Genomic DNA, 60,948 nt, shown 5'->3' with positions numbered 1-60,948 from the left:
GCGTTACTGTGCTAACTCACCTTCGCGCCGCAACTCGGCGGTGTTTTTTGTACTTGGCGCCAAGTAGCAGACAATACGTTTATTTTTTTGTCATACTTTTTTTTTATTCTTCTGCTGTTACGCACTTTCGCACCGCCTCGATTCACACGTCACGGGTATGCCCCGCTCATGGAGGAAGGAAAACTTTCCTTCCTCCATGGCCCCGCTCATGGCGGATTGACGAATATCGAGAATCGGGCCCCGGGGGCCCGATTCGCCATTAACGCCGGCCCTGAAGGTGCCGGTGGCGCCGGTCATGGCAAAAATCGATAATCGAAACTGAAACGCGAGCAGAAAGTTCAACCAAATATATTGAGGAAAGAAGCAAATAAATATCAATCGTTAGTTGCTTTTAAAACTTAGTTTATAAATTTAATAGTAAAGAAGAACTTATGAATTATTGGTGAAATTAAAATATTTTTACACGCACGTACCATCGGCCTTGTCAATTTGTCGCCTTGTGTAGCTGCTAGCCAATACAAGCTAGAAAATTTGTCAAGGAACGCGGCTGTGGTACTGTGGCGCTTGTCATGTAATAATAGGCGTGAGCGTCTCTATATCTTTCAACCACGCTTTCGGCTGTCGTTGGCAATGGTCCATGTTCTTATCAAATCGACAGAGACAGAAAAATGGGATGTGTATCCTGGCGCAATGCACAATGCGGTCGTCGGGTTCCGTCTGCTAACGGAGCCCGGCGCCATCAATGATGTGCGGGGCGCTGTAGAAATTTTCAAATGGAAAGACGGCGAACCAGCTGCTACCACAGAGGTCCTCGATATCGGTAAGTGGTGATGAATTTCCTCATGCCAACGGCTTTTGAATCAGTTTGCTTGTCGTCGGTATTTACAGTTCTATTTGTTACAGGCAAATCGCGCGTACTCGAGAGCAATAAGCAAGCGCGCCTGGCCTCAGCTGGCTTGAATGACGAAGACGACGTTGTGAGCGAGTCGCCAGAGTGCAGCGCTAATGAAGAGGTTAGTGGCGTGGCGCTCTGCCTAGTATTTAGTTAATGAATTGTGTCGATGGCTGTCATCCTATCAAGCAGAGCGTTGAAAAAGTCTCGGTTATTGGAGATTTATGGCGCACTTGATCGCGCTGCATGGTTTTTATGGCGCTGTTTTGCGAAGGCTGTAAAAACTGGCACTTACGATGCCAGTGTTATTTCTGTCTCGGATGTGCACGCGATGCATACCGACAGTGCACGTGATTTTATTGACAAGTGCCCATGCGTGCGCATTTGCAGGCAGTGCATGGGACGGTCGTGGTATGAATGGTACTGTATGGTATGTGGAGTTTAATCTTTCCAGACCAGCATGGGCATTGAGGAACACCGTAGTGGAGGGCTCCGGCTTAATTTTGACTTTGTGGGGCTCTTTAACGTGCAGTGATATCGCACAGTACACGGGCGCCTTGCGTTTTACCTCCAAATGCGGCCGCTGTGGACAGGGTTGATCCCAGGGGTGGGATTACGAGTCGCTTTCAATTTTCGTCTCAATTTTTGAGACTGTGGCGTCAAAATGACGACGCTGTGAGGCGCTGACCGCGGAATCAACCAATTAGCAGCGAGGTTGCGGTGGCTAGTAGCAGGGCTCCGCCCCAGAAGCATTTATTTGCACAATAAGGGACCGTGTGCTAGTGTTTTGCTGTAAACACGCCGTTAATGAAATGAACAATCTTTTATTTTGTTAACAAACCATGTTTCAAACTCAACAACATGAAGCAAAACAAGAAGCGTCCTCAGTTTTGCAATTAAGTTTGCTCTTCACTCACTTTTGCTGCCGCGAGGGTACACTGACGCTGGAAAAGCATCGGGTAGGTGGCGTGAGCTGCCGCCCGATTCAAAGGATTCAGCCTTATCTGTAGCCTTATCCATCCACCCACATGTTCAGCCATCGTAAACATGGTAGCCAGAAAATCATCCAATTCGACGGCTGCCTTTTTTTTTTTTACACATTATGTGGAATCAAGGTACTGCGCAGACGCCTTAAGTGCGTGGAAAAATCTGTTTGAAGGCAGTGATTGCTACAGGTCTGCCGAGATCAATTTACAAGGAGTGCTTGGCTCGAAAACCGACGAAGGCAAGTTCGCACTGGCAAGTCTCAAACCTCGCACGACGGATTTCGGTCAATTAGTTACGATTTCCAAAGCGATTTTAAAGCACAGAGGGAGCGTAACAAATCGATTTAAACCTGTGAACCCGCTTTCAAAAGCTATATTCCTGTGTCTGATTCATGCCATTTTCCAGCAGGGCACCATAATAGGTGGACATAATTGTTACAGTATAGAAAACAGCTGGCAAAATGTGTATTTATACTGTCACTGCAGTTCTTTAGGTTTTCGTTAACTGCTCTTTCAGAGTCTCACTAGGTTCTAAAGAAACAAAAACAATTGTTGAAGACTGAAAGGAATTAACATAAGTTGCACAGTGCGGCCGTGCCGCCGGGTAAGGCCTTTCCCATACAGGTTTTGACATCTGGATGGGAACAGGGTTTTACCATACACACATGTGTAAGGGCTGCTTTCCTGAACAGCCGATAATTAAAAACAAACTCAGGAAAGAGCAGTTACTTTCCACTTGTGTATAGTTTGCCTTGCACGGCATGTTCCATGGGGCGATACCGGACCCATGCCAAGAGTATATTTCATTTAGGCTCCACCCAGAATTGCTATTGGGTGGTGGCTTTGCAACCATGCAGCAATATCTCTGTGCTTTTGAACTTGTCTTGCCTACTAATATGCGTTTGCCCCAAGAAAGATAGAAATGCGAGCATAACTTCTACATCCCATACCAAGTGAAGCCTATTCTAGCAGAAGTATTTCCTGTAGCGGCATGCTTGCTATCAGTGCGTTAGGCAACGGTGGTCTGTTAGCTCGCCCGGTGTCGCTTTTCCTGTCATGCTTCCCATCAGTGCCACTGTGGAAGGTGCTTTGAAGCTAGTTGCTCCTTTGGCAGCGAAGCTAGTGGATATCTGTTCCAGGCGAGAGCCACCTTGCACTGGTGGCTGTGGGTTACATGCGCTAAGTGTAGCTTCAAACCATCACCCAAACCACTGCAGTCAAACTTTGGTAAAGCTAACATGGATGTTACCAATTGTTGGCTATATTGAACTGTTCCTAGATATTTTGAAAAAACACAAGCAATTCTTGCTTGACATATTGAATTCAGTTTGCCATAAAACTGATGTATTGAACTGTCAAGCACCAAGCTGTGCCCGCTTTGTTGACTGGTGGCAGGTTTTGCCTTGTTAAACGAGTGACTAGTGGTGCCGGTGCGGCAAGCGGCACAGTTCACACTTTATCTTGCACTTTTTAACAGCACCACAGAAGCTTAGTGGCGAGAACTGTTGGTAGCCTGGCGGTCAGCATGCTTTTGCAGCTCTCGTACCCATCAGTATTGTCCCGGAACTAGCGGCATGGCAGTTTGTAGCCTTCCAGTAGCTATTCCATCTTCGCGTCAGCTGTCATGGCAGTGGCGAAAACTGCAATAGCTTTCATTCTGTCGCTTCATTTTTCACACGACACTGCTGTAATGTAGGGACGCCACCCTAACTGGCGTTTCACCTGCCACTGCTGTGTGCTGGTAGTGCTCTGTGCGGGTGCCTAACTGGTATTTGGCACGGTTTGAGATAGTGCTAGAGCTTCGGGAAAGGTCTCTCCCAGTTGCCATTCTTCCACTGACGCATTGCACTTCTCCTGCACGAGTTTTTAGTGAAATTTTCTATTTCAGTTGTATTGAACTATTCAACGATTTTTAACTGTTTGTATAATGAGGTTTCATTGTATTATGGTTCAGAGAAATCACTTTGCTTTTCGCACGGGACTCTGCCTTAATTCTTACTTCGAGTAACTTCGCTCTCCTACCAGTCTGTTTTCGTGCAGGCAGTTCTCGCCAGCCGTCCAGACTTGTGTGTGTTTGCTCAATGAAGAGTCTTCACGCTCTTTGCACAAATGGGGCACATAATCAAGGTTTGACAGTGATAACAGAATACGAGCAGAAAACTGCCGCTCTCTTGTAATGGCCACACCCTGTCTAAATGTTGCAAAACAAAAGTGTGGCTTACAGGGGAGTAAAGATCACAGGTTCTTTTGCTTTCCTCCTTATTGCACCAGGGGTGCACCGCCAGAGACGGTTTATCTAACTCGAAGACTGAAGCTCTTCGCACCAGCGGTGCCCCGTCAGAGACGGTCTCTCGATGATTCGAGACGCAGGGATAAAGAAAGGCAATAACTGAGGTTTATGTACAGATATTTACAGCGTAGAGAAGTTTAGACACTCGAGACAAATTAAACGGCAAAAGGACAAACAACAAAAAGGTGGAACTGGCTAATACTAGGGGAGGCCCCTACTCGGCGTTGCCGAAGATGCGTTGCATCTCACCTTAGCGCAGAACCCCGCTTACGGCTCCGGGGCCCAGTTTTAAAGCCCTAAAGGCCCGGCCCACATTCCGTAGCTTCCAATCATGTGCTGTTAACATGATTGGTTCTTCAAGGGCATGGCCAGCCCTCCGGCTTCAACAAGGTAAACCACCCTATCTACCACTACATAAACATAAAAACAAACACAAATACACATTCGTGCCAGCACGTGCGCGAATCGGTACCGCGGGGCGGGTGGACACCCGTACTTCCTGGCGCGTTCGCGAGCGGCCGCGTTCCGAGAAGGGGACGCTTCGCTTTGAGCGCTCCCAGCCGCGTTCCTATGACCCCCGCGAACGCTACCGATACCTTACACGCCCTTCCCAAGATTCTACAAAGGGCTCAAATGCCACTTTTAGAATTACAAACAAAAGGGATCGGTGTCTGACACGAAACTACCCTTCGGGTGACATAACATAAACGAAACGTACACATTCAAATGCGCGTTTCACACCTGTAAAACCAGCGCATTCACCGAAGTCCAAGCTGTCGCGCTGCGACCTGTTGCACGAACAAAACCAAAAACAACAAAATGCACACGGGCACCAACACAACATCACGCAAAATGCACACTTAAATACACACAGTGGCATGCCTGCCGTGCGCCGTAACACAACGTCCAAGTTGGTGCGTTGCACCCAGTTCGCCTGCATGCACGTCGTCGTCCTGCTCGCGAATGAGCACACAGACACAGACACTCGCGACTGAAGCGTTCACAGCACTCGCCCAATGCCCACGTGAGCCTCCTTAGTCGCACCGAGCGTCCCTGTGTACATTCGAGCCACCACGTGTTGTCAGTAACACAATTAACGCCTAAACGGTAACTCACTCATTAGGCTGGCGCCACAACGGGGCGCGAACTGAAAAGATGGTGCCCTCCAGGATCAAAAACGTCCCGGGTTTTGATGGGTCCAAACCCCTCACTACACGACGAACCTGAGGGCCCGCTCTCTCTGGCGCGCCGGTACGAACCGCGTGCTGCGTAAGGAACATCTCTCTTGCCGAGTTGAGCTGTAACAGTGCGGCCGGCTTTGCTGAACATAATTTGGCGTACCGCAGCACGGAACGTACTGTTCCACGCGCCGACATTCACTGCGAAGGCTATGCGCCTGTCCCCTGGTACTTTGGAGCGTTTGGAGCTATTTGCACCGTTCCTGCACGGGCAAACATTTAAATCGCCGCTCCCTGCTTGATAGACGCTGGCCGGCTTCGTGGCATCGTCTGCTGCACGAGCTGACTCGCCGTCGCATGACCCGAGCTTGCCTTGCGGCAAGTCGCCACTCATTCCCGGGTACTCAAATGACCTGGCCAGACACACATCGGGTGCGTTCCACAACTGTGTGGTGCTCTGCCCGGTCGGCCCAGCAAGCCCGCCTCCGTTCCCTGGCTCGCATGGAATGCTCTTTCCATCAATGACGCTACGGGGCCCTTCATGCCCTATGACCGACACAGTGTGCGGTTCCAGCAACGCTAGATTTTCTCCTGTCACTAGGTCCGCGATCTGACATCTGTCGTCGCTGGCCGTTCCCTGCTGAGCTAAATGCTCTTTTCCGCAGCTTGCTTGAGACTGCGTTTTTGGAATTGTGAGACTCACTTCCAACAATCCTGAGCACGCGTCCGCGTCCCTGGTGTCATTTGGGATTGAGCTAACCTGGGCGGCCGTGTCGTCGGCGTGCGCGTTCACCGCCTCTGATACCGCGACGCTGCGTTCCGTCAGGCTGCTTTCTTGAACTGCGACTCCAGCTTCGCAGAAATCTGGCTCACCCTTTACCTCTGCCCGGCTGTCCTCTTGACCTGCGCCCGGCAGGCATATGCCGTTGCCTTCCCGCACTGGCGACCTCTCTGCTCGTGACTCGGAGCAGTTCTCCCTGGCTAGTTGGCTAGCTCTCCTAGACTCCTTGATCTTAGAAATCTCGAGCTCTACCTGCTGGCGTCTCGCTTCTAATACCCCCAAGACATACTTAACATCCTGAGGTTCTTCCTCGCGAAGCAACGCCTTTCCGCCATTTACTTTCGCAAGTTGAGCCTGAAGGTCCGCTAAGCGCGCCTTCGCTAACTCAACTTGGTACTTCACATCAAGTGAGGGCAGGCTTGGATAGCTCTCCATACCGCCTTCCGTACCCCTCAGATGTCCTATCGGCTCGAACACAGGGACGTGAACAATGCGACCAAGGAAACTCACGGTTTCGATGCGTCGATCCGCATTGCCAGCTCCTTGGCGTCAGGGTCCACCGCCTCTTTCCCCGGATGCTGCGATGAGCTGTCGCACGCCGCTGGTCCGCCGCCGGTGATCGTCGAGTTCCCGACGCGCTGCTTCCTTGACCGGACGCAGTCCCGCGTCGCTGGACTACTGCCGTGGTCCTTGCGTCCTTGCCGCCGTCTCTCCGCAGGTCCTTTCTCGAACGCTGCTGATGCCTGGCCGTCGCCTTTATCCCTGCCGTCAGCCTTCTTCCTGCGCCGTCTTCCGATGGCCGCAGGATCCTGTCGGCTGCGCCAGTAAAGATCACAGGTTCTTTTGCTTTCCTCCTTATTGCACCAGGGGTGCACCGCCAGAGACGGTTTATCTAACTCGAAGACTGAAGCTCTTCGCACCAGCGGTGCCCCGTCAGAGACGGTCTCTCGATGATTCGAGACGCAGGGATAAAGAAAGGCAATAACTGAGGTTTATGTACAGATATTTACAGCGGTGAGAAGTTTAGACACTCGAGACAAATTAAACGGCAAAAGGACAAACAACAAAAAGGTGGAACTGGCTAATACTAGGGGAGGCCCCTACTCGGCGTTGCCGAAGATGCGTTGCATCTCACCTTAGCCCAGAACCCCGCTTACGGCTCCGGGGCCCAGTTTTAAAGCCCTAAAGGCCCGGCCCACATTCCGTAGCTTCCAATCATGTGCTGTTAACATGATTGGTTCTTCAAGGGCATGGCCAGCCCTCCGGCTTCAACAAGGTAAACCACCCTATCTACCACTACATAAACATAAAAACAAACACAAATACACATTCGTGCCAGCACGTGCGCGAATCGGTACCGCGGGGCGGGTGGACACCCGTACTTCCTGGCGCGTTCGCGAGCGGCCGCGTTCCGAGAAGGGGACGCTTCGCTTTGAGCGCTCCCAGCCGCGTTCCTATGACCCCCGCAAACGCTACCGATACCTTACAAGGGGTGTATACGGTAAGTCTTATTGCGAAATAATGCTTGGAAATGAGTGTGCTATTCAAATAAACATTTAGCTTTGGTTTGTTAGCAACCCATACAATTGCACTATTCTGTTACAGAAGTTTCAAAAGCTTTGTGTAATTTCTCTACCATTGTGAACAGCTGTTAGTTGTCTGAAATTCTTAGTTCTGTGGTAACAATGTCACGCATGTTGGAGGTGCTGGCTGTGTAATAAAGATTATGAGAAATACGAGATTAAATGTAAAGTAGTTACTATGTTTACATCTTAAAGCCTAAGCTTTCAGTTTGTGATGTCCACATAGAGCTTCAAGGAAAGCCATTGTAGAGTTGTGTTGTGTATTGCAGATTTGTGCATGCATTGAGCTGTGCTAATAAAAATTTTGGGTATGGAAGCTGTAAGGAGAAATTAGTTTTGAGTAGATTTTTGCATACCCAGTCCAAAACTGGGCTATAGGTCATGTCATACTGTATTGTGCACAGCATTGTCTTGCAATTAACATTGGTGGGTTGTTATGTATACTATTGGTAAGAAATAATTAGTGCACTAAGGGTGCAATATGCAGTTAATCCCATTTCACGGAGGCACTTGCATTTCACCTGTCGCGTCAACCAATATGAGGCCGGGATGAAGCAAACATTGGGTGATTTATTGGCAGTAGTGCCAGGGCTTGATGCGCTGCCTTTAGCCAGCCGGTGTAGAATCGCAAGAGGCTCCTGCGCGAGGAGGGGGGCCAACCAGGATGCTCCTGGGTGTTGTCTGTCGGCGGCCGCTGCCACTTCTGTGCTGTGTGAGGCCGGTGGTGCTGCTACAGCAGTGTGATAAAGATGAAGTGTGGCAGGTGCGCTGCACGCACTCGCGCGCACGGGAGTGGAGAAGACGACGAAGTAGGATAATACAGATCGGCTCGACCGTATGCTACGTGTACTGTTTCATTCTAATTATCATTACTTACGATACAACATATTTTGGCGACGAGGATGCTGTTTTGATTCGGGACCTTCACGTGGCCTGCTCACCTTCCGTCATGAGCTTTTCTGGGCTTCAGCCACCACCGCCTTTCCTGCCGACTCCTGGTCGTCCTGCCCTTCCATGGGAGCAATGGGAGCTGGCGTTCCGGAATTATATGCTGGCCTCTGGTGCCTCTACTCTCGGCGCGGACAGGCGGAAGGCCATCCTGCTGAACTGCATCGGACTGGAAGGTCAGCGCATTTTTTATACCTTGGCGCCGCCGTCGTCCACTCCAGCGCCTACAGCTGCTGCATCGCACTCCGGTGACGAGGCGCCCCGCCTTGACGAATTTGATGCGGCGATATCCATCCTGTCGGTGCATTACAAATCGTCCGTGAATGTAATCGCCGCACGTCATCGCTTTCGCCGTCGAGTTCAGGCTCCAGGCGAGACAACCGATGAGTACGTCGCTGTCCTTCGCAGCTTTGTCGGCGACTGTGGCTTTGGGACTATGGCGGACGATATGATCAGGGACCAGCTGGTGGAGAAGACCTCGAGTTGCCATCTGCGTGAGCGCCTACTCATGGAAGGCTCCTCCTTGACTCTGTCGCGCGCCGTGCTCCTTGCTCGACAGTGCGAGCAAGCTTCCCGTGAAGGCAGGGAATTGGCTGAGGAGGACGCTCCAGTACATCGTGTGGGATGCGAGCGCGGATCGAGACAAACACCACCTCCGGCCCATTGCTGCAAGTGCCAAAGTAAACCATTGCAACCTGCTGCTGCAATACCAGAGCGCATGTGCTACCGTTGCGGTTCTACGGCCCACCTGGCGAACAACCCTGCATGCCGAGCCCGCAACCGCAAGTGTCGTCGGTGCGGCAAGATGGGCCATTTCGACTCTCTCTGCAAGTCGTCCGACCGTCCTGTTCAAGTTCAGCAAGTTGCAGATACTGCTGACACATCGTCGATGCCGGATGGCTTCAGCAGTGCATCTATTCTCAATGTTGAAAGTAAAAAAAAACGGAATTTTCGCCTCGGTCCTGATTGAAGGCAAGTCCATCCGCTTCCTGATTGACACCGGCTCATCTGTGTCAATTATTTCTGAAGACCTATACCACCGATTCTTCGCTACAATTTTCCCGCTTAAACCAACTGCAGTTCAACTATTGGACTATTCTAAGTCTCGGATTATAGTCCAAGGCTGTTTTGTTGCCAAAGCCAAGTTTCACGACCGTACCGCCTGCATCCTGTTGTACGTTGTCTCGGGAGGCACAACGCTGCTGGGTCTGGATTCCATTGCAGCCCTACAAATGAAGATCAAAGGTGCATCGTTGGAATGTCTTTCCATGACACCTGATACGCCTCTGTTACCTCCTGAGCTACGTCCACACTTCGAACATCTCTTCTCCAAGGAACTCGGAGTTGCTCCTCTGCAACCTGTCGCCTTCCCAGAAAAACCTTGGGATAAGGTTGCCATTGATATCGTGGGGCCTTTCGATCAAGCTCCCAGTGGCTGCCGCTTCGCGATTACTCTAATGGATTATTATAGTAAGTGGCCAGAGGTTTTCTTCGCTGATGCCATCACAACTCAAACCGTTCAAGAATTCCTGCTTGGCCTTTTTGCTCGTGAGGGTTACCCTCAAGAGATTGTCTCTGACCACGGACCTCAATTTTCATCGATGGCCATGCAAACTTTCCTCCGCGAACGGGGGATATGCCATTGCTACTCTTCAGTGTACCATCCCCAAGCTAATGGACTCGTGGAACGATTCAATCGAGTGCTTAAGTCCTATATTCAGTTGGCTATGTGCGAGCGACGCGACCTACGTAGAGCTATTGTGGACTACCTCGGTGTCTACCGCTGTATGCCCCATGCCACGACAGGAATTGCACCAGCTGTCCTACTTCATGGCCGGTTGCCCCGCACAAGGCTCAACGTCATAGGACTGCCGGATCAGTGCTTCTCAATGGATCCGACAAAAGCGCTTAAGCTTTTGCGGCAGAGGCTTGAGGAGAAGCAAGCGCAGTACAAGCTTTATGCGGACCAGCGGAGTGGCGCCAAGTGTCGTGACTTTCAAATTGGCCAGTACGTGCGGGTCCGCAAACCAAATGTGTGAGGCACACTGTCAGCTCGGTTTTCGGAGCCTCGGAAGATTGTGGAGCAGCGTGGACCTGCATCTTATCTGCTGGATGATGGGCGAGTGTGGCACTCGTCCAAGTTTTCTGCGGTTCGCCCAGAAGTGTAGTAGTTCAGCAGCAACTGTCCTCCCCAGCTCCAGCGGCCCTTTTCGCTGATATTTCGCCGCCTATCGACGGCAACAGAATGCTGCCGCCCAGTTCACAGTCCGGAACCGTGGTCCAGGGTTCTTCTTCGGACGCGCCTTCAATCCATCTGTTGCCAGCCGCTCAAGTTAGCTGCCCGGGCCCTTCATCGCACCTGATTTCGCCCGCTCCGGAATCGGCAGCCGCTCCTCAACCCTCGTGTAGTACATCCACAGCGGCAACTGCGGCTTCACTTCCTGCGCCGCCTCGCCGAAGTACTCGCAAAAAGAAGCGGCCTGTATGGTTCAAAGACTATGACATCCGCTAGACATTTTGTTTTTTTTAAGTGCGACGGAAATGTGATAAAGATGAAGTGTAGCAGGTGCGCTGCACGCACTCGCGCGCACGGGAGTAGAGAAGACGAAGTAGGATAATACAGATCGGCTCGACCGTATGCTACATGTACTGTTTCATTCTAATTATCATTACTTACGATACAACAAGCAGGAACCGCCCAGCAGAGTTGGGAGCCAGAACGAGACATGTCGCTCCTGTGGAGTAGCATGGGGAAGATGGCGCAGATGGGCAGCCAGCCGCTTGCGGCAGAGAAACCGCACAGGAAGGTGTACTGGGGAGCGCCCTCTATAAATGCTGGCTTCAGGCAGTCAATAGAAGTGGAATCAGGGCGTCCATGACTGTCCATGAAAAAAAAACTTAGGCTGTCGTTCGACGACTAGGAACGGGCCATCGTATGGTTGCTGAAGCAGTTTGCGGACGCAGTTTCACCAAATGAAAACGTGAGTGCAAGTTGAAAGCTCAGGAGGAATGCGCGAAGATGGACGAGTCTGGTTGGTGTCGAGGTGCAGGAGCTCGAAGATGACTTCAAAATCTGCAAAGCTGCGTCATTATCTGTGGAATTGGGGCCTGTAGAGGAAACACTGATGTCGAAAAATACACCAGGAAGATGGAGGGGTTTCTTGAAGAAGTTTTTTCAGCACTACAAAAACGAGGACACAGAAAGAAGTACACAGGACGGGCGCTGTCCTCCATGCTTCGGCACGGAGGGGTGTGCCAAAGACAAGCTCTGCCGGAATGCAGTGCAGATCTTGATTCAAAGTAGTCCGGAGGCTGAGCAGAACGAGTAGTAGGAATGTAGTCCAGTGAGTAGTATCCAGTTGTGCTTTGAGGGCTGTCTTTAGCGAACAGTGGAACCTTTCAGTCATGCCGTTGGCAATAGGATGGTAAGCGGTAGTGCAAATTCTGGATGTTCCAAGCAGATCCATAAGATTCTTGAAGAGGGAAGATTCAAACTGGGGACCACAGTCGGTGGTGACAGTGTAGGTAACCCCGTATCGAGACACCGAGCCGGCGATGAACGTTCTGGCGATGGTGTCACAGACCAGCGAGTGAAGCGGTCGATGCACGTAAATTTATAGGAATATTCAGCAGAAGGTGGGCAAGGGCCCAAGATATCGATGTGGACATTATTACATGTTGATGGCAGAGGGACCAACCCGAAAGGAAATGTTGTGTGTCGCTGTGTTTTAGACTTGACATGCCAGGCAAATACGGGCCTAGGAGCACTAGTCTTTATTGATGCCAGGCCATATGTAACGCTGCATAATGGGATGCTGCGGGGCGCGAATTCCAGGACGGGAGAGACCGGGGAGGGCATTGAAAACAAGGCAACGAAACATAGAGGGAACCAAAGGGTGGGGAGTACCTATCGCTGTGTCGCAAATGATGGGGACAGGGAACGAAGGGAGGAGAACTTCCCTGAGAACCAATGAGCTGGGGACCTTGAGAAGGTACTTGATTTCCGCGTTCTTGTGCTGTGCTATGGTGAGGGCGGCGAAGTCGTGGTTGGCTGACGAGGCGGCAGAAGTGAGCGAAGCAGTGACACGTGACAGTGCATAAGCCCGGGCGTTGTCAAGGCCTTGAACAGGTCTGATGTCTGTTGTGAATTCCGCCACGTACAAGAGATGATGGATTTCACGTGGCGAAAAATTACTGCTCCTCGACTTGATGGCTTTGATCGGTGACAATGTGGAACTGCCGACCTTCAAGGAGGGGCTTGAAATGTCGAACGGACATGTAGATGGCTAAAAGCTCATGGCCGAATGTACTGTAGTGGCTTTCAACAGGGGAAAACTTCCGAGAGAAAAAGGAAAGAGGGCTCCAGTCGCCATCCTCGAGCTGGTGAAGTACGGCTCCAACGCCGGTGTCTAGAAGCATCGGTCAAGGGGCGTAGAGGTGCATTAGGACACGGATAGGCCAGGAGGGCGACATCGGATAGCTTCTTTGGCAGCTTCGAAAGACTCTAGAGCGACGGAAGACCATGTAAGTTGTGTGCAGTTGGCTTTCTTTCCTTGAAGTAGGTCCGTCAATGGTTTGAGGAGGGCTGCACTGTGCGGGATAAACCGACAATAAAAATTGATGAGGCCAAGAAATTCGTGGTGTTTGCGAATTGAAGAAGGCTGCCGAAATTCTTGAATGGCCTTGACTTTGGATGGAAGAGGATGGCTACCCGAACTGTCAATGCAGTGGCCGAGGAAGTCGAGCTCCGACTTACGGAAGTCACACTTGGCTCTGTTGATGATGCCATATTCAGAGAGATGCTGGAAAAGTTGTAAAAGGTGTTGCAAGTGCTGTTCAGCATCGCCGCTGAAGGCAAGGAGGTCATCCATGGACGCCATACAGAACAGACAGGTAGACCCGGAATCACGGTGTCCACAAACTGTTAAAATGTTTGTCCGTAGTTACGGAGCCCGAAGTGCATGCGGATGTATTCGAAGAGGCTGAAGGGTGTAATGATGGCAGTTTTGGGTACGTCAAATGGCTCCATGGGGATTGGGTGTTAGGCTTTGACGGAGTCAGTTTTAGAGAAAACGGTGGCGCCATACAGCGATGATGTGAAATTTACGATGTGAGGTAGGGGATTACGGTTCAGAACTGTTGCATTGTTGAGAGCGTGGTAATCTCCACATGGGCGCCAGTCCCCTGGTGATTTTTTCGGTACCATGTGGAAAGGTGACGCCCAGGGGCTAGAGGAGGGTCAGATATTGCCAAGCTCAAGCATGTGCTTGAACTCATTGCGAGCAATCTCGAACTGGTCTGGAGCAAGACGCCGAGGTTTAGCGTATGTGGGCAGGCCAGTGGTCACAGTATGGTGTGTCACCTGATGCTTGATGCACAGTAAGAAGTGGGATGGGTGGAGCATGGACGGGCATTCGTTCAGGAGGGTCTCAAAGGCAGACTGGGGTATGCGGGGTATAGAGACAAGCGGTACTCGAAGAGAGAGGCCCTGAACAGTGAGGTTCGTCGTGGTGTCCACGAGACGCAGCGCATATCGACCAGCAAGTTGTAGTGGCGCAGGAAATCAGCTCCTAGGATCATATAGCGCACGTCCACGACGAGGGAAACCCACAGAAATAGACGTCAGTGGCCCAAATTTAGTGTGAGGGCATGCTCGCTGTACGTAGCGATGGGGGTGAGATTGGCAGCTTGGAGTTGTGCGCCAGAGCGGTGAAGGGGTGTCGATGTAAGTGTGCGGGGTAAGACGCTCACTTCTGCCCCGGTGTCCACAAGAAATCGTAGGCCGAAAGTGCGGTCGCGAATGAATAAGCGGCTGGCCTCCGTTCCAACAATCGCCGCTTCTAGTGGCGCCCGTGGGAGTTTCCCTGGAAACGACGGTGGAGCACAGCGATGCGCCTCGTCCCCGAAGGTGCAGTGGTACCAGCACTGGACGGCTGGAGTAGGTGCTGGTGGGCTACGCCGGTGAGGTTACAGCCGGCGGCAAGAAGGAGAGCGAGTGTGGGAAGTGGACAGTGTGGTGAGCTGATCGGACAGACGGTTAATCTGGCCGTGGAACTTGTCATAAAGGCGTTGAAGGTTCTATCGGGGGAGGGGAAAAGATGACGGCGTGGTGAGGGGTTGTGACATAGCGCCGAGAGAAACCGGGGTACAGGATATGTCCATGACGGAATCCGTACGCTTGGCGAGCTGCTCCAAAGAGCGACGAGGCAGCGACGAGTACCATGCGAACTGACGAGGGCAAGCGGTGCAGGAGCAGCTCATGCAGGAAGGCTTGGTCGAAAGTGGCAGCCTTGTCGCCTAAGAGCTGCTGGAGCCGCCATAACAGCTGTGTAGATTTGCGATCACCCAGTTCTTTGGAGGAGATGAGGATGAGATGAGGCGGCAGTGGTCTGGCACTGTTGTTTGCTTGATGAGCGCAGCAGTCAACGTTTCAAAGGACGCCGAGGCGGGGGGGTCTTATGAGCAGATCATGTACCTCGGCAGCAAGCTCGGGTGGGAGTGATGCAGCATCGCAGTGAAACTTCTGCGTCTGGGAGGTGATGTGCGCCACAGAGAACTGGCTGCGTTCTTGAGTGAGCCACGGCAACCTAGAATATGGGAAGGCGAAGAGACAGCGTAGAAATATGTCCAGAGGCGCCATCACCGGACAGGGCAGTGTTGGCTGTCGGCGTTGGCCATCCTGCGTGCAGGTGTTCAAGCTGACGTCCGGAGCCACCAGTCTGTTGTGTTAACCAAAATATGAGGCTGGGATGAGGCAAACATCGGCTGATTTATTAATGCGTAAACATTGTATGGCTATGTTGGCCTGAGCTTGTCTGCATGATTACGTCCAAACAAATGGGTTCATGCGAAAAAGAATAATACTATCGGATAGAGCATCAAAAACCTCTTACGGGAAATCGGGTGGTTGAGGTGGGTGAATTAGTTAATTAATTAGGGCCAAAAATGTCAAAAAGTGGGCGGTGCCGGTGCAAAAGTGGTGCCAAATTCGAAAACTCCGTAAGTGTGGCACCACGTGAGCGGAAGTGTTCGTGGAGTCAACGCATGGGCCAAATTTGAAAACAGCGTGGCTTGTAGTTTGAAAACTGAGATGGGCAATTGATGGAGCTTGATTAAGTAAGACAAATAATTGTGATATCGATAAGGTATTGATAACTTCATCGATAAGTGATCGACTTCCGGTTTGAGGATCTCGACTTCCGGTCACGAGTCTCAGTTGACATGAAAAGTGTAGAAGTGTTGCATTGATGTCTTGGTGTGACATCATAAAGTGAGACGTCATGCTTGGATATTCCTCCAATGCGAGTGCCACAGTGATCTATAAGGTTTTAGTGATGAAGGGCAGTAGAAGATTTGTATATGGGTATACACGCAGTGCATAAGAAAGGGTATTTTCTGCCGCATAGAATATCCTCGCGGATGAATCTGCTTGTCCCTCTATTCCTTAACTCCAGGTTTACGAATCTTCATTGCCATGGAAGCAGCGCAACATTTCCGAGACCTACACGATTTGCTGTACCCGAGCTCGAGCCACCATTGCCACGGGACTCGCCGCCTTCCCATTGGATGCTGGTTGGGCAATGAAGGTGGCCGCCTGTTGTTCACCAGCCAGAAATCTCTGGTTGCTGCAAGCAGCACTCTATGCCAGGCGAGGATCTCGGGTGCCATGGTCTCCAGATTTGGAGCCTTCAATACCTCGGACTAGGAGATATGCATCATCCACAACAGGGACACAGTCTGGAAGCTCATTCACATGTTCCCCAACACCAGGGTACTCACCCTACCTCACGACGTCGTCAAGCACGCTGAGGAGATTGACGAGCGTTGCAGGGGCGAGTGGGCACCGCTGGTGGAATCCTCTCAGCTAAGACAACTGCTGGGAGGCGTCGGGGGTCAGCGTGACGGATGTCTCCTCTTCTCCAAGAGAATGGTTCAAGCAATCCTGCTGACTTGTCCACAGGTATGTCACGCAGTGGCCTCGCTGTTGTGCACGTACAATCTTGGTTCGCATTGGAGAGATGTTGAATGTGCAACTGAAGTGTAAACGCTGTGAAAGGGACATGTTGCGTTCCGAGAAAGCGGCTTGAACATGCTTGCACTGGGCATTGTAGGAGGAAGAGGGGAAGAAAATGACTTCTATTACCATTGCAGGACTTGCTATAGACTGCAGTACATAGGTGTGGCACGCTGGTGAACTCGAGGGTATTTGGCGAGGTTAGTGATTGCTTAGAGTACGTCTGCACAGTACTCAAAGATCACAGTACAATTTCAATGAGCTAGCTGCCTTATCGCGACCTTTGGTATGGTCCATAGTGGCCAGAGCGTGCGTACAGTACCATGAGGGTGCGCAAGCAGTAAATCATCAATGCGAAAGCAGTATGTGGCTATTTACGCGTCAACAAAATATGTCCGTAAAACGTGTCCCTAATTTTGTCTGCACGTTCCTGTTGTTCTATAAAGAGATATGGAAAAAAGTTTGATTGTATCAGATAGAGGAAAAAAATTTGCTATGGGGAAAATTCGGTTCATTTGAAGTAATTAATTAATGAAAGCCAAAAAACCCACCGGGACATCGAAATAGTGAGATGTAAAAACAGCCACAGACGTCAAAATGGCACCGGAAACGAACAAGCACAAGGGACAAAGAGTGTTGAGGAGGTGTCAGTGCTTTCGCATTCCTCTAATGCGGTCTGCCGGAGTGATCTCAAATTTTCCTGCCAGTAGTCCCAGGGTTCGATGTGCTGCCTTGAGTCAGCTGGAACAGCATCGCGAGAGGGTCCAGTGCGAGGGGGGGGGGGGGGCCAATCAGGATGTCCCTTGGTGTCGTCTTCGTCAGCAGCCACTGCCACTTGTGCTGTGTGCGGCCGGTGGTGCTGCTACACACCTGCTGGGCCACACCAGGGGATTAACCACATCATGACAATCAGCTGTTGCCATCGGCTGGAAAGGCTCTTCTGAGGAGTGTTTGCCGCTTCATTATTGAGTTGTATTGGACTGTAGAGTATGTATTATTATGCACTTGTTCGTTGAAACCAGGTCTTTGGCTTACATTGCACTGATGGGAAGCTAAACAAAGGTCCTGCACTGCACTGCTTGTCAGAGAATGTCTTTGTAATGAACGTTTTGTAATGGTGCTACATTTGTGCAAGGTAAGTAGCTGTCTTGCTATACTGGGTTCTCAATCTCTAGCCTCTGGGAACCTCAAACAGCTTTCAAAAGGTACTCGGACTCTGCTTTGACTTTATCCCTTCCTGCCTTATCAAAAAGAAAAACAATACAAAGAACCCAGTATTAAAGCCCCTGTTCTAAGAAATGCTTTATCTTGAAAATAGTGCCTTTTTTAACTCACTTTCTTGTACAGTTTTTGCAGCCCTGCTTCTATAAATTCTTCTCACCAGCCATACGTGCAATGCATTGCACTGTAGCTTTTAATATACTGTAATTTAATTTACAAAAATGTTTGCTTTGTATTGGTGATTGTGATTTACAGCAGCAAGGCTGTAACTAGCTTTCTCAATACTGCTGAACATTTGAGACAACTCGTACCTGACTGATTGTTGTCTGTGCCGAGCTGTTTGTGTGCACATGCATGTGTGTAGTGAGTGGCACACAGAACGCGGTGAACTTCATAATGTTATTAAATTTGCTGTCTACTATAAAAACCGGAATATAGGTCGAACTTTTTTTCAAAAAACCATGGCAAAAAGTGGACCCCCGTTTTATATACCGGTCATTGGCGGAAAAACTACGAAAGTCTTGCAACAATGTGCAACTGAAGTCAACAGCCTCCATCACCGTCGCCATCAGCAGCAGCGCAGTATGGTGATGTTGTGGCATCACCGTTTTGCGTTTCCATTGTCACAAAGGTATTTTGGTTTGTGGCTGGGTGTTGTCGGCATGGCAATCTCTCCCCGCAGAGATGGTGCATAAGCCGTTTAGAAAATTCAGCATAAGCAATGCGCTAGACGGCACAGAGGATGATACTCTATGGGACGTGGGCAGCGAGAGGCAATTGTCATCCGACTCGAGTTCGGACGACTCTATTGACTCTTGCGCACTTTGTGCCCTTCTCTGTACGGTACACCCAGCCAATTCTTTAACAGTATGGCACGACCATTGCCTCACGTGTTTGTCAGCACCTTATCACGGAGGGGCGAAAGAAGTGAGAGTAAGCGCATGTGTATACATGTGCGCATCTCGCTTGTTTCGTCACTAAGTGCCGTTAATAAGGCGCTGAAAAGCATGCGGGTCGATGGTCGTGCGATAGTGTTAAAGAATTGCCTGGGTGGGCATACGAGGAGCATCTAAATGAAAATAAATACTGTCACCATTGCGCAGTCGGTTGAATCGCATATGTTTGAAGGTAAGGGTGTCTTTCGGTACTTTTGCCGTTGAAAAAGTGTAGTGGTCCGCGAAGAACGAGGCAGCGCCTGGGTCCGCTCACACCATAGAGTTTCTTACTATATTGCCTAGAGGGAAAGCTGACAACCCGTCTATGGGAGTTTGCATGGAGGCCCGTCGTGACCACTTCAGCCACCATGGGCGCTCAAAGCATCATGGGGCGGTGAGCTACCGACTGCAGAACTACAACTTTTGGCCAAAAAATAATGCAAAAATAAAGCTGTTAGATAACTACGAATGTCCTAACATTCAATATCCTGCCTGTAGATTGCAACAAACGAGCAGAAAAGCAAGTAAATGCAAAGTTTGCCAGAGTGTGAGATGGCTAGCTTTCCTATTGGCCAAGTAATGAACACTACAAAAGCTAATATTTCGTAACTAACAGGCGCATTTTTAAAAGTAAATATGTTTTCAAAAAAAATTTAGTTCCTTAAATACTTCAAAAGGTTTTTTGATATCATTTTGGAAAAGTGAAACCTTTTATTGGCGTCGTGTGCCTTTGCGTTGTCACTACTATGGCTTTTGCACACCACGTTCCCGCGAAAGTCGTCTGCGCACACACGAACAACGTTTTCGGAATGAAACGTCTTAGTAGTGCCACTCCGTGCTCCCGAAAAATTACGACTGTGCCGCAACAAGTAGCTCACTGCACCATGATGCTTTGAGCGTCCATGGTGGCTGAAGTGCAGCGCCGCCAGCTTTCCCTCTAGGTAATAGTAAAAAACTCTATGGCTCACACTGAAGTCCCCCCTGCACTCTTTATTGCGTGATTTATATATACAACACGTAACACAAAGGTAGTGCCCTCTGGTAGTCTGTTAGTATTCTTAATCGTGTTAGTAGCGCCACATCGCGACATCACTACTGTTTCACTGCCGTTGAAACAGATTTTTTTCATTTTTAGAACTGGTTAGTTGGGGGGTCAACCGATATACCGATTTTTACGGTAATCAGTGTCCGGGTTTTAGAAGCGGCTTTACACAGCACAACACACAAGAGACAAGGAAGAACTGACACGACGAGCGCTGACTATCAGCTTAGGTTTATTTAGCTTTACATGAAATATATAAGGAAGGAAGTGGTACAAGATGAGATAAAATGAGACCCGGAAGCACATGCAACAGTGAACGCCCACTTCCGCGCCGTTATGGAGGCAAATAATCAATTTCTTTTTCAAGCAGTGTAACAGATGGTTTGCCGACAGAACTGTGACTCTTAAGCCTGATAGCCGTCGCCTCGAACACCTCCCCTGCTTTCCGAGATTTGTATTTTTTGATTGCGTGTGCGTTGCGCAACAAAGGTGCCCATTTCCTCGATTCGCAATTCTTGCAATGAAAGGCTAAATTGCTGCCCGTTCCAGACTGTAGTGATCTAGTGTGTTCACCCATTCTTGTGCTTACCTGCCGGCACAAAGCGCTAAGCCTATTCTGCACAGAAAAAAACAATGCGAATACCTGTTGTGTTTGTTGCATTGCAGTTTATGGCAAGCCCCTGTAATACACTGGGCCCTTAAGGCGAGACGCTCCGAAACAGTTTTCTTTTAATATTGATGCCAGATAAATGAAAATTGCACCAGTTATAGGGATTGATCTCTTTCTAATTCTGTTTTTATTTCCAAGATAGCTTGATGCTTTCATGTTTTAAGTACCACGCACAAGCGAAAAACTGTGCAGGCTAATACACCTGCTGGACATGCCAGTGAGCACGAGAAGACAGTGTAAAATACTCCACTAAGTGCAAATAGGCAAGGAAATGGTGCACCTCTGTCATGCACCATTTTACCAGAATTTTGAAGCTAATGCTTCCTTTTCAGAAGCCAGTGCATAAATATTTTGGGACCTTTCATGCTTATAAACATCACCAATTGTGTTGAAACCTAGATACTTGCATTCTACCTACCAAATTTGGTATTGATCTGAGTACAACATATACACAAAAGGTTGCGACCAATGCCATTTTTGGTCCAAAAAAAGGAGTTGAGAAAAACGCAATTGAAAGTTGCAAATGTTGTTGAATACTGTTCTAGTTAGTATATCTGCATGAAAATTGGAGACAATACTGCCCAGGCCATTCTCCTAGAGCATACAACTTTCGTATAGGACTGCACCGCATGTTGGTCCCTCAGACCTTTTCTTGGCAGCATCCTGAAGACAAGCCTTCTTGGCTAGATGGCGGTGATGAGCCCTTGCTTCAGCTGTCTGCTTTGTGGACATTCTTGGAATTCTGCGCTTGTCACAATTCTTGCCTAGAGTGAGTAGTTCTCTTGAGGGAAGAACACCCAGTTCCTCCAGCACGTTCTCAAAGGCCTTGTGTCCTTGATTAAACTATAAGAAAAGTGATGTTGCCATCTCCACAGCTGTGCATGAGGCGAACCTTGTCTTGGGGCACAGCAGCCAAATTTTGCTATTGAGTGATTCGGTTGCAGTTTGCGTTTCCCCCTTCACACAACGAGAGAGCAGTTGTAAGCCTCTTATATGTGGGCAGCATTGCCTTGCCCTGGCTGTTGGTGAGAACGGGGGTGTGTGATGGGGCTGTCTGACCCAACGCTTCTGCCCTCTTGAGCTTGCACCATGAGTCCTCTTCATCTGGGCAAAATTTGTGGCTCTTGGCTGCATCCCTCGAGCATGAGTGGAAGAAGGATGCCCAAATTGCATAATACACGCCATGCACACTTCCTGTGTTGGCGGTGATGGCTACTTGAAAGTAGGTTTGCAGCTTCTGGATGACTGCATCTGTGAGCTTCTGGCTTCTTGGCATTTTGAGCTTTCGCAGTGCACTGCCAAGCCACTTGGAAACATGGTTAGTGCAGTCCTCTTTTGTGATGGGCACACCGTTGTACACACTTGGTGCTGAAACAGCTGGAAAGGCCTTGCTGTCTCTGTCGCTTTGGAAGGTTGTGAATTTCAGGGAAGTGTTGTAGGACTCAGTCCTATTCAATATCCTCGGAAAGCCCGTTGTGCTCTAAGCAATGCGGGCCGGGTGATATTATTTTTCATTCGTGTTTTACTCGCCCACCGTAATTTTTGTCCATATCCTCAGAGCAGCATTTGCCTCCATGGTGTGTGCTGAACAATCAACATTTTTTTTACACACTGGCATGTGGAAGGCTTGCCATATTTCCTCTTCCCTTTTATCTTCAAATTCTATGTGGGTACTGCAGCTCTAACAGTAATTAGACAAAACTTCAAAGTCTAGGCAAAGCCCTGTTTCTACAGAAATTGTTGTGGCTACACCATTATGGCTCTTATGGCCTCTTTTTTGCGAACTGCCATCAAACACGTCAGCTTTATCGGCAGATCCAACTTCCTGGGCTGTCACTTTGCGAGCCAACTCCAAGTTCTCGGCCACTGCCTTCGCAGCCGCGAGGTGTACCTTCTTCGTGATGGCGTTGAACGATTTCTGATGCATCGGCTTTGGTAATCCAAGAAATGCGCAAAATTGAACGAGTTGGCTGTGTCCTGCTCCAACAGCGCGCGGCACAACCACGGTCTTGACGTTCACGGCGAAGCTCTCCCTAGCGCTGGCAGATGGATGCGCTTCACCATTGTAGTTGCACGCCGCAATGAATACGTTGACGAAATAACGGATGTCGGATATGCTTCATTGTTGCAACGCAACTCCAGAAACGACGCGAGTCCTTTCCGCTTCCCAGCCAGCTCTTTGATCGTAAGTTCGCATCGTCCGCACTCCGGGCATGCTACGCCGCTCACAAGGTCATTCACGGTGCCAGTCTCGCAGATAAAAGCACTCGCTCACTCTTCACCACCCCTACTTTCATTTTTGAAGAACCTTTTCTTTTCCGACTTGCTAACGAAATTGTCAACACCTTTGATGAAGTCCGTACATCCAGCTGGCCCCGAAGCGTCAGAAGCATCGCCTCGACCGAGGTTAGGCTTAGCTGCCGCGGGCATCACTGTCACACGCCGATTTACTTTGCTGCGGGTTCCCTTGAATTCATGCTTCGCTTGGAACTTGACACGTTTCTTCTCGGCATCCATGCTAACAATAAGCAGAAATATTTGCAATAGCTGGTTGGTTGGTTATGGGGTTTAACGTCCCAAAGCGACTAAGGCTATGAGAGACGCCGTAGTGGAGGGCTCCGGAAATTTCGACCGCCTGGGGTTCTTTAACGTGCACTGACATCGCACAGTACACGGGCCTCGAATTTCTCCTCCAAAGAAATTCAGCCGCCGCGGCCGGGATCGAACCCGCGTCTTTCGGGCCAGCAGCCGAGCACCATAGCCACTGAGCCACCGCGGCGGCGCTTGTGAAGTACATAGGAGAATGTGCGCATTGCAGAAGAGCAGACGATGTATTGCCACTTCGTGAGCTAGGAGCCAATGGCGTGGCCACGATCGAACCACGTGATGTGGAACCTCTCTGTTTTGACGGTAGACAATGCTGTTTTTATTATTATTTCTTGGCAGTTTGCACAGTGGCAAAGCCTGCCTCTGGGAGAAAAAAAGCGTAGGCCTAGCTCCTCACGCAGGCCCAGTGCAGTAAGATTCCGCGATTTGTCGCCTCACATGCTTGAAAACGGGTCAGATCTACACCTTTTCTAGCCACCGCGAGTACTTTAACAGGGGTTTTCGATAATTTCCAGATCACTTATGGGTCTGATTTTTGCATGCATGAAAGAGAAATGTTCAAGTTTACTAAAGCAGTCAAAAACACAAATGATTTTTTTACTGAAAATTGTCGTTTTTCGACCCGCGTCTCCCCTTAAGGAAATCGAGGCGCGCTTATGCCGGCGTCACTTAGCCCTACTGATCTCTGTCTGCCGATTGCATTGATGAACACTTTTATGAAAGGCATTCATTCTAGCATGAAGTTATTGTAGAGAAGGTAACAAGATTAGACATTTCTATTGTCACCAGTGGCTAACTTGAGAGTGCTTTCCGCTGTGACTGCAGTGTTGTGCATGTTAGGCCTAGCGACATGGAGCGAGTCAGTGAGCAGCGCGCTGTCATCCGGTGGGGCGCATATTGCAGCTGCAAGCATGTTGCAGGTAAACCTTTATGTTGCAAATTCATACAGACAGTGCAGAAGTCTGAACAGAAAGCTATAGTGTGTGCTACACTGTTAGCAAAAAAAACACCCAAAAGGAGTTTTTTACTCCTATGTATGGTGTATTTTATTTACTCCTTTATTGAAGGGAGTGTTAAAGGGCAACTCCGGCGATTTTTCGATGTTCATCGATTGAGATGAAATTTTAAGGCTGTATTCTTTATGGTAGTCTGATATCTCATGTAAAATTTCTCACCTGAAAGCGGCATAGTTTTTTCGCAAGCGAATTTTTAAGACAAGCGCTCCTCGATGCGAGCGGCACACATTGATGAGCAACTTCTACAGACCACCCTGTACTGTGACGTCACTGGCGGGGCGGCGTGTCAAGCTAGTCGGACGCGCGCTGGCATTGGCAGTGCAGGGGAAAACTGAAAATTGATTTTGAGGAAAGTAAATGACGCAGTAACGGACACCCGAACCGGGACGTAAGGGAGGAGTGAAAGCAGGAAGAAAGAAAGAGGTGCTGTAGTGGAGGTCTCCGGAATTATTTCGACCACCTGTGCAATTTCATGCCATCTCAATGTGCCTGATGTGATGTGTACGCCAGAGTGATGGGTCACGGCAACTTCTGATGTGCTGTGGGCTGCACAAATTCTTCATCTGTGACAACGGGCGTGATCTACCATAGGTTTCCTGGCGATAAGAACCTTCGCGACAATTGGGTGAGAGCTGTCCGGCGTGTCAAGTGGTCTCTGAGGAAGCATTCCCGCTTGTGCTCGGAACATTTCGCGCCAGATTGCTATGAAGACAGCGTGTACCTCAGAGGGAGCTTTGGACTCGTGAAGGCAGATTCTGTGCCAACGTTATTAGAGTACAAATGCCCATCGCAGCGGCCAGCTGCATGAAGCGCGGCCGTCAAGAGGAAGCGGACCACGGAGAGCGCGCTTAAAGTATGTTGGATTGTAGAACTGTAGCTGGCATGAATTCACTTCCAAAAGCTCGCCGTCGAGACAAAGCTTTGCGAAGGGAGAACTTTTGGTTATGCATTCCCCTGTAAGGACGTTGTGCACCGCGGCAATGTTTCGGCAGCAGATTCTTTCATCAGGCTGGGTCGGCCGGCACTCGCCACACGAACAGCTGTCAGTAGGAGCATCACATTAACTTTTGTTCTGACGACTGTGTTACAAATGCATGCACGAGAAATGACTCAAATACTTACTTCTCCGAGTTCAGACCGTCTCCATACTGCAGGTGACGCGGCCTGTGGTGTGACTCGGCTAGCTCGCGCGGCAGAGGATCATACCTGAAAGGCGACTCATCCAGTTCGAAATCGTCGAATGAGTCGTCTTCTAAAGACTCGCTGGTCTCGGAAAAGCTGTTCTCCGCGCTTCAGCCATGTCGACAGCGTGGCTTCGAACTTCGCATCGTGGCGAACCCGCTAGTTACGTCACAGTCAATACCGCACGAAGGCACCTCTCCGGTTTCGGTTTTGTGGTTTCGGTTTCGAGTTTTGCATTTTTTGCTGTTTAAAAATTATTTTGGGGTTGCTTTTGAAAACCCTGTACATATTACAGGAGGTTCTTAGGAACACAAAACAGCCATTAACTTAAAATGGCTGAAAAATCGCCGGAGTTGCCCTTTAAGGAGTGAAAGGGAGTAACTTTACCCCCATAAAAATGGTGGTTTTTGGGTGTTTTGTGGTAGTTTTTTATAACCACCTGGGTGTTTTGCGAACAGCATAGGGAGTATTTTTTGCTGATTTGGAGTTTTTATGAGTACAGAAGGGATTATTTCTTTGCCATTATGGAGTTTCGTTTGGGAGCGTGTGGCATTTTTGCGGTGGTTTTGAGCCTTTTTACAGCAGCTTGTAATGGTTAATGGGTTCTGGTTGAATGCTTCATTTGGAACAAAGCCTCCGTTTTCACATTTAGAGGAAACAACATGAGTAATGTTGTGAAAATGACTGTATTGCTTCAAAGAAGTAAAGAGGACACAAAACGAAATGTACAGGTTGAATTGATGTTGTGCTCATTTAATATATATATATAGATATATATATATATATATATTATATCACAATAAGATAAACGTACTTGGTTGCTAGAAATAAGATCCGAAATTGAGAAACGCTTCCTTTAAGTAAACATTTATTGGGAGTCGACGTTTCGGACAGAGCCTGTCCTTTTCAAGACTCGGGACAGGAAAGGACAGGCTCTGTCCGAAACGTCGACTCCTAATAAATGTTTACTTAAAAGAAGTGTTTCTCAATTTTGGATATATATATATATATATATATATATATACTCAGACATTGATGCCTACCTAGGTACGTTAGGAATAGCAGCATTGTTATTTAAAACATAACGTAAATGGGGGAAAAAGGTAGGCAGAAATAATGTGGAAAACATAAAATCAGCAGGTAAGTGAATATGCCTTTAGGCATGTGCATAGCACAGTAAGTTAAGAAGGGAAGAGGATATAGAGAAAGAAAAATATACTGGGAACTACAATATGACAGGTAAAAGTGAGGAATAATAACTGGAAAAGTTTGGGCAACTACTAGCTGCTTCTCCTCTGTTCACAAAGCCTGGAACACTACTTAAAGGGTTCATGCAGCAGGTAAGCTTCATAAATTGCTTATGAAAGGCTGGAGACACGAAATGTTGTTTCCTTTGGAATTGTGCCTGAAGCATCAATAAACACAGATGTCTACATCAAATCGCCCACATGTTATGCTTTTGTCCAAGCAGTCGAATAGTAGCTGTGGTGCCACAAGTATGTATAAGGTCACATGAAACATACAAAGAGTGCAGTGTGACAGCTGTTCATACACTCGCCATCAATCCAGCTTAGAGCGTTTGGGAATTGTTGGAGCAAAATGAAACAACTAAGCAGCAATTGTAGTTTTTGTGTGCGTCACATGGTCTCATACCAGCTGTGACACTGAAACCACCACTCGCTTGCTGGAACTGAAACTGCATGAAGGGAATCACTGTTTTGTATTTACTTGGCACAGGCAGAATCCACGTGCTGGTCCATGTTCACTGATGTCACATTCAAAATTGTGAAGAGAATGGAAACAAAAAAGCGATGTCCGCGCCTTTGTAAAACAGCAAAGATAGAACAGCGCCAACAGGCCTCTTTGCAGGTTTCTGCTCATGTCTTGTATGAGGGAATGACAGATTATGAAAAGGGTCAGAAACTGGGAGCACCAGCTTTAAAAAAATTAATAAATTCAAGTTACTTTACACATGGTTTTGTGTTTGCAAGGTTTAAGAAAGCATGCTCAAAAAATGTAAGCATTCAATGAGCCTTTCTGGGGTAGGCAGTGTGGAAAACTCACAAAGCTGCAAAAAGGCATGACATGCCAAACAATGTACTTCACACATCAAAAAGTGGCTGTCTGTAGACACAGAGAACCATCATGTTCTCGGAAACCACCAAGCATGGAGTCAAGCAGGGGTCCTCCTGTAAATGCAATAATAGACTAGAAATAAACTACCAAATTAAAAAAATATAGAAAGTGAAGACAGTGGCGAGAAGCATTCATACTGAGTTGGTGCAAAAATGCACATGGGCACTACCGAAGGCACAGCCTTGTCATTCCTTGTTCTCCCTTTGCATCCTTGTACATTTTTGTGGTGGTAACAGTTGATACAAATACAGTGAAATATTTTTCTATGCAGTGTGCATTTTAAATGTTGCGTGTGTCATTGTTGGACACCAGTTCTAGGCAGTCAGTATGATTTACTTCCAAGAAAAGGCAAGCATAGCAGGGGGCGGCAGAAAGTTAGGTGGGTGGATGAGATGATACCCCTGTCACACGGCCGACTCAGAACTCCCTTGAACTTCCTTGACCTAAAGGAGTGCAAGGGAGTTTCGCCTCGAAGGAGTTGTCTCCGTGTCACACGGCCTGTAACGAGCTTCTCCTACGATCCGCCAGGGGGCTTCTAGAAACCTGGAGGAGTACCACCATGAAACAAGAACATGGCTTTCAATCAGGGCTGTCATGTGCAACGCAGCTAACTGAGTTCATTCATGACATTGCATCCGGGATAAACGACTGTTTTCAGATAGACGCTATTTTTCATGGCGTGGCCTTAACGAAGGTTTTTTCGCTGTTTCTTCCAGGGTTCACCCAGAACAGATAAGGAACCTCGAGATGCGGATTTGAGGAAAAACAAAAGGATCATGGTTAAAAATACGGATGGGCAAATTTTTTATATTGCAGCACGAGGCCGACACCCACTGCAAATAAATCGCTTGGCTGGAACACTTATGACGTGTCGATACGGAGGGCAAATAAATGGAAGCGTTGATTGGCGCCTACCATTTTTCTATGACTTGGTATCTGGGTTCAAGTCTGCCGTCAGCGGAGGTCGTTCCTTCGCTGTCACGTGGCACGACCCTGTGACAGCGAGACGTCACGACCAGAGGAGAGCAGGGGCCCCAATTTGTGCGACGTGCTGCGCGCAAACGCCAGCACCGTGCCGAGGAGACAGATGAAGAAAGGTAAGAGCGGTTGGCTAAGCAACGTGCCTATGCCGCAGAATGGCGAGCCCAGAGGTGTTCTACAAGTTCATTCTTTCAGTCGCAATAACAAGGCATCACGCCGAACGGGTGGTGGCGTTCCTCCCTTCCTTTACGGTGCGGTTAGGGTGTCCACCAAGATGACAGAGAATTACTGCGCCATTTCCTTTCCTCAAAAAACCGGTAGCCACGCGTGACCTGTAGACGCTGCGCACTGCGTTCCTTCAGTTGGAGGCGCTGCGCGCTTTCGCAACCTATCAGGCTTAACCAAAGCTAAGCCCCCGCCAATTTTTTCCTTGCATGCTTGTTCGTTCGTTGAGCCATGAGTGACGAGAGCGACGCGTCAAAAAGAAGTGCGAAATCGCCCTTACTGTAGCAGCGATTTCGTCAGTGGACATAGAAATTGACGCAGCAATGGAAAGGATGCACTTGATCAAGCAGCAGTTGTTGATCAACAACAGCACACTCATTGCACTGTCGTCATCACCGCGCCGTGCACGAAGGCAAGTGTGGGCTTACCATCGAGATGGGGGATGGTTCGAGAACGTACTGCCCAACTTGGGATCACAGTCCTCCAGACAATCGTTCCGGGTGTCGGAAACGACTTTCCGACACATTTTTTATGCCTGCTGACCAACGATGATGCGAAAGGCAAGGAATATGCGGGAGCCTGTTCCCATAGAAAAGTGAGTGGCCTTGGCCCTTTATAAACTATGTTCCTCAGCTGAGGATTAGACAATTGCCCACATGTTTGACCTGGGAAGGTCTACGGTCAACACCATATACAGGGAGTTTTGTGAGACCGTTGTGGCCATTCTCGAGGAAAAGTGGGTGAAATTGAGGCCGGCTACTGTAATCGCCAGGGAATTTCGAGCGGTTTGTGGTTTCCCACATGTAATAGGCGCATTAGACGGGTGTCATTTACCGGTTTCCCCGCCGAAGGAGCACGCCAGCAACTACTATAACTACAAGGACTGGTAAGTAAACAAAGAGGTGAATATTAATGCTTGCTGAATGTATGCCGCATGCGCAATTTTCACCTAGTCAAGGTAGGAAGTGTGTACAAAAGGTGCACAATGCACTTAAGCTGTGAGATTCCATGCGGGGCAAGAAATGTAATTGGAATTGCAGCCATGTTTAGCAGAATAAATAAATATGCATGGGTATTCATGAATTCCATTACAGCCATCATCTGCTGAATAAAAAAAAAGCTGATTTTGTTTGCATGTAAACTAAAATCCAGGTTGTCACTGGTCGTGCCTAGAGTTGTGGAAATGGTATACAAGCAATTAGGCTACACTGATAATGAAAGTAAGCAATTGCTTTATAATTTTGTTGACGGTCACTGTGTGTCAGATAAGAACACCCCCACAAAACACATTTATGCAATCGATTTCTGCGAATAGATGAGTACAGCCTATAGTCAACAATAGAGGCGGGCACACATGGCAGATCTGCTTGGCGTTTAGGTCCTGTTTGCAGTCGTCATGTTGGGCCATGCACAGTAATTGACTATGCACATTTTAAGAAGCTCAACTTATAGAATCCTTGTGGCTCTTCGGTACGCAATGCACATCCTACTACATATTGTAACGCAACGTTACAAAGAAGTCACTCTTATACCGTGGAGCACCAGCAGCCAGTCAGATTGAACCAGTGTCACTTTGTCTTTTTCCAATCGCCAGTGTTGTCCTTGCGCATCTTCTAAGGAAGGCATCCCAAGCAACCACCGATATCCTTCGGACGGCCGACAGAGGTCTGTTTCGGATGTTCTGTACGTCCGCTGAACATCCGCAAACAGCCGGTAGACGTCCGTCGGCCGTCCGAAAGGTGGCCAAAGGTATACGGTTCGCCCGCCGACGGACGTCCAGTTGAGTACGTCCATTGGCGGATCTTTCTCGAATATTCGCATATATGGTGCATGCGTGCTTTTTTCACTCCGCGCGATGCAATAAAACAAAAAAACAATTTGATGCATAGCACGCATATTTTATTGTGGTTGATGATACATCAGCAGGGCAATGGGTTATATTCGGAAAATTTCTTAGATGTGACTCTTCAAATGTGGCAAGGTTGGGGCACACATCCGTAATCTTCCCACCCACAGGATTTCTGAAATAAAAAGAACGCGGCAAACATCAGTCATGTGAAACAAATGGCACAATGCAGCAGACCAAGTAAAAACAATGGAACCAATTAATAGAAGTGTTTAATGCTGCAAGTATAACAGACAATGCACTTTAGCAAACACCTCAATAAGTATAAGGCAATAACAGCTCTGAATTTTCCACACCATATTTGACAATGTATCTGTTCTTTATTTATTCTCATGGGCCTTAGGGCACTAACCTGCGCAGCACTGTACGAGACTGCGCACAGAAAGCCGCAAAGCTTCCGTTGCGAACCACTGCGAACTACACATGCTTCCTATGGTCTGCCTTTCGCGCGTTGTCACACTTTGTATAGGCACAGTGAACCTAGCGATGCCTTAAAAATTAACAAGATGTGAAAATACTCCGTCCCGCAACTTTGAAGAGGAGTGGGAATTAGCCGCGCGAGTTGAGGGCTCCCGCAGCTGTTGATGTAGGCTCCCGAAAGTGTGAGAACAGCACACACTTGTGGAAGCCATCTCCTCGCGCTTACTGCTCCCACTGTCCTGTGAACGAATGTTATATGAGCATGCTGCATTGTCCTAGAAGCAAGTTCCAAGAAGTGTACTGGAGACATACCTTCGTTGGCAATCACATGTGCACTAAGCCTTCTTTAAACCAAGGTCGACGCAGTACGGGATCCGGTGTTCCAGACGAGCTTCAGGCGTTTCCCGTATCTTTCGAATTGCTGAAGTTACATACTACTTTCGTCCACAGACCGAACAAAGCCACACGTTATAATAACAGAGCTATAAAGCTCTGCGCGACAACACTACGCGACTATAGTGCCTAGAATATACTGGCTAGTGTGCTGAGCGCGGGCGGCGCGGTGGCACCCGCGGTGATGCCTGCCGCGGCGGTCGCGTAGCGGCGCTGTGGTGCGGGAGGGTGTTGGGTGAGCGCGCGCGTCGGGGCGAGCCGGTTTCTCGCACGCGTCGGCCTCTGAGGGTTGGAAAGGGCTAACCAAACCAAGTGTAAGCACACGGGAGCGTAAGCGGTTGATGGGATTCAAGCTAAAAAAAAAACACGTTTCATAAAACGCACAATTCGGTTTAATAGAATGAATGCAGTGTTTAATCAAAGGGGAAGTGCGAGTGGGGGTAAGGCTTTTTGGCCAACAGAAAGTACGATAAAGTGCGTATTCAATTGCAGTGGCAACAGATAGGCACTGTCACAGATAGCCAGCAACAGATAGACACTGTGTAGGCTTCACCTACACAAATTAACTTTGAGTGTGATAGAGTAGCACATTTTATACTTGCCAAAGCGGCAGGATATCAAACTTACAGCTTTTGAGTATATTAGTACGGAAACAGATAAAACACTACGCTATTATGAATCCATTGCAGCCTATAATTTATATAAATTTTAAAAGTTCCAAGTAAAGAGAACTTGTTACGATTACGGCTGAACGTGTCCACGCTTTCGGTCTTTTCGCTTAAAGCCTAAAAAAACTTCGTGTTTTTTTTTGCAAGTATTTTCGCCCAGGGAAAATCATAATGCTCTGCTTCCGAAGGTGCTCGCAGAGCTTTGGGCTCCTCAGTAGCAAACATTCCACAATCCAGGCATCTTCATAAGGCATGCCTCTCAGAGACTTTCGTCTTACGGCCAGGAAACAAGCTCTCACAGCTAACTGCTGCTTCTTCGGGAGTGATTGCATTTTTGCCTCGAGTGTTTCTTCGCTCAGTGCATTGTTTTGCTCCTTCATTTGAGTCACATGTTGCTGAGCATTGGCCACGCTTTTCTTTGTCTTTCTCAAAGCACGAGACAAATTCTTGATTTTTTTTTGTCACTGCAAGGATCTTTCGTCTTTTTTCTTTTGTACATGTTGTTCTGCGAGAGCTTCCGTAAATATTTGCACTGCAAGCAAGACTCCTTTTCTATCGGTGGTCAGCAAGCATTTCTCTGCAAAGTGCATACTTCTGTATGAAGTGTGCTAGCCTGCAACAGGAATCATGCCACATCCATTACAAAGGCCACGCAGAGCCATTTCTTAGATTAATCTGCCTCATGGCGGGATGTAAGCACGCGCTTTTCCTTTTCTCTTCCTCGGAAGTAAATTGTGGCAATTACAGAACCGTGCTCACGCAAAGTTTTTACAAATGTCACCATTCTTTCGATGAATTGTTTCGAGAAGTCACCAGTTTCGTTCTCGCAACAATCATAAGTTAAAGCGCCATTTGACGCCGCAGGCAACTTCATCCATGTCACCGGAATCAGAATTTCATCGAACGGGTGCCGAACATCACTTGGGCACGGACACTGCAGTATCGCTTCGCTATCACACATCGGTCCTGTAGCAATGTCTGTCTGCTCGGAATCGGAACGCCTCTGGAGTTCCTCTGATGCGCCTCCACGAGCGACGCAATGAGGGTCAACCCGCGCATCATCACCGTCGACTGCAGAGCACAACTCGGGATCCACCAGCTCAACATTTCGCTTCCGTTATTTAGGTGCCGGTCCTTGGTCGCAAATGTTTCGCACCTTCTTTTTCACCGTCTTTTTAGGCACAAGATGAGGTGGATAATTTTCGAATACTGTAGGGGCAGCATCGGGCTTCAGGCGTGAGTTCATTCACGACGCCGTTCACCGTAATCTTGAAAAGATCTTTCAATGCATTCGTTCTCGAAATGTTTTCATCTTATTTTCCCATTCAGCATGCCGTGCTGGGTTCGCCTGTGCAGTGAACAAAGATACCTTTTCTTCACAGATAACCGATAACACAACGGAACAAAACACGTCCTCTCTTTGCATTGCCGCTTAGCCTTTAACATTTCAGGGTGTTTTTGCTCACGTTTAGCGTCTTCCAGCTTCACAATCCAAGAGGTGATGTCTGTCAAACATTGATTTCACACGAGCAATCGCGCGAGGCTGCCGTATCGGCGCGACAGCAGACGACAGGAGTTCGGCGGCTTTCGCGCACCCTCCCGACCGGCAGCGCCCCTTGCGGCCTCTCCGCGCAGGCATCGCGGCGGGGGCCTCGCCCTCCCGTACGAAACGCGCGCGCTGCGCACACTAGCCAGTATATTCTAGGCACTATAACGCGACAAACCAACAACAGCGCTACGGAGCCGTACTGATGGATTGGATTGGACTGACCGCGAACTGACATCTATGATGATGGTGATAGCAGAATGCACGGGAGTTTTGATACCTAGGAATGGTTTCAATGGCAAGTTTAGCTAGCAAAACTGTGGACATGTCGCACAACTCCACTAATTTGGAGAAGTTTTATAAATATAAAACTGCTTCTCCTCTTAGATAAATTTAGCTCGTCGGCGGCTCTTGCACTGCAGGTAGGAGTGGAATCGCACCAATTTACAAACATCTTCGCGTCAAACCCTCCAACTGATGCAAATAAAACAGTATACATACACGAAAGATGCGAATTTTCTGTGAAATAAAAAACGTCCATACTCATGGCCTGGGAAAATACTCGGCCTTACATCCTTCGGACGTACGCCTCGTCTCTCATGCGGATATACAAAAGTGGACACTGTCTGTACGTCCGGCGGATGTACGAATAAGGATATCCGAAATCGGATTGTGTTCGTACGTCCGATGGACGTCCGATCTCGGCAAAGGACGTTCGGATCTAGCTCGTACGTCCGACGGATATCTGTGGTTGCTTGGGATGTGTCATTGCCCCCCTTGTTTGCAGCATCGCCATGATGCAGCCGACTAGGAGCGTACTGGTGATCTATGGGCTGACAGTCTGCTAGGTTGGTACAGGGGGGCCACAACACAAAAAGGGGCACCATCAGTCACGAGATCAGTCAACAGGGCGGCCTGGGTAGGGTTTCATTCGGATGACGTGTACAACATTGTCTGTGGCTTGAGGGGTCTTGGGTGGTGGATTCAACTTCGTAAGTAACGTCACTGATGCGGCGGAGGACACAGTATGGTCCGAAGTACCGGCGCAGTAATTTTGCAGACAGTCCGCGATGACGAACAGGTGTCCAAATCCAGACAGTCTCCAGGTTCGTACGATACGAAGTGCCGTACCTGGTTGTAGCGGTATATGCGCTTCCTTGCCAGCTGCCACGCTTCTGCACGCTGAGCAAAACTAGCGACGTGCAGATCAAGTTCACGTTCGCAATCGAGGTATGCGGGCAACATCGTATCCAGGGGAGTGGTCACTCGGTGGCCGAAGACAAGCTCGAAGGGAGTAGGCCGCGTCCTCTCTTGAAGTGCCGTATTGTATGCGAACGTGGCGTATGGGAGAATTTGATTCCAGGTCTTATGCTCTATATCTGCGTACACGGGCAGCATATCGGCCAGAGTTCTGTTTAGCCGTTCCACCAGGCCGTTAGTCTGCGGGTGGTATGCCGTGGCCCGTCTATGGCTTTTTTGGTTGGTTGGTAAACATTTATTAAAACAGTCAAGGGGCCGAAGGCCCAGATCTAGGGGTGGGCCAAGACTCCTTGGAATCTGGCAGCCTCTAGAGCAAGACCGATGAGCGTTCGTTGGTCGTCTAGGGTAGAGCTGCGTAGACGAGCCTCCCAGGTATGTTGTGTGGGTGTTGGCATGTGTTGTCGTGGACAAGTCCAGACCATATGAAGGAGGTCTGCTGGGATATTGCAGTGTCTACACATCGGCATATACTGTTCAGGAAATATATTATGGAATCTTTTGGAATTGGGGAAAGTGTCCGTCTGGAGTTGGCGCCATGTGACGGCCTCTGTCTTTGTAACTTCTTGGTGTGGACCTGGATAGAGTTGGCGAGAAAGACGATAGTGCTGGAGCAGATCGCGTGAAGTGATTATGGTGTCCTTCCTGACCAAGGCGGGCATGTTGGGGGTGGGGTGATAAGCTGCTCGGAAAGTGAGCCCTCGAGCTAGCTCATGTGCTCCCTCATTACCCTTCAGACCCATGTGGGCTGGAGCCCATATCAGTAGGGTCAGGTGTTTAGGAGGATTTGATACGAGTACGCGAAACGCTTCGACTGAAATACGGCCATGAGTAAAATTAAGAATGGCGCGCTGTGAATCACTTATGACTACTCTAGCTTTAGAAGTGGAGAGCGCGAGAGCAATAGCTACTTCCTCCGCTGTAGTGATATGTGAAGTGCGTACAGAGCAGGAGGCATGAAGAGTCATGTTCTCATCTGTGGCAACCGCTGTCGCAGCAGTCCGAGTAGGATGGTCTGCCGCGTCTGTGTAAAGCACATCAAGTCGGCCAGCATATCGCTGCTGGAGTGACGCGGCCCGAGCTTCTCTGCGATCTTGGTGATGAGTTGGATGCATGTTGCGGTGTAGAGGGAGAGTCTTGTTGTTGGCCCTGATGGCAGGTGGGAGATTGACCACTGAGGATGGCGGACGGAAGGGAGCGATGCGAAGTCGTTCCAGGATAGAGCGGCCTGCGGAAGTTAGGGAGAGGCGTTGGCGCTGGGCCAGGAGCGCCGCCTCAATGAGCTCGTCAACCGTGTTGGAGACACCAAGGGCGAGAAGCTTGTCGTTGGGAGTAGAGAGAGGAAGACCAAGGGCTGTTTTGACACCGCTGCGGATGAGGCAATCCAGGCGGTGCTTCTCCGTGAGCGTGAGACGTAAATATGGAGCAGTGTAAGCAATACGACTTACTACAAATGCTTGAAAGAGATGAAGGAGATTCGCCTCCTTCATGCCTGCCCGCTTGTTGGAAACGCGCCGTATGAGACAGGCTGTCTGCTGTGTGTATCGATGCAAGCGTTGTATTGTGTTGGTGTTGGCTCCGTTGGCTTCGAGGTGGAGGCCAAGAATTTGGATGGTGTCGACCGTAGGCACGGGAAGGTTGTTAACAGTGAGGCGGATATTTGGAGATGTGGGGGGTTTCCGGGTGCCGGGATAATGCAAAAAGAAGAGCTCAGATTTTGCTGCAGAGCACTTAAGTCCTTTGTCCGATAAGTAGTCTTCAACTGTCTTGATCGCAGCCTGAAGAGTCTCTTCAATGTGTCCGTCACTGCCGCCAGTCATCCAGAGGGTGATGTCATCCGCGTAAATGCTATGATGAAGGCCCTCGTGGTGGGCGAGTCGAGCCGGAAGGCCCATCATAGTGATGTTGAAAAGCAGCGGAGAGGACGGAGCCTTGCGGCGTGCTCTTGTTGCCCAGGGAGATATCCTCGAGGGAGTGTGGACCGGCAACGAGCGTGGCAGTGCGATCCGTAAGGAAAGCACGGATATAGTTGTACAGAGTTTCGCCCACCTGCAGATTCTGGAGGTTGGACAGGATAGCAGTGTGTTGAACGCTGTCGAAAGCTTTAGCGACGTCGAGGCCCAGGATGACCTGAGTGTCTCGAGTCTTGTGGTCCAGAAGTTCATGCTTGAGCTGGAGCATAACATCACACGTGGATAGATGGGGCCGAAAGCCGACCATGCTTGGCGGGAAGAGATCACGATCCTCTATGTATGTCGAGAGCCAGGCCAATATAACGTGCTCCATGGTCTTACCCACGCAGGACATGAGTGAGATCGGACGGAGGTTGTCGAGGCTTGGGGGCTTACCTGGCTTGGGGATAAGAATGATTTTTGCATGTTTCCATTCCTTTGGAAGAACGCCGGACTCCCAGCATTGCTGCATGTAGGCTGTGAGTGCATGAATAGAGCGGTCGTCGAGGTTACGGAGAATCTTGTTATTGATGCGGTCTGGGTCGGCTGCCGAGCCCGGACGTAACTTAGCTAGCCCGGACCTCTGCCACTGTGATCGGGGCGCTGAGGGAAGGGTTGTCGGGACCCGCATAGTCTGGGAGCAGAGTAGGGGGCTGCGGATTGATGTATTTGTCCCTCAGCTGGGCGAGTAACTCATCGAGGCCCGTATTACGGAACTGTCAAATCAAAAACTTGTCAAAAACCCGTCAAAAAGCCCCGCCGTAGCCGCGCTCCTATTGGTCGGCCGTGGCCGGTGGCCATGTTGCTTTCTTGCGTCATGGGTGGCTGGCGTTTACGTCATGGACATGACAGAAGTGGTGACGTTGCACACCTAATTATGCAGGCGCATTTTGACGTTTTTTTTTTGACGGCTTCGAGGCGGTCAAATTCGACCGTTGAGTTTTTGACAGAAAATGGCGGAGGCGCCAGTGGCGGCGTATGTGGCTGTGAGGCTGAAGCGGCTGCGTCGATGCGAACAACGGCGAAGGAGGGTGCACGAAGACGCGTTTGACTTGCCGGATGAGCTGTTCCGACGTCTTTTTCGACTGGAGAAGCAGACTGCGGTGTGGCTGTGCGACGAACTCGCCGATGAACTGGGAGGTGTGCGTGCGAGTGTGTTGTCGGTGCAGCGGCAGGTGCTGTGTGCACTTCGGTTCTTTGCCACCGGCGGCTTTCAAGCTGCCGTTGGTAACGAGGCGCACGTCGGCATCGCACAACCGACGGTGAGCAAGTGCGTGCGACGGGTTGCGGCGGCGATATGCGAAGTTGGCGCGCAGAAGGGGTGGGTTCACTTCCCTGTGAGCCCTGAGAAGGCGGCGGCGAAGGAGGGCTACCTTCGCAACGGCAGCATCCCCGGCGTCGTCGGGTGTGTGGATGGCACACTCGTTGCCATCAAGGCGCCACGGGGCAATGCTGCCCATAGGGCAGCCTTCTGGAGCCGGCAGGGGTACTACGCCCTGAACGTACAGATCGTGAGTACACTTCGGCCTCTGCTTGCTCACATGTGTTCGGCTACAAGTTCGGGCCTTGAGAGTGGAAGTTCACGACTGAATTTTTACTGTATGTTCCAGATCTGCGACGCCAACATGCGCATCCTGGCCATCGACCCCCGCTGCCCGGGATCTTGCCACGACGCCTTCGTGTGGCGGTATTCGTGGATCCGCCGAGAGATCGAGGGAGGGCTACTAGACGAAGGAGAGTTTCTGCTCGGTAAGCAGAAGAAAGCCCTGTGGAACATCGGGCCATCCCGCTTACACATAGCGCTGTTCAGTAAATCACATGTATTGAAGCTAAAAGAATCAGTCCCGTAAGTTAGTGTTTTGACGACGCGGTGTAGTACGATATGCGCGCCTTGTCCGAGGAGTCTGTATGTTACTATTATCACGCCGAACACATGCCATATAAAGCGTTGCTGGAGTGTACTGTATTATCAGAGCAATTTAAATCAAGGCACAGGGTGTCTGTGCTGTGTAGCAAAACGTAGCACACTATAAGTTACAAGGCTGCTCTTGCAGCAGCAGGTGTTTAAAAATCTCAAATATGCATTGTATTCGTGTCGATGAATATCAGGCATTTCAAAATGTGGCTCTGAGCTACACGATGGGAATGTTGCATTGTACTGTAGAACTTGCTTTAATGGTGTTGAACTCTGCACCGACAAAGGACATGTTTAACTGTGTGTCATTGTTGGTTACACAGGGGACAGTGGTTATCCGCTGGAGCCATGGCTTCTAACACCGGTGCCAGGCCACCCAAGCACTGCGTCTCCACAGGGGCTGTACAACACGGCACACGCCTCCATGCGATCAGTGGTTGAGCGCGCCATCGGCGTGCTCAAGAGCCGCTTCCGGTGCCTGCAAAGATACCGGACGCTCCATTACGAGCCGGAGCGAGCGGCTTGCATCATCGCAGCGTGTGCCGCGCTGCACAACCTCTGTTTGGGTGCCCCCCTTCCAGCAGACGAGGAGGATGCCACTGGCCCGGACGAGAATGGACCGCCTCTGCCAGACGGCTACCTACATGGTACAGGAACTCGTGTGACATACCTGCGGGGTGCAGCCATGAGGAGCAGGATCGTAGACCTGTTCCGGAGAACACGCCGCCAGAGGCTGGACTATCTCCGCATGGTACGCTGGCGGTTTTGGCAGCAGTCCCAGCCAGCGCAGTAGCAGGGATCAACGTCGGTTGTGCGATGCCGACGTGCACCTCGTTACCTACAGGAGCTTGAAAGTTGCTGGTGGCAAAGAACCAAAGTGCACACAACACCTGCCACCGCACCGACAACGCACTCACAACTGCCAGTTCATCGGTGAGTTCGCCGCACAGCCACACCGCATTCTGCTTCTCCAATCGAAAAAGACGCTGGAACAGCTCGTCCGGCAAGTCAACCGCGTCTTCATGCACTCTCCTTCATCGTTGCTCGCGTCAACCCACCTGCCTCTTTGCTGACGTCATTTTGCAGCATGAAACAGTTGCTTGTGGTCACCACCTATGCATGTATTCATATGCTTAACTACCTGACTTTTTGCTGACGTCACTTGGCAACATGGAACAGTTGCTTGTGGTCACCACCTATGCGTGTGTTCATGTGTGTAACCACCTGACTCTTTGCTGACGTCACTTTGCAGTATGAAACAGTTGCTTGTGTTCACCACCTATGTGTGTATTCATGTGCGTGGCACTGCATAAATGCTCTTGGTGTTTTTTGAAAGAGGAAGACCCCACACACACTGTTTTGCATCGCATGTATTCAGCGTGCACATTTCACCGTTTAGAGACAGCATGGCACCCATTTCGATCTTTATGCATTGAGTGTACTGCATACAATGCAATTGACACAGATGTAACGCATTCAGTAGTGCCTCGTGATGCGCAACTTGTGCCACACAGATACGACAGAAAAGATCAGTCGTACAGTGGTATCACAAGCCTGACACATGCTGCGCAAGCAGAAAGGCACATTCGTACATCGCTGCGGTAAAATATGAAACACGACTAGAACAATGGGCTACTGTTGCATTGGACAGTGGTCATAGTAGATTTAGCAGGACTACAAAAACCTGAATGCAAAAACATCCACAGATGTTGCAGCATGAACACAGAAGAAACGAATTTTAATAATACAGCTGATTCAGCATGAACAATGCAAACCACATCTACATATCACAGATGATACAGCAGGGACAATGAAAAAAATATTTGCATATGCGTATCGCAGATACTGCAGTATGAACAGTGTAAAAATCATCTACATATCACAGATGACACAGCAGGAACAATGCAAACAACATTAAACCTATCAGAGATGCTGCAAAAGAAAAATTTCCATATAACGGATGATACAGCATAAAGGCATGTGACTACTTCAGTTCAATGATTGTTGCATGGCTGCATCCTGCCTATGACAGGCGTGTTTACATATATAAAAATTCAGACTGCACTAGTGTTCCGAGTGACGGCAGCGCACATCAGCGTGCAAAACACAACATGTTGCTACGACATGTTAAGACCAATAGAAAAAAACAACAAATTGTTATGCCTATAAATCGAATTGAGAGCATCACAGCTGCAGGTGCACGCATGAAATGTACGCGTGACGGAAGAAAACGGCAGGGAAAATTACCTGCGAACAACATAGTTGCATGCAGAACAGCTTTTACACCAGGCACACGGCAGGAAAAAAAAGAAATACGAATACACAGCGCAGTTTGAGCACCTGGCAGAACGCAACTAAACCAAAGGGAATTGAGACCAGTTTCTGCACCTGCTAAAAGCTTGGAAGGAAAAAATGAGAACACACGTGCAGTTTCTGCGCCTGGCGCTAGTGGGAAACAAAAAGAATTAAACGCACACAGTGTGTGCATGTCAGAAGGTTAACAATAAAGAAGAACAAAAAAATTACACGGATGCGTCCGGCGACTGTGTGCGGTTGCGGATTAGCACGGTGAGTAGCCCGACACACTGAGCAAGCAGTTGCTGTCGGGCCGACTCCTCTCCCCGCGACTCCGCAACAGCAGCTGCCATTTGCTGTGTGGCCGTTGCTGACAGCTGCAGTGCGCCTGCCGCCTGCCGCATCGCAGCTGCCACATCTGCCATGGCGGCAGTTTGCGCAGCGGTTGCTGCAGTCGCTGCTGTCTGCACCTGCAAAGGAAAGGAGCTTGAACTGCACTACCCCGAGTGACTGAAGAGGGCTGGTTTCACTTCCACGGTAAACATGGTGCGGCCAAGCCCCACACGCGTGCGTTCCATATGGCAGCGACAGAACGCCAGGCTCTGGAAATCGTGTCAAGGGTACGCACTGTGCGAAATAACGACGCGAAACGTAAAAAAAAAATTGACAGATGCTTAAGCTTCACCTTTGAGTGGAATGCGGCAGCGTGTTGCAGCGCTGCCAGGGAGCCAAGGCATGGCCGTGAGCACAACAATCAGGCATTATCAAAATTGAATACCCATGCATTATGTTATATTTCTGTGTAAAAATGCCAACATTTTGTCTGCACATACCTGATTGTTGCTCTCAATGAGCCTTTCCATGGTGTCGAGCAGCCGCTGTTGGAACTCGGCGTCCTGGCGGTTTCGCGCCTCCGCCAGGTCAGCGCTGTGCCGAGTTTCCAGCAGCAGCTGCTCCACGGCATCTTCCTCCGCCCGCCTACTGTTGCGAGGCGGGCGCCTTCTCACGGAGCTTGGCCCCAGCTGTGGCTGCTGGGGGGCTGTCAGAGGGGAACATGCACATATTACTCACTGCGGTACACTGTTGAATAAGCAAACTGATCTGTACCATGTTTGAGAGAACTGTGGACATGAATACACACGAACAGGCCCATACACATGCATACGCTGTCAGTGATGTAACGAACGTGCCATTGTAGCTGTGCGCATTGATTACACCATTGGGTGCCATCACAGTCCCCACTGCAAGAGGACAAAACTTGCACAAGCTCCAGTGCCTGATGTACAGGAGAGTTTTGCGACCACTGTTGGATGATTTTGATTATACATATTGCTCTGCAAATCATACTGAGGCCGAGCAGCTTCCAACTCGGCTGCTAAAGAGGCTACATATTTGCAGGCTGACTCACCGGCTTCTTCGCTCAGCTCCTCAGCAAGGAGGTCCCCCAGCAGCACACTGTCAATGCTGCTCATGCTGTCGTCTGCATAAAAGCATTACAGCACAACTTATCAGTGGACAGTTGCACCGAAGTGTGCAGTGCACCATAGCAAAATGAACACCTACTTGATCTGCGGCACTACGAGAACTAGCAAATCCCTAGGAGCAGAACAAAAACATCACTATCAAATGTGGAAACTGCATATGCAACCTCCACTTTCTGCATTCACACTACTCAAATCCTTCTCATAGGATTTAACTTCTTCTACCTCAGGCTCATCTGCTCCATGATATTCAAATCCACACAAGACACTAACAATGCACACAACTTACTAGCCATACAGGTGATTGATGAAATGGTTCACCTACCCGCTGACAATGGAGACAGCGGCGGTGGTGGTGCTGCTGGTGTTGCAGGGGATGGTAGCAGCAGAGGTGGTGGTGCTGCGGAGGGTGGCGCCGGTGGTGCTGCTGCTGCTGCCTCTGCTTCCGCTGGTGGCGGTGGTGATGGTGGTGGTGGTGCTGCTGCTGCTGGGGGTCGCGGCGGCGGTGGAGCTGATGCTGCTGCTGCAGGAGGCTGGGCCTGCGAGAAGGCAAACCGCCGCACGTTTACACATGCATATCCCGAAGTTCATCTTGATGGTACATTGTTCACAGCACATGACTTTGTGAAACAGTAAAGAATCCCTCATTACCACCAAGCAGGAAACTGTGAAAACGTCTATAACCTCACTACGATTCTTTTACAACATTGCAAACGCACCTGTCGCCTGGCAATGGGGAAATAAGCTTTCCCCACGCCCTTGGCACTGGCCCACCCCAAGATCTGTATAATGCGGCCCCCAGAGCCAGGCAGCTTGCCACCTCCGGTGCCCCTGCGACAGAATGCGAAGACACGTTACTGCGGCATTCCATAGACCAACACTGTTGACAGGCTCACCCTTGGCCGGCCCGCAGACTTGCCAGCTCCGCCCTTGTGTGGCAGCACATTTACCGCCAAGACTGCCGCCAATGCTCGGCAGTCTTGACAGCCGGTCCCAATCGGTTGAGGCTATCCGCAAGCTCGTCCCAGAGAGCGCGCTTGCGGGCCGCGGTGATGGAATTTGAGAGCTCCGTCGAGGCCCGCGCCAAGAAGGTGTGCTGCTGCAAAAAATCGAGCAGCATCTCTTCTTGGGCAGCGGACATGCGGGGTCTCTTAGGCGCCATCGCAGACTAGATTTCAGAGATATCAAACAACTTCCGCAGAGAATAGCGGGGAGTTCTTTCTGTAAACAGGCAATAGTGCGGACTACACAGCTTGGTGTCGGGGTAGTCGCTTTACGAGAGGGAGCGTATGCGTGCTGTATTCCGAACATTATTTTTCGCGACTATCGCTTTAATGCGAGCATTTAGGCTTCCGTCCGGAAACAAACAGGGTCGGGAAATGTACTTTCTGCTGTCCGCCTAACCGTTTTGCTCTTCTTTGTTTGTTCCCGCGGTCGTTTTCGTTACATCTCTTTGCCGCAGCTATACATATAAACAAAACACGCATATGCGAGCGTGCATCATTTATTTTTCCCCACAAATCGCACTTCATGGTCGTCTGCTATTTCCTATGGGAATACAGACAGAGAACCAAACATTAGATACTGCAACACTCCACCCTTTGACACTTTTGCCATCGATCGTACGCGCCTACCAACACAGGCTTACCTCAAGCAGTTTTCGCCGATTTCGTGCCAACCGCTCCTCGCAAGTTTGCTCAGCAGACACGTAGCCTTCACTGTCTTCATTCACATTTTTTTCCGCACTTGGAACAACCGCACAGTACCTTGATTTTCGACGCCGCGTAAGAAAACAGTATCAAGGCGTGGAACAGCTGTTTTCGTGCGAAGCGGCTCGTTGACGTTTTTTACCGCCGTCAGCGCACCCCCGCGGCAGCGAAAATTACCCACTAGCAAATTTAATAGCCCAACCTCATGCAGTTGTTGTTTCTATTGCTATCACGACCAGCTTTATTGCTATTTTTCAGCTTTAAACATATTTTTTTGACAAAATAAAATAATAATTATTTTTATCGCTGAGCATTTCTTTACTCTTTTAGCAAAAATTTAGCAGACGGTCCCTCGCCGTGCAGACAAATGCTTCCGGGGCGCCGCTCTGCTGCAATTGGCTGATTCCCCGTTACGTCAATTTTGCGTCAGCGTCGACGTCACATCGTTTCGTCATTTTGACGTCACTGTCAATAACCTTTGACAGATTTTTGACAAAGTTCCGTAATACGGGCCCTGGAGAGCCTGGAAACTGATGTAGGAGGCGTTCCAGTTGTTGGGCGTTCTCTGAACGAGTGCTAGAGGGGTCTATGAGGTGACGCAGGAAGCGTCCCGCATCTGCTCTTGAAATGTTGCTATCTAGTTCGTTACATAAAGCATTCCAATTTTGGCGATCCAGGGTGAGGGCGTAGCGTTCAATCTCTCTGTTCAGCGCAGCTAGCTGTTTACGTGCATAACGGTCAAGCTTATGCCTGCGCGTTTGGAAAGTGAGCTGCTGCTTGCGACGCCAGACGGCGAGCAGGTGTGAGTCGTAGGGGGTCAGAGGATCTTCCGGGTAGACTGATTCCGTGGCGGCTTGTACGTCTTGAAATAGCTCAGAGGTCCAGAGACCAATGTCATCAATCTTGTGAGGCGGGGAGCGGCACTCTCGGAAGCGATGCCAGTTAGTGAAGAGTTGGGGGCGAGCAGGGCGACCTGCCGGGCCCCCTACGAGAACGAGCTCTAGTAGATCGTGATCACTGCCCAGATTTACGTGTGTGTTTGTCCAGGAGGCATCGAGGCCTTCGCTGATGACGGAAAGATCTGGAGTAGTGTCACGCTGAATGCTGTTGCCGTGACGAGTAGGAAACGAAGGATCATTAAGAATGATGAGATGGTTATCATGGATAGCTTGCCACAGTGTCTTGCTCTTAAGCGTATCTGTCTGGTAGCCCCAGGCCGTGTGGTGAGCGTTAAAGTCCCCGACGATGGCAATGGGACTGGAACCGGCCAAGCGTGAGACTTCCGCAATGAGAGAATGAAAAGCAGGATGCCTCGCCCGGGGGGAGCTATACACGTTCAAGAGGAAGAGGCTATGGCCTCGTTTGCGACGGGGCAGAATTTCCAATAGAAGGTGATCGATAGTGGAGATGTTAGTGTCGTGAGTGAGAGCGGTTACATTCCTTTTGACAAAGGTGACCACGTTGGATGAAGAGAGAGTTGTGAAAAGTACGATATCCCGCTAGCTTGGAGGTGGATCCCGCCTCTTGGAGGGCAATTATTTCTGGGCGATCTCGGTGTTGCAAACGCTGTTGGAGGAGAGCTCGTTTACGGGTGAACCCCCGACAGTTCCACTGCCAGAGGGTGAGACGGGTGGAAGTGTTATTGCGAACCATGTTGGTTTAAGCGTTGCTCTACGAGCTGTATGCGCGTTTCGACCTGCATGAAGCGGGCACCATGAGCTTCTTGTGTACGTGTCAACCTATCCATGGCCTCTGTGAGACCCTGAAGCTGCGAGAGGACTTGGGTAGAGAACTGCTGAAAAGTGTTATTGAAAGTGTCTTCAATGTTAGCCATGCGTCTGTAGAGGCGCCTGTCTAATGAAGGCGCGATTGTGCAATTTTTGCGTTTGGGTGGAGAAGGCTCTTGCATTGAACCATCCTCCTCCTCGTCGGGGGCAGTGGAAGGAAGCGCGAGAGTGGGTTGGGTAGCTGGTGCATTGGTAGTTGTCTGTGCGGCCTGTAATGCTACTACTGGGATGCATTATAGCGCCGGCCAGACAATTGATAATTCGGGAAACCCGTGAGGAGCTGGAGCTGCTTCTGTATGTGCTCTCGTCTGCCGCGGACGAAGAGCGGCTAGCCCACCTGGATGCGCCACAGTGTGCTGTACTGCGTCCAGTGCGGACATCACCATGCTGCCCTGCAGCTGACCGGCTGCTTTCAGAAGTTAATTCGGGAGGGCAGAATGTTGCGGTCATACCTTCCCGAGGTCCGGCAGCGGGCATCCGTCACGCTAAAGTTTGTGCAGAGCTTCATGCGGTCGATGCCACTACCACAATCGCAGCCGATTGCAGCGGCACGCAGGCGAAACCCGTCAGGTGAACCAGTGATAGCTCCCACTCGTGTGCCTCGCAAGGCCACCACACCCCGCCTGGCTGCTGTGAGTGCCACCATGGATGCTGCGGAGGCCTCAATGCCACCCGCTGTGTCATCTCCCGACAGGGTGACTGAGAGTGAATCGTGTGCCCCAGTGTTTAAACCGACAGTCAGCCACTACACCTCACAAATTCGGCTAGAGGAGGGTGCAGTATCGATCCTGTGCTCGCCTCCCTTAACCCTGTGGGAGGGCTATCCACGCCGGACAAACCCTGAGGCGCACGCATCAACAAGCGAAGTGGCCTCCATTCTGAAGCAACGACCCGTGGACCTCCCACCTGTTGTTGCCACGCCAGATGCTCATCAAAGGAGCTCCGGGGAAGAACATGCCGGCACCTGCCCGAAGCCAACAGAAATCAGTGAGGTTGTCCAGCCAACACCATATCCATCAGTTCGGAGGCTCAGACTTGCCATGTCAGTTTCGAAGTGTTCGCAAGCTAGCATTAAGGATAGTTGCCGGGCCAGTTGGTACATGATCACACCGTAAAACAGCGCGCTTAAACTGCCTGATGAAGGAACTGCCTGACGAAGGCCAACTTCAGTACCTTGACCTACGGTTGTCCTCGAGTGAGGACCATCTGTGCTGGTGCTATGCTCCGAGGTCTAAGAAATGCCTTCTGCCTTACTCGTCCGCGCATACGAAGCTTGTCAAACGAGCAATAGCTTTGGGCGCCTTGAACAATGCCCTCAAAAGATCGTGCCATCACCGACAGCAAGCTAGCATGGAATCTCAGCTGAAACGTCTACGCGAAGCGGGTTTCCCGGATGCCCTCATTTCAGGGATCGGCTTCAAGCTCTTGAAAGATCTCCGCCTATCTAGCCTCCCGATGAGGCCACGCAAAGAAAGAGAGAAGATGGCTGTTATGCCGTATCTGCACGGGATCAGCCACTCGTTGAAGAAGATAGTAAGGCGTGCTGGAGTGAATTTGATCCTAACCGCACCCAGAAAGCTCAATATGCTTTTCAGAATGGTGAATGAAGATGCCCCAAAACCAGCGCGGTGCAGTAAGAAACATGAAAAAATGTTCACCACCTCTGACACGGAGGTAATCTACGAGACACCGCTGTCATGCGGCGCATCTTATGTGGGCCAAAGTGGACGCTGCATAGACGACCGTCTACGAGAGCACGCCATTAACATCCGCACGGGATACGGCAGCACGCTGGCAAAACACGTATCTGCCTGTCATTGCACACCTAACCTTGGACGAAGCCAGATTTTGAGGCGGTATAATCATCAACACAAACGTGAACTATATGAAGCATTCATCATAGATAGGAAAGGCGCGTCATGCGTTAGCACTCCATCGATGGCACTGACAAGAAAAGGCATTAAATATCTTGAATAATCATTGACGACATGATGCGACAGGAGGATATCTTCCTCGCCTTCCTTTGATTGTTTTTTGTTTTCCTTTCCGGTATTTATTGCGAGCAATGCAATAAACCATGCAGTTGTAAGTTCAGCGCTGTGTGTGTGCGTGTCTTCTTTCTTCGTCCCGTGTAAGCGCGCTGTTTTACGGTGTGATCGCAAGCTAGCCCTGACCTTGACATTACTGGCGAGAGCGTATGAGGCTCTTTCATGCTGCCTTCGCTTGAGGAAGAGGCAAGTGGCGAAGACGAGGCAAGCGACCCAAGGGAGACAGAAATGTCTCATGACCGATCCAGCCAGTTCATGACACCCACGAACAGCGACTGCTCAGGCACTGATTTTCAGGAGAGTACTCCGGGAACGGTTCGCTTTCCACAGCCGACACCAATGCAACCTGGCCCCAGTTTGCAGGCCCTGCAGTGTGCAGCCCAGAAGTGCCGACCAGGATTTAGGCGGAACCAATTCGCCGAGACCTCTACCTGGTCAGACATCTTCCCCCGAGCGCAAGGCGGTGCTGCCAGGGTTCCTGATTCAAGAGGATGTCAGGCGCCTGCACTCGTCCACTGCAGCCAATTCCGCTGTTGCCGGGCCTGCTCAGCGGGAATCCAAGGAGTCACTACACCAGCGAGCGCCTGCAGAGACAGCGTCAAGCCTTGCAGAGACTGTGGAGACATCGGATGAAGAGGACCTGGATGGAACACCACTTATGGACAGCTATGAGGACACGGTTCCTGAAAGCAAAAGCTGGCCACATTGTCAGCCACATGGAGTAGATTTGAACATAGGCCTTGTGGTGAGGACACCGAAAGAAGGGAAGGCAGCACCAAGCTCGGCAGCTGCTCCATACAATGACACTGCACAGTTAAGCAGTGCACAGGTCGCCACTGCCCCATTTGGCACTGCACAATTCGGCAGTGTTCATGTCGCCCAAGCACAGGTCAGCAATGCTCAGTTTCCGATCCCTGCTCAAGAGGAAGAGCCCACTGCTCTCTGTGATTGTGATGGTGACCGAGCTGGTAGAAGGCCCACCAATACGCTGCCGAGGAAGTAGGCGGAGGTGTTATTGAGTAGCATGCAATTGTCAGTGTTTCCGAAGACTCAGAGAGTGAAAAGAAGAGGAGGAGAACGGTATTCCTTAGTGAAAAATAATGCGTTTTGAATTTACGACAGGATATTTATATTGCATTTTAAAGATAATTTTCTTCATGACTGCTCTAAAACTACGCACGAAAGAGGTTCCTGAAATTTCTTGCTTAGTATTGGAAATGTATCCTTAACAATTGCTGAAAATATGTACCCCACCTAAAGCATGTTTCGAGCACGTTTAAAATCCGTGACAAAACGTGTGCAATTTTAACATGTTGCGAATGTATTAAAATTATACATTCGTAAATGTGATATTAATCCGTACAAATTGTAGTTCAGTTCTAACAAATGGGGTGTCTTTGTGAACATATTTCCTGCACACTACAAGCTGCCGTAGGAAAACTCCGTCCCGTAAACCGCGTTTCGGGGCACAGTCAATAAACACTTCCTATTCTGTCGTCCTTTTGTTTATGACAACTTGTAGAGGGGAGATAACCACCGCTTAATTACATTACACGACAAGAACGTGATAGCATATAGGACTGAAGTGCGTGTTCTGAACCTTCTGGTCCGAATCTGCAAGCGAATACGATCCCCACTCGCAGGGCCGGCTGGCTCCTAAAGACCCCCATGTATGCCTTAGTTGACATTTCGACTCCTGACCGATGCCTCGCGCAGGTTGCGACTAGCAGTCTGGTTGTAGATTGCTCGCAGGTTCGAACGCAACCAGTCCTGCATTTGTGCGACAATCTCGAGGCCCGCAGTCTGCGCGCCAGAAACCCCTCGATGGGCAAAATGATGCGTTTTCTCTCGGAGGGTATGCTGGGTGTTTCACGCAAGATTTTACACAATTGTTAAAAATAGGCTTTTTGAGTTAGAAGAGTGCAATTTTCCGGCATGGTATTGTCAGCGGTTCCGCACATCAGAATACAGATAAGACGTGCTAACTAGCAGGGTGGTTAACTCAAATTGATTACTTAATTTTTTAGCGGTTACTTTTAGGCTCCCTAATTATTCGGAAGCGTGCAGCAAACCATAAGTAATATCCACATCAGTTTTTAGAATTTCGAAAACGGGGTTACGTAAAGCACTGTGGCCCAACAAAATATGACTACAACGCGCCAAAATACATGCACTTTCGAGAAGCTTGCAGGGAAAGCAACCTCTCCAGTGCACGTAAGTAATCGAAATAGCCGTAATTTAATGGCCACAGCGCAGAGGGTAACCGAGTTTTCTAAATTTAAACAGATATGATTGATACTTAAGGTGGTCAACATGCTCGTCAGTAATTTAATAACCTAAAAGTAATAGTTAAAAAGTTTCCTTTTTATTATTAGTTAACCAGCCTGCTAGTAAGCATGACTCAGCAGTATTTTGGTGTACTACACTCCTGATAATCCTATGCCTCAAAAAAGCTCTCTAGTAGCTGAAAAAGCCTATTTTTAGAAAATGTCCAAAGTCTTCACAGAGACACACACTATATAAGGCAAGGCAAGCCAAGTACTGCACGTGTCGGAACACTTGCAGTGTGCTCACGACAGTTTCGGTCAGCGTTTGTGATGTCCCGACATTTCTCCCGGTTAAGCGATGTCATGTGACACTGCGACACCATCTACCTCCTCATTTATGACAATGCCGTGCTTTCTTAGGGATCTGCCTCGCAATGATTTCGCTTTAAAAGGGTCATCGACCATGCCGTTGTTTCGGGGGTTCATTGATTCATTTTCATCGTCGGACAACTTAAACTTCTCACCCTATATTAAGCCGAACGGAATATGGTGTTTTTTTAATGCGTCAGAAATCTACTAAATGGGTAAAAGTAGCATTTCTGACATCTTGCGTTATTGTTCAAAGTTTTGTTCGTAGCATACATAGAAAGCATTCATTTTGGTATTTAAGTACAGGTACAAATAACACAAGATTACTATGAAACTAATACATGCTCGAAATTCAGTGTGAGCACAAAGCTGCACCTTTATTCTTCATTCTTTATACCTATATTTTAATCTCCAAGTTTCTACCAAATAGATCAGCATTGGGAAAATACAAATGTTATATATTTCCTTTTCACTGCTATTGGGAATAAGCTATATTTGACCTGGGAGTATTTGCCAAATGCACTTGATCCTCTTCTCATGTTCGTGGCTATTTCCTTACAATAATCCGCACATGCAGCCAATACCTGCCGTAGATAGATGTGTTTTCTCACCACTTCCAATACCTCGATGCCTATCATAAGCCTTTCTTCCGTGACTGCCCTGATTATTGAATATTAATTTTCTTCATGCCAATTTCTGGCTCACCGCTCTCCTTTGAGTGTTTGAATTATTTATCATGCGATGCAATTCACCCCCACAGTCAGTTAAGTGGGCAATGTCTCCAGCCAAATGAAGATTGCTAAAATTTTCGCCTTGACTTTTGTTCCCAGATCTTACAATCCAGTCCTTGGGTACCTCCTGTAAACGCACGTTGAATAGCTCTGGGGAGATTGCGTCACCTTGCGGTATCCGTTCTTGATTTGTATTGTATTACTTTTCCTATTTAGAACCACCGCCGATGTGCTAGTCATTATACGTACTGAAACATGACCAAGCCGACATATCTTTTGAAACGTCACGAAGTACACTAGGCTCTCCAAGGAATTTCATCCTGACGCCTGCGGCTAAGAGTTGAAAATTACGACGGCAGCGACTCATGCACTCTCTTTTACCTTCGCTTTTAACATGTTCTTTTATTCCTTTTTAAGCAAGGAAAAAGTCAATCTTCTCTATCTGTCAGCTTTCGAACGTTTACGAGCGCTCAATAATAACGTAGCTGTGTTCTAAGCTCGAAAAAGAAAAAAAACACTTCAATGCCTGAAAGTTGATGTAGTTAAAGGCAAGGCTGGTTCTCGCTGCGAACAGTTCATTAGAATGACTAGTTTCCATATGCATTGCAGAAAGTGACGTTCTATTTTATCTCGTGCGCACTCTGCTTCCTGCATTCGTCGCCGTGGGCAGGTTTTGTGGTTGTTGTAGTTGTTTCTTACATTTCGGGTAGGAGACATTAATCCAACGTCTTTGCTGAAGGGATACGTGTCGTTCTGCAAGAAAGCGTGAGCTGATGTTTTCTGTCCCGGCTGTGGCAGCCGCATTCGGACGGAGGCTGCATGAAACAAAAAGCTCGTTTTCTAAGGTCCAGCATACGTTAAACAGAAATATATGAATGTGAGAGAAGGAGCTGTTGTCAGAGTGAAGTGCTCTTGCGGATATGCATCTGCTAATTGCACAGTTTAGCCGCTGATTATAATTTACACCGCTGCAGATAATGATGCGCTCAGCCAATTTCACACTCATTTCAAGCGTACAGAAGCCACCTACCGCGCTACACGGACTTGCGAGGCCGCAGAGGGTAGCAGGGGCGCTGGCACTGGAAGTACCGCTCGACGCTATTCTCTTCTCCGTCTTCCGAGCCCTCCCTGTGTTTTGGGGCTGCGAGAAGTTCCATGGGTTCATAAAAGCGAATCTCACTGCCTACGCGATCACAACTGAAAGCACCTCTCGATTCGGCTTACTGTACTGACAGCATCACAGTGGAAATAAGAACTTTGCTTTTGAACAAATAAATAGCAGCGCAAGGAGACGAGGACTAGACGAGACAACAAGGACGGCGCTGTTGTCTCGTCTAGTCCTCGTCTCCTTGCGCTGCTATTTATTTGCTCAAGACATGTACCAACACGCCCAATTTTCCACGTTAGTCAAGAACTGTGCCTTTCTTTGAAGTCACTTTCTCTAACGTGCAGAAAGGAAAATCCGTTGGTAGGGTACGCCAGCCACGGCCCCTTCAGCGGCTAAGGCTCAGGACGCCACAAACATGACCCCAAGGTGGACTGAAGCTTCCAGGATAAATGCTCGCTTCTTTAAGGAACACGAGGACAAAGAGATCTAATTTTTTTTAAGACAAAATCCATTGTGTGGCACTTTCTGGCAACACCGATTCTTGTTCGCAGAAAAATACGTAATGATTACTCGAAAGATTAAATTCAAGGGCCGAAAACTTTTCCTTCCACTCCACTCCAGACGTTACGACTAAAAGCGACTCTGTGAACCCCATTTGATAATGGATGGCGGCCTAGCCTAGCCTCAGAGATCCACGAAAAGAAGACTGCCTGGTGGTGGCGCTGCCTGTATTTCGTCTTGTGACGATTTCTAGCTAAAAAAAAATCTTCGGTTGCAGTGAAAGAAGTCACTGTGTCCTTAGAGCACGGTACGGTGCTCTAGCAACTACGATTCGCCCTCTGTGTCCATTTCCGGTTGGGCAGCATGCGCTCACCAACAATTCGGACAAGGCACCAGTCGCAGCTCGTGCACTTATCGTCAAAAGAGGGCGACTTAATGACGCACACACTATCAATGAAGGGCCCGCGCGCAGCCTTGACGCAGAGGGTCTGCGAGCAGGGCAGCCAACTGTCTGAAAAAGAAGACGAGAGTCGTTCCCTAAACTCTGGTTCCCGTCTGTGCGACTGCAGCAACGAACGTCGCGCCCACTTGTTGCCCTCGCAGTCAGGTAGGTTTTCGTCAATCGGTGACTGGATCTGCTGCAGTAAATATCCTTGCCTCTTCGACAATCGTAGCCGAATAGTGGAACATCAGCGATATTGGTTGGCACTTCGTAAAGATCTAACAGGGGGGGGGGGGGGGGTTGCACTTTGTGAAATGCAATTTAGTACTAAAGAGGCGCTTATTTCTTTAAGGCTTTCTGGAAACCTGGGTGTTGTATAATCAATTTTCGTTTGTATTTTTATTGCGAGATCCATAGTAATTTCTAGCGTGCCATTTCATTGTGAATATTAATTGTCCCACATCGCAAACATCTTCATAAATGACTCTTTGAATTGCAAAAGGAAACCGTTTGAGGAATATCCCGATTGCCGCCAAGTTTGCTTACGCGATCTCTCGGTTATTGGGCCACAATTCAGTGCCTCCCAAGATATGTGTCGTTTGAGTTGGGCCTTCTTTCAGTTTACTAGTGCCAAGGTATTAGATGGCGATGTTGACGCCGAAAGTGTCCGCAAAATGTGTCGCCGGAAGCTGGCCGCTGTGACGTACGTCATCGGTCATATGACGTCATGAGAGAGAAAGCTCGGGTCTAGGTGAGAATCGAACCCGGGCCGCTGGCGTGAGAAGTGACAGGGTGACGCGAAATTTAGAAAGTGATGACGTCACCCCCGAGCTGTGTCGCAATCGCTGCCACGTGCAGACAGGAGTTGTGAGGAATGATGGAAAAAGACGGGCGGCACAACAGCACCCGCCGATTTAAGAGAGTTGTTTATTTCCAAGAAATTTGCAGTACAAAGGACACGTTCACCCGGTTCTCAAGATTGGTCTGATTTCAATGGGTGTTAGAATAAAACATACATAATATTCGAAACAAATGCGCACTATGGCCTAGGTTATGCATACAATAACACCACAATTTGGCCAGTTCTTCATACATTGTAGTTGCGCGAAACCCACACACAAGACTGGGTACGGGACAAACGCAACAGTTAAATAGTGCGGTAGCCTTCCTCGATAAGACGATGCAAGTTCTGGCCTTGCGTGCTACTGATTGTCACATGTTGTCATCTTTCGCTGCGCATGCTCGAAGTGCATTCTATTTCCTTGATATATGTGCTGTGTCCGTTGAATAAAATCAGTTGTAATTGCAATCGTCCCGCACCCTGTCTTGTGTTTGTGTGTGTTTCGCGCGACTGCCATGTTGGAAGTATTCAACCAACCAGCCCGAAAACACGCCCTACTTGCTCAATTCCATGGTTTAAGTTTGCACAAGCTGGCTTTATGCAGCTTCAGCACGTGCCTGTCTACAGTGCAGGGAATAATTACGAACCCTCGGCAACCTTCCCAGTACGGATGGACGGGCGCGGTCGCTCTTCTGCTTCCGACGTCAAAGAATCTCGTCGACCAGCGCAGAAGGAAGACTTCCTCTCCGATTACGACAAGTTCCTCGTTCAAGTGTTTAAGTACCAATGTTCTCAAACGATACAACCGGGGAAACATAGCTTTCTGCGGGCGTCCCCGCAAATGAGCAAGTCCCCTCCATTTACAAAGCACATACCTGTATGCACCAATGCACACCATTAGTTCGACAACGGAATCTCAGTGGCGACTATGGCACTGCATACGTACTCGAAATATGCGCGTTACCGCATGGCGGGCACAAGGAGGAGGGCGCCACGTCCCACGGCGCAACGCGGTCGGCTGGGGGCAGCGCATTCCATTCTCGAAGCCCTGTGAGGTTGCAAACATCTAAGGGAAGGGAGGCAGTACCTCCGTGTTCCCGCCTTCTTTTGCGCGCTTTCCTGCGCTGCTCTTCATCCAGGCTGTGGAATCCGACATATTCACAAGTTCCACTCGCGGGTGGTTCTCTCTGTTCACATTCAGGCGGCGTGTTCTCTAGAAAATGCAGTGATCTCCCCACATACGTGTAGAATGCAGGAGGCTTCTCGGCAGCCGGGCCCCTCTAATTTCATAGTTCGAAAAAACGGCGCGACGTTCCCATCAGGTATGCACTAAGTTCTCCGGCTGAATGAATTGTGTCTGAGATGAGATCCCACATGGCCCTTAATGCCAACTGAAACCGCCCGCAATGCTTAAACCACCCATGTTAGTTGGCAAGCGCTCTCTGCCTCTCCGTCCCGGAATACAGAGCCACACGCGGTGACCAACCTCTGGAGGACGCGGCGAGGAAGGCGTGCAATTTTACCGACATAGAAGAGAGATGCTACAATATATATGGTATCCACGCTAACTTTAGCCCAGGGTTAAAAAATAAAATATTTCTGGTAGGCAAGGGAAACCACTTGCATGCAGCTACCGACCGGCTTGCGCACCTTATGCAATTTTTTGTGTTTTCCAGTTAATTAATTAGCAATTCAGATAATTTTTCTAAACGCGTAAATATTGCCTCTAGACAGCAAATGTGAATCGTAAATTTGGAGAGCACCTTCAGAAACCTTCATTCCTATGATTTGCGATGAAGAAAGCCTCACATGTATCTTTTTGCGAGCTCCAAAGAAAGCCCACGAAATGCAAAAAAAAAATAACGTCACTAGCGCATTCGCGCGCCACGATTGTGCTGCTCTCAGCCGTGGCTTGAGTGAACGAAATCAGCTGCTGGCAAGGCGCGACGACCTCAATGCGCCGGCAGGCCGATATATCAACGGTGGTTGCGGCGCATCGCTTCGCTAGGATGATGCTGGACGCTGGAGGCAATGGTCAGAGGCGGCTGGTAATGTGCTCTGCTGAAGTAAGGCAGGCGGCCAAGTTCGACCAAAATTGTGCGAACCTAACAGACTCTGCGGGAGACCGATATGTTTTCACGGCGCGCAGAAGGACAGCTAGCTGTCTTGGCTGAGGACAAAGAATATTTTGTTGCTATATTCTTTAGACCACCACAAAATAGAGAAAATAAATTCCGAAGAGTCAAAATTATCAGAGTGGCGAACGTTGGAAGACAACCTCTATCCTTACTATGTGTAGCTGCATCATAATATGGGGCCACGATACTTTGAAAATCGGCCTGATTTTGTCAATTCAAATCTCGTCTATGCTGATTTTTTATAGTTTAGAACATTTTATTCTACGGGTGTCCCAGCTATCTTCAACCAGGGTTTAAAAATATGTCAATGCAATGTAAGATGACGTGACGAAATGCATGTTATTGAAGCCTGTGTGGAGAAAGTCAGACTATTTCTTCTCTTTTGCTTAACTGCGTATTCAGTCAAGGTAAATCGAAATCACAAGGCATAAAGTTGGGCAAAAATTCTAGTTAGAAAGTTGTATAACGGTCCGCAAAACGTCCGATTGAAGTTTCTGACGTCCATATACTGGCTATCAGTTTCTTATGCTTACTTCGGATGCTCGCGACATACAAAAAAATCATATGGATTTAACTCTGGTTACAGCCAAAATCAAGTGATAGCTGCACGATGATTTATAATTTAGGATTCTACTCGCCGTAACATTTTCAACGGTATATGACAAAAATGAAGCATAAAATTCAGGTTTCACTCACAGTTAACTAACAGGAAGTGCTTAGGACCCGCAGTTAGTGCAGTGCAATTGTACTCAATATAAGCTGTGCCGCGATATACGACTTGATGTTTTAGAATAAACTTTGAATTTTAGTCCCGTTGCTTAAGTAACGATAAATATTTATGCCTTAATGTTAGTTCGGGGCATTCACACTCAACATAACCTATCCAACAATATATCACTTGATGCTGTTGCGTAAAATTCATTTTTTTTTATCAGAATAACTAGTTAACGCTGATGAATTAATTCCTGCAATTAGTTCAGTGCAGTGATATTCAACATGATCTATCTAACGGTATATGGCTTGATGATAAGCCGTAAAGTTTAGTTTTAAATCACTGATAGCTAATTAACTGCAATCAATTACGACGCATAATTAGTAAAGTGGTCAGTGAGTCATGTAGTCGTAAACGGTCAGTGAGCCATGTGGTCCTGCACTAGCTCAAAACAGCGCACTATACTACGCGCGGGCTATGTCTCTGTCCCTTGGCTGAGCTTGAAGGTCATCCCGCCGCTTCCTAGCGTTCTGCGTAGTCCAACATGGAGAATCGGAGACCGCTAAAAAAATACCACGTCACATCCCTCTTGCGCGCCGCAATTGCAGTGCTCTCAAACGTTCCGCGTACAGACGAAAAGCACATTTAGCCATGAGTAGTGCCGTTTAAAAGGTTATAAGGCAGCGACGCATGCATTGCCAGTGCGATTTGAGCCAGTGATCGTAATCGCTTGCGCTACTGCCGAACGGAAGCTACTGACGGACGCGGCAGTTGGTGAGAGCCGTAATCAGACAATCGTGTATCGACTATTGAATCGTGAGCGAATTTGATATGCATTTTTCCACTGAGGAAAAAGCAGACATGATCCTTGCCCTAGGAGCTGCAGGCGGACAGAGACGCCAGGCTGCAAGGATATTTCGAAGCTGGCATCCTGGAACACGACCTAGCCCGATGACAATAGCGCATAACTACGAGATGCTGAAGCAAAGCGGCAGCTTCACAAGAAGGAGGCAGCGAGTGTCAGGAGTAAGTGATGAGGTACGCTCTAATGTTTTGTCCTTTATGGCAGCTAATCCACACGCTAGCGTGCGTAAGGCAAGTGCAGAGACCGGAGTGCCGAAATCAACTGCCTGGAAGATTTCGAAAACAGCCTGAGTGCATCCGTATCATCTGCAGTTGCATCAGCGCTTTCAATCTCGAGATCTTCAAAACAGACTCAACTTCGTGAAATGGGTTTTCATTCAGGAGGAGCAGGATTGTGACTTTCCCTGCAAGGTACTGTGGTCTGACGAGGCAAATTTTTCACGGAATTCCCAAGTGAATATCCACAACGCTCACTATTGTAGTGAAGAAAATCCCTACTGACTAGGAAAATCCCGCCACCAGTATCAATGGTATTTTAATGTGTGGTGCGGAATGTACGAGAGCACAATCATTGGCCCACTATTTTTTACCGACACTCTGAACGGCAAGAGGTATGTGAGTGAGATCCTGAAGGGACCAGTTAAAGACTTCTGCAACAACACGCCACTGGAACGGCTTGGCGCGATGTGGTTTCAGCACGACGGGGCTCCAGCCCATAGCTGTGGTCAATAACGAGCATGTCTTGATATGACCTTCCCAGAACAGTGGATAGAGAGGAACAGACGAGTTCTGAGGCCGGCAAGGTCACCCGACCTTAATCATATTGACTTTTTCTTGTGGGGCTATATTAAGGACCGCGTACACGCAACGGAAACGACAACTCCAGAGGCCTTACAGGAGAGGTTAACTGAAGTCTGCCGCAGCATTTCTCCGACGGTGCTTAAGGCAGCAACGGCAAGCCTTCGCAGAAGATGCCATTACTGCGTCGTAGCAGAAGGCAACCTATATGAGCACGTGTTGGAAAGTGCATGTTGAGGAAAAAACGCAACTTTCCGTCAAAGACTGCATGTGGCACTACTATTCTAGCAATGACATTGCTTCCGCAGAATCCTCACGCGAAGCGACGCCGACGCCGGCATCTCCGCCGACCGAAGCAAGTATTTCACTTATCTTCCCTTGCCTCTCAGTGGCGAATAAAACTCGTCCCATTTGTGTTTGCCACCTTTGCCCACTTCATAGCTCACAATGCCCGGCACGTTCGCCGCAACTTGCACCGTCACGCTTGCAGACTGGCTCGTGCGGGCGCCGCAACCACCGTTGACATAAAGGCCTGCAGGAGCAATGATGTCGTTGCGCCCTGCCAGCAGCTGATTTCGTTCACTCAAGCCACGGTTGAGAGCAGCACAATCGTGGCGCGCAAATGCGCCAGTCACGTGATTTTTTTTTTGTATTTCGCGGGCTTTCTTTGGAGCTCGGAAAAAAGATGCACGTGAGACTTTCTTTATCGCAAATAAATGGAATGGGGGTTTCTGAAGGTGCCCTCCAACTTTTCCATTCACATTCGCTGTCAAGTCAATATTTACGCATTTAGGAAAATTATCTTAATTTCTAATTAACTAAATTCAAAACAAAAAATTGCCTATGATGCGCAAGCCGGTTGGTAGATGTAAGGGTTTCCCTGGCCTACATCAGATATTTTATATTTTAACCCTTGGCTATAGTTAGCGTGTACACCCTGTATATAGTATGCTCGTTCATAAAAAGGTAGGTGGAAAGTTCTGGCGACGTCGACATGCTGCGCAGCCTTCAGTTTTATTTCATTCCAGGTGGCACGGGCTACATTACCTGAGGCTCGGGATGTGACACCGAGGACTTACCACGTCCACCCATTGGACACCATCAGTGGAATCATCTTCAAAGGATCGCAAGCGTACCGCTTGGCTGTGGCCGGATTCAGGCCCGCACCTGACAAGCAGCTGAAGGTGTGAAAAAGCTGCGGGAATGATCCACAACAATCAATGTTCCTAATGAAAAGGGAGACATCAAAGCATACGCTGCCACTCTAACCTCGCCCATGCTTGGGAGAGGGAAGCCACGTATCGACTTGCAACTTTGAATATGCTGCAACAACGGTTCTATGCAAATGATGATGATAATTGTAGACAGGGGACAACCCTGAAGTATACCACGTTTCACCGGTATGGAATCAGCTGTTGTGACAACAAGAGTAGCTTTTAGGTCTGAGTACAGCAGCCTCAAGACATCTATCAGGCGCTTAGGGAAGCCGAAGCATTCCAATACCGTGAAAAGAAAGCCTCTCTCCAAGCAATCGAAGGTTTTTTCTTGGCCCAGGGAAACCAAAGCACCCGAGACCTGTGTACGCGTAGCGAAGGTAACTAGATCATGAGTTAAGGCTAGTGAAGAGAAAATAGTGCGTCAAGGCACAAAATATGTCTGAACATTGCTTATTAGATCAGGAAGGTCTGGTGCTATGCGATGCGCTAATATTGCGGCTAGTATTTTGTAGCCAGAATTCAAGAGCAAAATGGGCCTCCATGCCTTCGGGTCAGGCGGTGCGCCACCACTTTTCAGGAGGAGTACGATTTTACTCTCGCCAAATGTTTCCGGCCAAATCCTGTCGGCAAGAAGACCATTAAGCATTGACAAGAGGTGAGCGTGTGTCTCAGCGAAAAAGGTTTTGTATAAAACTAGTGGTAGCCCGTCAGGACTGGCGGCAGCGGAGGCGTTCATCCCCTGGAGTACCGGGCGAAGCTCTTGCAAATTTAATGGATTGCACAGGCTGTCCCGGCGCTCTTCAGGTGTACAGCCTATGCCTGAGCAGAATTCACGTACAGCAGCATTCAGGTTGTCTATTCTTGTGCTGTCATCAGCTGAAAATAGGTGCGCGAAA

General features: G+C 49.1%; 1 protein-coding gene and 2 pseudogenes across 1 annotated transcript; 1 reads left to right on the top strand and 2 right to left on the bottom strand.

Annotated features, from left to right (window-relative positions):
• The first annotated feature begins 539 nt into the window (after nucleotides 1-539).
• LOC149357213 (uncharacterized) lies at nucleotides 540-28,357 on the top strand. The gene is made up of 4 exons (XM_089577898.1): nucleotides 540-820; nucleotides 904-1,013; nucleotides 16,113-16,618; nucleotides 28,198-28,357. The coding sequence occupies exons 1-3, from the start codon at nucleotides 631-633 to the stop codon at nucleotides 16,524-16,526; spliced, it is 714 nt and encodes a 237-aa protein (XP_089434024.1). The 5' UTR covers nucleotides 540-630; the 3' UTR covers nucleotides 16,527-16,618; nucleotides 28,198-28,357.
• Nucleotides 21,135-22,730, bottom strand: LOC149357214 (uncharacterized; annotated as a pseudogene).
• Nucleotides 28,358-41,266: 12,909 nt separating the features above from the next.
• Nucleotides 41,267-43,682, bottom strand: LOC149357212 (uncharacterized; annotated as a pseudogene).
• Nucleotides 43,683-60,948: the final 17,266 nt, after the last annotated feature.

Source organism: Amblyomma mixtum, chromosome 3 (genome assembly GCF_055824585.1).
Source record: "Amblyomma mixtum isolate Tamu chromosome 3, ASM5582458v1, whole genome shotgun sequence".
In the NCBI taxonomy this organism is placed as follows: Eukaryota; Metazoa; Arthropoda; class Arachnida; order Ixodida; family Ixodidae; genus Amblyomma; species Amblyomma mixtum.
This window is presented reverse-complemented; position numbering and strand designations above follow the sequence as displayed.

Bases quoted from the DNA above. Each gene is read 5' to 3' on its own strand.
- LOC149357213 (XM_089577898.1), top strand. From the start codon at position 631: ATGGTCCATGTTCTTATCAAATCGACAGAGACAGAAAAATGGGATGTG. The intron at 821-903 runs GTAAGTGGTGAT...TATTTGTTACAG, and splicing joins CACAGAGGTCCTCGATATCG to GCAAATCGCGCGTACTCGAG. The intron at 1,014-16,112 runs GTTAGTGGCGTG...CCTTAACTCCAG, and splicing joins AGTGCAGCGCTAATGAAGAG to GTTTACGAATCTTCATTGCC.